Here is a 60,948-nt window from a genome sequence, read left to right as displayed (position 1 = left end):
TAAAAAAGCTTTAATTGTGAAACTTAATTTTAAAAATTATATTGTTCCATTTTCTCGGTAAAAGAGAAAAAGCCAATTTTCAATAGATAGAGTGTGTCAAGCAACTAGAAATAATCAAGAGTTACTGACAATAAAATATATTCATCAATGTATGAATATCAAAGCATGCATTAACAAGGGGGAAATTTAAATTAGAATTTGAAATAAAATGTGTATCCCTGGCTGGTATGACTCAGTTAGTTGGGCAATCCTCTGATGCACTGAAAGGTTGCAGTTTTATTCCCAGTCTGGGTACATGCTTGAGTTGCTGGCTTAATCCCCAGTGCTGGGCATGCAGGAGGCAGCCAATTAATGCAGCTGATAGATGTCTCCCTCTCACATCGAAGATTTTCTCTCTTCCTTTCTCTCTAAAAATCAATTAAAAATCTTAAAAAAAGAGAAAAAATGCCTAAAAATATGCTAATATTACAGAGAACATCCTATATAATAAAAGCCTAATATGCTAAGTGTCCAGTCGTCTGGTCATCCGTTCAACCAATCAAAGCGTAATATGCGAATGATATGCTAAGGCTGCTCAACTACTCCCTATGACATGCACTGACCACCAGGGGGCAGACACTCTGATTGATAGGTAAGCTTGCTGCTGGGGTCTAGCTGATCAGGATTGAGCAAGATGGGCCAGACAAACCCTGGAGCCCTTCTGCGGTCCCTCCCTGGTTGGCCAACCTCCTGTGTCTCTTCTGATCATGGATGGACCAGTGGGGTCCCTCAGCTTGGCCTGTGCCCTCTCTCAATCTGGGACCTCTTAGGGGATGTTGGAGAGCTGGTTTCAGCCCGATTCTGCAGGCCAGGCCAAGGGAGCCCACTGGTGCATGAATTCATGCACCAAGCCTCTAGTCCAGTGATAGTGAACCTATGACACGCGTGTCAGAGGTGACATGCGAACTCATTTTTTTGGTTGATTTTTCTTTGTTAAATGGCATTTAAATATATAAAATAAATATCAAACATATACATCTTTGTTTTACTATGGTTGCAAATATCAAAAAATTTCTATATGTGACACGGCACCAAAGTTAGGGTTTTTCAAAATGCTGACACGCCGAGCTCAAAAGGTTTGCCATCACTGCTCTAGTCTATTAATATTTGAAAATAATTTTGAAATACAATAAAGAAAAATAGGGAATGTAATGTGAATGTGAATTTTTACCAAATTAGAAACTTCTCATCTAAATAAAATAATAAAATATAGACATTTTTTATACTTTGGGAAGAATTTGTTAAATCTCAGAAATTTTTGTTCAGAAAATATAATAATTATATTAAACATTCAGTGAAGCTAATAGGAATTTATGTTTTGAAATTTACTTTCTGTTACAAGAAAAATTTAAGGTTAATAATTGTAATACAATTTTATACAATTACTTTTATATTAGAATAAAAATACAAGGTAAGGAAATATAAGACTAAAATATAATGGGCATAATGATATTCTATAATGCAATAAAATGTGATGAATACTTTTATTATCAAAATTTTATATATTCCTAATTGCTTTATAGCAAGTAAGAGATCACTATTATGAACAGCTATAAATCTTGTCACTTTTTATTTATTTTATTTATTTATTTTTTTTATATTTTATTTTTACAGAGAGGAAAGGAGAGGGATAGAGAGTTAGAAACATCAATGAGAGAGAAACATCAATCAGCTGCCTCTTGCACACTCCCCACTGGGAATGCGCCCACAACCAAGGTACATGCCCTTGACCAGAATGGAACCTGGGAGGTCGACGCTCTATCCACTGAGCCAAACCAGTTAGGGCAATCTTGTCACTTTTTAATACAACAGTTCATTTTTACAGAAACATCCATCAAATTTCTTATTCTTCATAAAACATTTTCTTTGTCTCATGAGTATTTCCTTTTTCATAAACATTTATATACCAATTATAAATGTAAATGCTTTAGAAAGAGGGTATTATGTAAAATGGCACTCTACTAAAAAGTCATATTTCTTTAGGAGACCTTAACATTCAATATCAATAGCATGGATTATTTATAACAATTAGTGTCACTAATATGTCACCTACCATTTAGAGACTATCATTTATTTGTATAAATTATTTACACATACACATGCTAAGACATATACTAGTATTGCCTCAGCAATTAATAGACATAAATTAATCTGTGTTCATTCCTAATTTTTAAGACACCTATTAGTTGCTCATGCCTGGAGTAGTGATTATTATGAGAAAGCACCTAGAGAACTTGTCAAAAACAGGGAGCGGGCCTAAGCCATCACTCAGACATCTCCAAAGGGCTCCCAGACTGCGAGAGGTTGCAAACTGGGCTGAGGGATCCCCCCGAGTGCATGAATCTCATGCACTGGGCCTCTAGTATTATATAGAGTATTCTTACAATATAGTAAGCTAAAGAAAAGAAAATGTTATTTAAAAAAATATAAGGAAGAAAAAAATACATTTACCATATTTATTAGAAAATAATCCACATGTTAGTGGAACTATACACACATTGTTAAACATTCAACTTTATAGGCAAAACAAAAAAACAGTCAAAGCAAATGTGCATCACAATGAACTGTGAGGATCATCAGACTGCCCAAGTGAAACAATTACAAAAACTAAATAAAGGAAAAACTAACACTTGTATCACTTTATTTATTTGTTTGTTTTCTTTTAAAACATTTTTTAAAAATTACAGTTGAAATACAATATTATATTAGTTTCAGGTATACAACCCAGTGATTAGATATTATCTATATACATAAAAAGCCAGCAACTGGAATGTCGTAACAACTGGAACTACTGGTTGCTATGATGCCCACTGCGGCCAGGGAACCAGCCCCATTGGGGTGTGGGGCCAGCTGGCCAACCTCCTGTGGCCCCTCTTCCCAGCTAGCCCACCCTTGATCGGCCTCTCCCACCCCAATCGAGGGAGGGGCGGCCTGCCAATCCCCCTGTGGCCCTTCCCCTGGTAGGCCCTCCCCCGATTAGCCTGCCCCACCCAGACCATCCCACAGCTCCTCCCCAGGCCAGCCCCAGCTCTGATTCCGCTCCCCTCCCGCCAGGCCAAAAGAGAGCAGGGCCAGCCCTGAAGCCCCTATCCCAGTCAGCTCCATCCTTGATCGGCCCCCCCACTCCAATCAGTGGCAGGGCTAGCTGACCAAACACCCACAGTCACTACCCTGGCCGCTGACCCCTAATTGCCCCCCCCCCTTCCATTTTGGGGTGGGGACAGCCTGTCCACCATCCACAGCCCCTCCCCACAGCCAGCCCCGCCCCCAATTGGCCCCCCACTCTAATCAGGGGCAGGGCCCTCTGGCCAATTGTCCTCGGCCCCCAGCCGGCTCGGCCCTGATTGGGCCCTGATCAAGGCAGGCCAGTCAGCCAACCTCCTGCTGTCTCTTTCTCCTGACCGGCCCAATCCTCCCTGACTGGGGCTGGACTGGCCAGACCCTACCCATGCACGGATTCATGCATTGGGCTCTAGTATAACATAAAATGTGATCAACCTGATAAATCTTATACCCATCTGACACCTTACATAGTATTAGAATATTATTGACTATATTACCTATGCTGTATTTTACATCCAAATAACTATTTTGTAACTACCAATTTTTACTTCTTAATCCCTTAACCTTTTTTACCCATCCCCCCAACTCTTGTTCTATATGTAAATGGCCAAAAGGTTTTCTAAATCTATTAGCCATTTTCTGTTTTGCTTGTTTGTTTATTTTGTTTTGTAGATTCAATTGTTGATAGATTATATATATACTAGAGGCCAGGTGCATGAATTCATGCACGGGTGGGATCTCTTAGCCTGGCCATAGTTGGGGCCAATTGTGGGGGCCAGCCAGCCAGGGAGAGGGACCACAGGGGGCTGGCCGGCTGGGGCGAGGAACCGTGGGAGGTTGGCTGGCTGGCCGTAGGCTGTTTGCTGGCCATGGGAGGTTGGCTATGGAAGCACACTGACCACTAGGGGGCAGCTCCTGAGTTGAGCATCTGCTCCCTGGTGGCCAGTGCATGTTATAGTGACTGGTCATTCGGTCATTCAGTCATTCGGTTGCTTAGGCTTTTATATATATACTAGAGGCCTGGTGCACAAAAATTTGTGCACTCGGGAGGGTCCCTTAGTCTGGTCTGTGCCCTCTCGCAGTCTGGGACCCCTTGGGGAATGACCACCTGCTGGCTTAGGCCCGCTCCCCGGGGGATTGGGCCTAAGCTGGCAGTCAGACATCCCTCTGGCAGCCCAGGAGCTCTCGGGGGATGTCCACTTGCAGCAGGGAGCAGGCATAGCTCCTGTCAGACATCCTTAGCGCTTCTGAGAAGGCGGGAGAGGCTCCCACCACCACCGCTGTACTGGCAGCCATCAGCCTAGCTTGTGGCTGAGCAGAGCTCCCCCTGTGGGAGCACACTGACCACCAGGGGATAGCTCCTGCATTGAGCGTCTACCCCCTGGTGGTCAGTGTGTGTCATAGTGTCCAGTGATTCCCAGTCTCTCTGCTGCTAGGGTCAATTTGCATATTACCCTTTTATTATATAGGATAGAGGCCTGGTGCATGGGTGGGGGCCAGCTGGTTTTCCCTGAAGGGTGTCCCGGATCAGGGTGGGGGTCCCCAGGGGGTGCCTGGCCAGCCTGGGTGAGGGGCTGAGGGCCATTTTCAGACTGGCCACACCCCCTTCAAGGTGGGGGTCCCCCTGGGGTGTCTGGTCAGCCTGGGTGAGGGGCTTATGGCTGTTTGCAGGCTGGCCACAGCCCCTTCAGTGTGGGGGTCCTCCCTGCGGTGCCTGGCCATCCTGGGTGAAGGCCTGATGGCTGTTTGCAGGCTGGCCACAGCCCCTTCAGGGTAGGAGTCCCCGCTGGGGTGCCTGACCAACCTGGGTGAGGGGCTGAGGGCCGTTTTCAGGCTGGCCACACCCCTCTCAGGGTGGAGGGTCCTGCTGGGGTCCCTGGCCAATCTGGGTGAGGGGCTAATGGCTGTTTGCAGGCTGGCAAAAGCCCCTTCAGGGTAGGGGTCCCCGCTGGGGTGCCTGGCCAGCCTGGGTGAGGGGCTAATGGCTGTTTGCAGGCTGGCCAAGCCCCCCAGCAGGGACCCTCATCCCATGAGGGTGTGGCCATCTTGGGTGAGGGGCTGATGGCCGTTTTCAGGCTGGCCACACCCCTCTCAGGGTGGAGGGTCCTGCTGGGGTCCCTGGCCAATCTGGGTGAGGGGCTAATGGCTGTTTGCAGGCTGGCAAAAGCCCCTTCAGGGTAGGGGTCCCCGCTGGGGTGCCTGGCCAGCCTGGGTGAGGGGCTAATGGCTGTTTGCAGGCTGGCCAAGCCCCCCAGCAGGGACCCTCATCCCATGAGGGTGTGGCCATCTTGGGTGAGGGGCTGATGGCCGTTTTCAGGCTGGCCACACCCCTCTCAGGGTGAAGGGTCCTGCTGGGGTCCCTGGCCAATCTGGGTGAGGGGCTAATGGCTGTTTGCAGGCTGGCAAAAGCCCCTTCAGGGTAGGGGTCCCCGCTGGGGTGCCTGGCCAGCCTGGGTGAGGGGCTAATGGCTGTTTGCAGACTGGCCAAGCCCCCAAGCAGAGACCCTCATCCCATGAGGGTGTGGCCATCTTGGGTGAGGGGCTGATGGCTGTTTGCAGGCTAGCCACAGCCCCTAGCCACTCATGCTCCCAGTGGAGGCTGGCTGGAAGCAGGTATCTGGGATTTATTTAGCTTCTATAATTGAAACTTTGTTGCCTTTTGTGGAGGCCACAGGCGGGAAGCTTGGCTTCCTCCATCACTGGGACAACCAAGCCTCCTGCTTGCTCCAGCTCCGTGGCTGCTGGCCGCCATCTTGGTTTGGTTAATTTGCATACAGTCGCTCTGATAGACTGGTGGGTGTGGCTTGGGCATAATGAAGGTACAGTCAATTAGCATCTTTGTCTTTTATTAGTGTAGATACAGTATAAATTGCCATTTTATTGTTCATACTTTTAATTGTTTTTCTTCTTTTTAATGAAGACCCTTTAACATTTCATGTAATACTGATTTTGGGTGATGAATTTCTTTAGCTTTTTCTTGTCTGAGAAGCTCTTAATCTGTCCTTTGATTCTAAATGAAAGCTTGGTTGTAGGTCTTTCTTTTCATCACTTTGAATATTTCTGCCCTGCAAAGTTTCTGTTGAGAAATTAGCTTACAGTCTTATGGGAGCTCCCTTGTAGTTAACTAACTACTTTTTATTGCTGCTTTTAAGATTCTCTTTTTGTCTTTCACCATTGGCATTTTAAGTGTGATGTGTCTTGGTATGAATTTCTTTGGGTTTATCTTGTTTGGGACTCTCTGTGTTTGGACTTGCATGTCTATTTTCTTCACCAGGTTAGGGAAGTTTCCCTTTATTATTTTTTCAAAGAGGGTTTTCAATTTCTTGCCCTATCTCTTCTCCTTCCAACATCCCATTGATGCCAGTGTTGTTGGCACAGAGGATCCTTATGCTATCCTCAATTTTTTGGATTTTTTTCCTTTCTACTGTTCTGTTTTCTTATTTTCCAAATTTCTAGTTTGATCTTCTGCTGCATCTACTTCACTGTTTATTCCCTGTAATGTATCCTTCATTTCAGTCAATGTGTTCTTCCTTTCTGACTGGTTCTTTTGTATGTTTCCTATCTCTTTGTGGAAGTTCTCACTAAGCTCATCTACTCTTCCCTTAAGTTCACTGAGCATCCTTATAACCAGTGTTTCGAACTCTGTCTGGTAGACTGTTTGTCTCAATTTTGTTTAGTTCTTTTTCTGAAGTTTTTTTCTGTTCTTTCACTTAGGATATACTTCTTTGTTTCCTCATTTTGGCTTGTGTTCATTTCTGTTTATTATGTAGAGCTGCTAAATCTCCTGGGTTTGGTGTAATGGCCTTATTATATACTAGGTGTCCTGTAGGGTCCAGTGGCACAGCCTCCCCATTCCCCAGAGATGGGCACTCCAGATGTTTCCCTCTTGTGGGCTGTGTATACCCTCCTGTTGTAGTTGAGCCTTGATTGCTGTTGCCACCTTAATGGAAAAGATTTATCCATAGTTCAATCAGCTACGAGGATTGGCTATAACCATTGTAGATGATAAGCTATACAGGTGATAACCCCATGGAACAGGACTTACTGCAGTGGGTCTTGAGTGCTCCTTCAGTGCATTGCTTTTGAAAGTGGTTGGGTGGTGCTTCCATGTGGTCTGAAGATATACACCAGGTACACTGGCTATCAAGCCTCCAAGGTGGTGCAAGCCAAGGTCAACTGCCACTTATGCCCTGTCCCAGGCCACCTGGCATGAGCTACAAAGTGATCTGCAGATGGCTGTTACTTTGCTGGATTTAGAGGAGCCAGGAGAGGTCAGGCTACAAACTGAGGCTGGCTGCCACTAATGCCAACCCTGGGGCAACTTAGGAAGAGGAATAAGGCCTTTAGAGGCCATTTTCTGCTTGTTTGAGAGATTTTAGGAAAGTCTGCAGCATGAGCCAAGACAGGCCATTCTTATGGAAAAGCCATTGGAAACAGCGTGGGTGGGCCTTCCAGTTAAGTGGAGCAAGGTCTCAGGGAATCACCAGAGCAGGTGAACAGTAATAACCAGTGTAATGGAGACTCATATATAGCACCCCTTCCAGCTCTGTGATGGGAGGGCCCATAAGGGAACAATGGGCTCTGCTAGCACTTCTGTCTGGGAGAAAGCTGCCCCTCCAGCTGTCACCCTGATGCCAGACAAGTAATTTCCTCCGTGTATGTCCCTAGTATCCTTCAGGCTGCTACTGCAAGCACAGGAGCTCAGAATGGAGTGAATCAGAGTAAGTCTGTGTGCACTACCTTTAAGAGGAACTGCCTGGGACTCACTGAGCCACAATCCCTGCTGGATTTTTCAGCCAGAAATTATGGGGACTTCTGTTCCCAGTTCTGGACCCCTGGGCTGGGTGCCTAGTGTATGATTAGGACACCTTGTTTTTCAGGAAAATCTCTGCAGCTGAGATATCCCTTCTAATTCTTATTTGCTGCATGTGGGTCTAGGACAGCCGTGGGCAAACTACGGCCTGCGGGCCGGATCCAGCCCGTTTGAAATGAATAAAACTAAAAAAAAAAAAAAAAAGACCGTACCCTTTTATGTAATGATGTTTACTTTGAATTTATATTAGTTCACACAAACATTCCATCCATGCTTTTGTTCCGGCCCTCCGGTCCAGTTTAAGAACCCATTGTGGCCCTCGAGTCAAAAAGTTTGCCCACTCCTGATCTAGGACCTGCTGTTCTGCATCTCCACCCCTCCTGTTAGCCTTATTGTGGCTTCTTCTTCATATCCTCAGTTGTAGTACTGCTGTTTAGTTAGATTTAAGACAGTTATTAATGATGGTTGTTCTTTAGTTTAGTTATAATTTTGTTGTGGTTGTGGGAGGAGGCAAATACCACATTTACCTCCCCACCATCTTGACCAGAAGCTCAACATCTGAACTTTCTGAACTGACTCAGATAAACGTCTACAATTATAAGAATTCCTACTGTATGCCCAGGAATATTTAAATGGGTTAGGGTTTTAAATTAGGGTTGGGTAGATATGAGTGAGGCATATTCAGTAGATAGTGGGAGACACTGTGGTATGTTGTGCAGGTCACCCTTCATGCATGGATTTGCTGTCTCAGCTGTTGGAAGTGCTGTTAGCCTCCCCAGAGACTGCCTCAGAGACAAGAGCTATTTTGTCCAAGACCATGCCCCTGCCAGGGGCAGTCACAACCAAAGCCTGATTAATGCAGGTTTTATTTATTTAAATATATTTTTAAAACCTAGTCATCTGATCCCAAAGGGAAACAACCATGAAAGGTCATTCTTGCTTCAGAGTTCCAGTGATTATATGAGTTTGTCATTGGGCCTTCAATGCAATTTAATTTCTACTTTTGCCCAATTTTGTTAGCTTCCTCTCTTTTACAGGTGTTAATCCTAGGGAAACTCCAATAAACATCTTGCATCCTAAACTCCACCTCCAAATCAGCTTCCTAGGGAATGTAACCTGAAGCAGTTTGTACAAGGAGTGATCTGGGAAATCAGGCACTCATGGATTCTCTTGTAGTCTGGCCAGCAATATGTCAGTTCCTGACATAAATGATATACCAATAGTTAAACTGTTAAATTTTACCTGTGGTAAATTGGGAAGAAAGAATTAATATCTGGCACAATGTAGGAGGTAATTGAAAAACATGTGGTTAAGCTATACTAATAAAAGGATAATATGCTAATTAGACTGGACTTCTTCCGGATGACCTTTTGGACAAAGCCATGATGGTGGAGCCAAGGCAGAGGCAGTTAGGGACAATCAGGCCAGCAGGGTAGAGCAGTTAGGGTGATCAGGCCAGGAGGGGAGAGCAGTTAGGGGGATCAGGCCAGCCGGCAGACAGGTAAGCAGTTAGGAGCCAGCGGTCCCAGATTGCGAGAGGGATGTCCAACTGTTGTCAGTCGGACATCCCCCGAGGGGTCCCAGATTGAATAGGGTGCAGGCTGGGTTAAGGGATGCACCCCCCCATGCACAAACTTTGTGCACTGGACCTCTAGTAGAAATTATAAGTACAAAGGAATTAGGTGGCTTTATTAATGTTATTGAATTCACTTGGCACTCTGAAAAAAATAACAAAATATCAAGAAAAATTGATCACTGATTGAAAGCGAGGGTGAAAGCAGGATGGACTCTGTAGTCACACATCCTTCTATGAAACAGAAGACTAGGCTGATCAGTATAGCCAAGCTCCAAATGAGACAAAACTCTCAACTAACACAGGTTTTCTGGACCCTGGTTAGACAAAAAAAAAGTGACATTGGCATGGATCAAAGACATTTGTGTCGATACCCCAGGATATGGTGTTAGCTGGCTTCTAGGATGTTTCCTAGAACCCTGGAAAAGTGATGGTCCATGCTAAATTGAACGGTAAGAATTGTAATAATAAAAAGAAGTTAAATGCCATACAACTCACCCACAGCAGGCATACTGTTTGATGCTTGAATTTCCACAGCAGCTCAACCACCGACACAAATCATTTTCAAGCTTCCATCATGCTGTTTGCCAATCTGCAGACAATCCCACCCTAGCCGCAGGCAACCACAGGTCTGTTTTCTGTCTCTGTAATTTTGTCTTTTCTAGAAATCTCCACCTTCTTAAAAAAAAAAAAAAAGTTAAATAACAAAAAAACAAACAAACAAATAAAAAAAAACAAGAATGCTGCTGTCCTCAGGCCTGGAATGGGGAAAATGACTGAGGGCAAAAAAGAAGTCTCCATGAAGGGCCAAGAGTGCAGGGCCTGGCCCCTCCTGCTTCAACTCCCAGACGAACAAACTCAGGGTCAGAGAGGCCTGGGGTGTGGTTCAGTCTTTTCAACCCATGCCTGCATCCCAGACGCTAATGACAGTGGCAGCAGTGGTGGTACTACTCAGGGCCCGGCCTGGCCATTCCGCACCCCCAGCCCCAGCGGGGACACACACACACACACACACACACACACACACACACACAAGGGGCGCCTGCACTGAGCCTCTGCTGCCAGACTGCAGCTTAGGCCCACTCCCCAAGGAGAATGGGCCTAAGCCAGCCGTGGGCAAACTACGGCCCGCGGGCCGGATCCGGCCCGTTTGAAATGAATAAAACTAAAAAAAAAGAGACCATACCCTTTTATGTAATTATGTTTACTTTGAATTTATATTAGTTCACACAAACACTCCATCCATGTGTTTGTTCCGGCCCTTCAGTCCAGTTTAAGAACCCATTGTGACCCTCGAGTCAAAAAGTTTGCCCACCCCTAAGCCATCAGTAGGACATCCCCTGAGAGCTCCCAGACTGTGAGAGGGGGCAGACTGGGCTGAGGAACCCCCACACCCCCAGTGCACGAATTTCGTGCACCAGGCCTCTAGTATATATATATAAAAACCTAAGTGACCATTATGACTGGTCGACCAAATGACCAATTGCTATGACATGCACTGACTACCAGGGGCAGACACTCAATGCAGGAGCTGCCCACTGGTGGTCAGTGTGCTCCCACAGCCAACCTCTGGTGGCAGGCCAACCTCCCTCGGTCCCTTCCCCTGGCTAGCCAGCCCCAATGGGCCCTGATCGGGACTGGGCAAGACAGCCCCAATGGGCCCCACTGATCAGGCCAAGGGTCCCCACCTGTGCATGAATTTGTGCACCAGGCCTCTAGCATAAAAATAAAAAAAAAATAGTGCAAAGTTACTTTGGTGGATATTGCTGGGAGTAAAGTGGAAATTTGGCTGCATCGGACAAGAATATTTATTTTGTACTTTTTCTTCTTTATATTATCAACATTCTAAAAGAGATATTAATGTATACTTATGGGTAGTTCAACTTTTACATTAATGTTCTAAGGAATTTTATTCTTAATAGCAAAGAGAGAGGGGAGAGAGACAGAAATAACTCCTTCACATTTTTCTCTTGTGCCACTGCTCAGTTGGCCATCAGCCTCTGCTCATAAGTTTAAATATACAAAACCATGTTTCTCTTGCAGAAATAAAAAATTATTTTGAACCCTAATTTTTTTCATTCTTATCCCAGGGAAATTAAGTAAAAGAGAAATGAAAAACATATTCACTACATCATGTTTATGCTGTTTCTTTACCTATAACTAGTATTCAAATCCCACTGGAGAATCCTGTGCTTTTAGTTCTCAAAGGAGTATGAGCTACTCAACACAAAAATCTAACATAATCGATCAAATTCATAATATCTTTCCCTGTGCATATGTGTCATCACATTTTATCTGATATGTTATATAGGACTATAAATCAATGAGTGAGAATTTCAACTCTGAAATATTAGTAGCAATGATATTGTTCTCATATTCTTTATTAAGAAAATACACTTAAAATCTTTGCCTCTCTAAAATTTATCATACAAGTAGAATGAAATGGCACATTATTCATTCTCACAAGTGACCATTTTTAATGTTTCATCTCAGCAGCTGGGATTTAAGAGGGCAGTTCAGTGGCTAATCCTGGAAGCTTTGAGAAATAGAATATTTGAATTTTTTTAACGTGTTTATGCAAACAACATCTTAATTGAACTTGTGCCTGATCCCTATCTTTTACTTATTTTAGATGGATCTAGCTTTACAAAATTTATGTCCTGGCTGAAATGTTATGCTTTGGCTGATCCAACCCATAAAAATCTTGAAAATATGGCAAATGTCTAGGATTACAAATCATTCAAGTAGACTGAATGCATATGGAGTATTGTGTTAAGTTCTTCAGTCAGAAGGCAAAGAAAAATATGATGCTCAGCAAAAATGTCCATGGTAGCAGTGCATTTGTGCATGGTGTGTGTGTGTGTGTGTGTGTGCGTGTATGTGTGTGTGTGTGTGTGTGTGTGTGTTATTTTGAAGGGATAAACAAATGATGAAGAAGAATTGTCACTAGGAGAACACTAGGGATTTACTAGAATCAGAATAAATTTAATATCATAAAATGCTGACCAGCTACAAAAATACTCTCAGTTGTGACATTCATATTTGGAAACTTCACAACTTTGTAACTGCAAATTCTTTAAATACAGAGTACCAATTTAATCATTTAGCTCATGGATAAGATGAAGAAAAGGACAATGGAGAGTATACTTATAAAATGTAAAATATATGTTTAATAAATAAAAATTATGAAATGCTGTGTTCTTGCTGATAGATAATAAGCCTAATCTGCTTCACATTTCTCAAATTTTTATCATTCCATGTTCTCTTCCAAGCATTTAAAGGTTCAGTATCTATGGAAAATTTAACCTACATAACCACACAAATACACATTCATGGTACTGATGGGATGAGATTTAAGTTTCAATAGGTATTTGGGCCAGATGTCCTGCAATTAGTCTTAAGCCTTAAAGTATATATGATAGTAAGTCCTCAGGAATAGCAGGCTGGAAAAAATATTATGAATTTGACCTTATAAATATTTAATTTAAAATGCTTTTGGAATTATAACAGAAGGTCAGAAGTGAGTTTGAGACTAAAGATATATATTGGAGAATTTCACATTTAGATTAGACTGTTAATAACTCTATATACTCCTCCATGGAACAAATGAATGACCTAAGGTGGTTGTAAAACATGTAGAAGAGGATAAAGATTAAAATTTGGGAAGATATTTGCATTTAAAAGGAGAGCAAAGGGAAAAGAGTAAAAAATTAGTGACTGCAAAGGTAGGAAGGCAAACATAAATATGAACTAACAAAGGGATAAATGTATGAAGGATGAATTGGAGATTATAAAGAAAAATAGTGAAGACTGTGAAGGATAAAGGCTGAAAAATCCACTGGATTCAGCAGTATGACCTTAAAAGTATATTCAGTGCAATTATAAGAGAAATAGTAAAGTTCCAAGGTGTTCAGAAGTGTCTCACTGAAGGACAAGAAGTGGGGACAAACATCTTACACACGTTCTATTTTATTTTTCTTTATTGATTTTTGAAAGATAGAGGTGTGTGTGTATGTGTTGTGTGTGTGTGTGTGTGTGTGTGTGTGTGAAAGAGAGAGAGAGAGAGAGAGAGAGAGAGAGAGAGAGAGAGAGAGAGAAAGAGACCCACAACCTGGCATGTGTCCTGAATGGGAGTCAAACCCACCACCCTTCAGGGTATGGGACGGGAGGACACTCCAACTGAGCCACACCGACCAGGGCATCTTACACACATTTAAAAATGTTATTGATTAGAGAGTGGTACAATGATAGATCAAGGATGCAGCAAGAATTATGGTACTACTAGAGGCCCGGTGCACAAAATTCTTGCATGGAGAGGGTGCCCAGCCTGCACCTTCTCCAATTTGGGACCCCTCGGGGCACATCCCTCTCACAATCCGGGACTGCTGGCTCCACGCTCCTGCCTGCCAGCCTGATTGCCCTTAACCACTTCTGCCTGCCAGCCCGATCACCCCCTAACCATTCCCTTGCTGGCCTGACTGACAGCTAACTGCTCCCCTGCCATCCCGATCACCCCCAGCTGCCCTCCCGTGCTGGGCCGATCGCTCCCAACTGTACTCCCCTGCCAGCCTGATTGCCCCCACTGCCCTACCCTATAGGCCTGGTCCCCCTCAATTGCCCTCCCCTGCCAGCCTGGTCACCCCCAACTGCCCTCCCCTGACAACCATCTTGTGACAACGTGGGTGCAGCCATCTTGTGATGATGTAGGGTGGCTGTCTTGTGACGACAAGGGGTGGCCATCTTGTGATGACATGGGGATGGCCATGTTGTGATGACATGAGGGTGTGAGGGTCAATTTGCATATTACCTCTTTATTATATAGGATAGGACAGATCTGAGTTTGCTTACTGTCAAAAAAGAAGTAGACACTAGAGAGTGAGAATTAAAAAGGAAATGGCAAAAAAAAATAAAAGCTTATATGTCATTTACATTGAATAAAATGTGATTTGGCCAAAATTTACATTAAATGAAATATGATTTAGCCAAAATACCCAATAATAACATTCAGATAATGATAAACAATGCAATCATTGTTATTAAGTTTTATTTAATAGTAATACATGCTTTAAATGTTAGTGGTTGATTAGGCTACTTAGCTAAACCATCTGTTTAGAAAATCCACATTGCAATAGTAATTTTTTCAGTTATATACACTTGATGGTAAGAACCATAGCACGATGGTGATCTCCATATGTTAGGCTTCTTCATTTATGAGGTTTTTCACATATAGAATGGTCATGTTCTGGGGTACTTTAGTGCTATTGCTTATTTTCTTCAAAGGCCATTTGCTATTCTTTTTGTCCAGCCAATATCTGAATCTCCATATTATATTTGAGGAATCTTTCAACTAAGGGGGCATACCCAATCTCCTTTGGAAGCCAAATGCACTGTATCCTTACTTTCCTAGTGACTAAAGTTGTGCCACACTCACACTGACTCTAAACAAAAGTGACCTAAAGGAAAGATATTACAAAATGTTTTCTGGTGACAGGGAACTGGAGTGACTGCAGCCAACTCCAGAGGCCAGTCTCATCAGAGGCTGCACTTTGAGAGGCAGTTTCTCTGACTCTGTCTCAACAGTTTCCACGAGGGAAACAGGCATCCTCTGGTTCCCGAGGCAATGAAGTTGTGTCTTTGATTGACCAGAACTGCAGAATGATTTGGGCATTATTTTTAGTTGTGGAGCCTCCACATCTGGTTCTCAGATCTCCAGAGCTACTCAGTATCTTTCTACTGAATTGCTTTTCCAGAATCAGTTCCTCTTTTTTGCTACTATGAACTCTTTGTAGTCAACTCTACTTGAGTCATTAGTAATATATATATTTTATATGATTTGTAAATTAAATTGGTTTATTCATATATAACATAAATGTGTGCTATCTGGATATCTATTGAAACTGAAATGCATTATTGATTTTGCTTATTTTGTGTGACTTCCTCTCCATTCACCATTGTTTATTCTGTTACACTCCTCAGTTTGGGGAAAAATAAAACAGCTATAATTACATGGTATCTTTTCCTTCTTTCTAACTGCATTCACTCCACAAGCATCATTTGCTACTCTCATCCCATCTGGGTTAGTCATCATTATTTACTGAGAGCTGAGAACAGTGTTGTGCTGTGTAATATGTTTCCACCACAGAAATCATTCTTCTTTGTTAAATCCTCTTCACTCACAGCTGCCTGTGAGCCTCACTCCCCATCCACTCTGCAGACGCTGCGTTTTTTTCTGATTGTATTTGTGGCACGTTCATGAATTCTTCTTGCGTAAAAAAATAATTTCAAACCTATAAATCAAATCAATAAATATGTCAATAAATCTCTTTTGCTTTACAAACATCATCAATCTTTACCAGAATAAATTACTAGTCCTTGCACCTATATTTTAGAACTTTGAAACTATTTCATCTACCTTTAGAGGCATTTTCGGTCCTGTATTAAAGCTCACATTAGATAAGGATCTTGATCTTTTACAACATCCAAAGGCATTTGACCCTAGAAGTCAATTTCAATGAACTCTGCTTTTTTTCAAAGAGATTTCCATTAAAAATATAATTTGTCCAAGAAAGTAGTTTTTAAAAACTCAATATAACCCTGGCCAGTGTGACTTAGTTGATTGAGCCTTACCCCATGAACCAAAAAGGTTGCTTACTTGATTCTCAGTCAGGGAAAATACCCAAGTTGTGGGTTTGAACCCAATCTGGGTGAGTGCAGGAGGAAGCCCATCAATGTTTCTCTCTCAAATGATATTTCTCTCTCTCCATCTCCCTTCTCTCTCTAAAATCAATAAAAACATATTTAAAAACTCTATATACATGTACATATACATATGTAAATACAATACATATAAGCAAATCCTATATAATAAAGAGCTAATATGCTAATTAGACCGAACAGCAGAACAACCATCCAGACGACCTTCTGGAAGGAGCCTAAAGCTGTGAGGGCCAAGCCCCTTGTATGAATTTTGTGCAACAGGACTCTAGTATATATATAATAAAATTTCATTACTGGAATATTATATTGTGTATGTATATATGTATGTATATATGTATATGTATAAGTATATGCATGTATATATTTTGTCTAAGAATTGAATTGTGATATTACATATATATTTAATTCTTGATATATTAATTGTTTAAATTACATTTTATATTTTACTAGAGGCCTGGTGCACAAAAATTTGTGCACTCGGGGGGGGGGGGGTCCCTCAGCCTGGCCTGTGCCCTCTCGCAGTCTGGGACCCTTCAGGGGATGTCCACCTCCCTGGGCGATCAGGCCTAAGCTGGCAGTCAGACATCCCTCTGGCAGCCCAGGAGCCCTCAGGGGATGTCCACTTGCCAGCGGGGAGCAGGCCTAAGCTGCAGTCGAACATCCTTATCACTGCTGAGGAGGCGGGAGAGGCTCCTGCCACCAATGCTGTGCTGGCAGGCATCAGCTGAGCAGAGCTCCTCCTGTGGGAGCACACTGACGACCAGGGGGCAGCTCCTGCATTGAGTGTCTGCCCCCTGGTGGTCAGTGTGTGTCATAGTGACCAGTCATTCCCAGTTGTTCTGCTGTTAGGGTCAATTTTCATATTACCCTTTTATTATATAGGATACCTAGGGCAAAGTATATGGTTAATTTCATTCTTTTTGAAATCTTACTAAATTAATAGAGTGGAGGCCAGTATGAAGCTCACTCTCTTATATATTAATCAAGAAGTTTAGTGACTCAACAACCTAATGGATCCCAAAAGATTATTCTAGTTGGACTGAATACCTTCATCCCCCACCTCTAACCCCATTCATTCATCCCCCACTCCTGCATGGTCCCAATCTTCCCAACTCCTATTCTCAACACCTCTGCCCTGTCTTTGCTTCTAAGAGACTGTCTCCTACAAATTGCATCACTTAGCCTCTCTTACTCTCTGGCTCCTGATTGGATTGGGCCAAAGGGAGGCTCAGGCAAAATATATGGGGGTTTGAGGACAGAGATTAAGATATTTCATCATCATTCTCTCCCTTCTTCAACCCTTCCAATTTCCTCCCTGTTTGTTCTAACAGGGATTGTAAGCTGGGCTATAATTCCTGTGAAGCTACTTCAATTCCATGCTCTAGCTCTCAACTAACTCTGGTGATACAGTTTTTTCTCCTAGTACCTTCAGGCCTATGGGTGGCTTTCTGCTGCTGCTAGTCCCTAGATGCCTAATATATACATCTTATATATAAACATTTTATATATATATACATATATATACACACATATATATGCACATATTATACATATGTTTGATATATATTTAAAATATATATAAATCTGTGTTTAAGACATCCTGTATAATAAAAGCTTAAAATGCAAATTGTCCCCTCAGGCAGTCATTCCACTGGGAGTTTAGGAGTTTGGCTGCTTGCTATGAAGTGTGCTGACCACCAGGGGACAGCACAGAACATGGTGGGCATCGGCGACATGGTGCTGGCAGCAGGCGGCAGTGGAGGCATTGCCAGCCCTGATGGGACCCGCTGAGAGTAGGACTATGGCAGTATGGTGGAGCAGGTGAGCAGGCAGTGTCAGGCCAAGGCCGGTGAGAGCAGGGGCCTGATTGTCCTGCAGACAGTGACCAGCGGCAGTGGCGGGGGGTGGGGCTGCTGCCTGGCTCTCAGGCACTGAGGGAGCCAGACAGGGGGCCTGACCCAGATTGATTACCCCACAAGTGGGATGGTGGAGCAGGTGAGGGGGCAGCGGCAGACCAAGATGGGGTGCCAGGTGGGGCTACAGGGCTGCAAGGCTGGGGATGCAAGCTGGGGCCCAATTCCCACAGGTCATCCCGAGAGACCCCACCCGTGCATGAATTCATGCACCAGGCCTCTAGTATACTATAAATATAGATGATATCATGTACATCTTAAATATATGCACATATACATATATTAAATATAAATACCTTAAAGATATCATATATAGACTAGAGGCCCAGTGCACAAAATTTGTGCATGGGAGGCAGGTCCCTCAGTCTGGCCTGCACCCTCTCCAATATGGGACCCCCTTCAGGGATGTCCAACTGCCTCTTGCAATCCGGGACTGCTGGCTCCTAACCACTTGCCTGCCTGCTGGCCTGATGCCCGTAGCTGTTTCCCTACAGGCCTGATCACCCCCTAACTGCCCTCCCCTGCTGGCCTGATTGCCCCTAACTGCCCTCCCCTGCCAGCCTGATCGCCCTAACTGCCCTCCCTTGCTGGCCTGATTGCCCCTAACTGCCCTCCCCTGCTGGCCTGATCACCCCTAACCGCCTCTGCCTCGGCCCTGGAAAATGTCCAGTCTAATTAGCATATTACCTTTTTATTAGTATAGATATGTATAATTATACTTTATTAAGTTCTCTTCAAAATCCCAACTAAATGTGTATTTTTTATCCTGCCAGGACTTTCACTGATGCAGACTATAATTATTTTAAGAACCTGAAATAAGTATTAAAAAGAATTGGTCAGTGGTTTAAAATTTGGTCATACTCTCAGGTTGTGAATGACATTAAATAGGCTTCCATGGATTCCTGACTGGCTAAGTCACTTTTTCCACTATGTGTGTGATCTATTAACTATTTCTGAGAATCCCCTCAATTCTCTTCTGCTCTTTATTTTAGTGTCTGTGTGTTCCTTTCCTGCTCTGTTACCTGCTTCTGATTTCCCATATGTCTATGAAAGGCAAGTGCACTCAAAATTTCTTCTCTCTGAGAGCTATTGATTGGCCCTGCCTTACAGAGTATAATTTCTCTAGTAGCAGCATTTCTCATCTCTGCCCATTAGGTCCAAAAGTACTATGTACCAAGCAATGAGTTTTCTTATTTTATAGCTTTTGGATTTCTCAGCCAGGTCATAAGAATTCTAGATTATTAACCTCATTATACCTTATCATAAAATTTATCTGCCTCAAACATTGCTATATTTTTCAAATAACCCTCAACAATACAAGATTTTTTTGTACCATCTGGCCAGACACTTCACGAGCTTCAACTTGAGAGGTGAGAAGTAACTACAGTAGTATTCCTGATACCAAAAATATTTTTCTTATTTAAGTAGGAGGCTTACAGTATTTTAATCAATCAAGAAATGAAGACCCATAGAGAAAATCAGTTTGCTACTTGGGTAAACAGAAAGTTGAGACTAGGTTTCATTTCTCACAAGCTCTTATTTAAAAAACTCCATTTAAAAAATACATATTTTCACTAAGAACAAATTAACTAATGTCTATAAGCATTTAAGACTTATGAATTTACTAGAGGCCCAGTGTGCAATATCACCCAAGACCCAGACCCGTGGCACCGGCGGAACCCATACTGACTCCCGCCACGCCGTGGGACCCAGAGTCAAGTCCCTGCCCACCCATGCATGCCTTGCCGTGCATGCAGCCTCCTGGTGACCAGTCTTTGGTCATTCCGCCGTGATGGCATCACAACCATGGGGTTTTTATAATAGAGATATCTCTCAATGAAGCTTTCTCAAAGTTTTTGTCTGAATATTTTTATAACTTAATGGGAGCAAAGTTCATGAAATTTCTCAGTATTATAGGTGTAAAATAATTCTCATATACATATTTTAAATGTAACATATCAACTATCATGCATTAAAAAACCAGCAGGCTTACTCACATTATATTTATTGAGTATTCTATATTGTAAGTTTTAATGTTGTAATGTAAAAAGTATATTTGCCCAATACCCAGAAAAGACATACTAAATATAGTTACCTGCATGGCTATTCTTTTAATATCCTTATAGTTTTATGCATTGCAGTATGAACAAATGATATTTAAAATAGCAATAAATGAACTGATATAAATTTTAAAAGTCTTTAAAATCTTTAATTTTTTATTTTTTGAGTGTGAAAGTGACTGAAAGTTTTAGTAATCAAAAGAAAAAGGAGACTCGTGTTCTGGTTTTAGGCCTGGAATAGTTAAATTCTTGGGCAGTTCTGCTTGTGCAAACATTAACAGCATTTTTATTCTGGTATTGTTGCTGTGGGTTTATCAAGTATTCATGAAGTTCACAGATTTGGTGGCTCAGGTTGTGTTCAGGGACTGAACATAAACCTCTGTGCATGCTGGCAGTAAAGGTGAGCAATTCCCATACATGTTTAATTTCGGTTCTCTCTCTTTTTATAATGTCTTAGTTAATTTTACAGCTGAGTCTTGAAAACACCATGTTTTAATTAGTTTCCTTTTTTTCCCCTTTTGGTAACATTCTGCACCTATTTGTAGAAAAACTTGTAAAGAAATTCAATAGTAAAAAGAAGAGAATGATTTATAAAAAGATCAAACACCATATCATGAAAAATATTTTCTTTGAATGACACTTGGATTCCGGGACTCCTGCCAGGAAGTAAAAGCATTTTGCTGTATGGTTTCAAGATCAAAAGATCAAATGTTTTTCATAATCTATCATGCAAAAGTTATTTGTTTGATTTATAGTCTGTTTCTTTCATTCACAGAGGGGGAAAATAAATGATATACATACAAAAAATAATAAAGGAAATGACTTATTTGCAGTATAGGGATGAAAGTGTAGGTATTTGGTATTCATTTGTATAACTTTTATCTCTGAAATTATAGAGTATATATTTTGCTTTTTCTTTAATCTACTCTTAATACATGCCCATATTTACAGTATCTAGGTAAGGTAAACAAAAGATCCTTCTATTCTAAATATATTTTAATGTATTTTACATCCCTTAAAATTAACATTGAGTTGGTATTACATATTTTTCTGTGAATTTTTATGTTGAAAATATAAATATAATTTTGGGGACATTACTTTTAAATTTTCAATAGTTTTTTTATTACTTTCAAGATTATGGAGAAAATTATCGGAATGGCAAACATAAATTAAAGATTAAAGTTTACTAAAGTCAACCATTTTCATTTTGCTGTTGTTATATCCAGCTTCCCCTATTTCCATACCTTGTTAATAAATAGAAATCCTAAGAAAAACCTGACTCTAAATTTGGTACACGAATAACAATGTCATAGTTGTCTAAGAAACAAATGTTTTACATATTTAATAGCATATTATAAACAGCAAAAATTATTTTCAACTTTTATGCTTTACTCATATGACACATTCTTACCTTATATGACTGAGTAACTGAAAAATTTTAGTGAGAAAGTAATAAAATCCATCACGCCTTTCATTCATGTAACTGCATAACTTGTCAGATATTAAAACTGAGTTTAGAATAACAATAATGTGCCCAGAGTATAACTGTGCACTGACATCATGTAGAAAAATATTTTCTCTTGTCCACTTAACCACAGTCTCATTTTATAGGACAGACTATGGCTTGACCATGTAGCTGTATCTTTTTAATAGTTATCTTTTGGTAAACACTAAATTGATGTTCAATGCAGTTAAATAGGTACAAAATAAGTTATTTAATTTTATTATAATTAGAAGTGAAATACTAGCCATTTTTTAGATAAATAAAACTGACCTGAGAATTTTACAATGGACTCAGTGTTTAGTAATAAACAATATAGGGGATTAGCCCCATGCCTTGAATCTAGAATTTATTAAATAATTTAATAACTACAAATCAAAACTTTAAAAGAATAGATATTATCAGTGTATTAATGCAGTTATACTATTTTTTTTTATTATAACTATTCCAAGTCCTAAGAAAACTGTTCCCATGTTTTGCTTAAGGAATTTTAGACTCAAGTTGAATGCTTACTATGCTTGGCATTGTTAAAAGCCCTTAACATGCCTTCACTCATTTAACTCTCATGATAGCTCTGCTAGGTGGGTCTGATTACCGTAACTATTGTACAGATGGGAAAATTGAGGCAATAAGATTTCTAAGGTTATCCAGGTAGTGAGCAACTATTCTCAAAATAATTCTGTTAGAACTCTAGGAAGTGTAGACTGTTCATTTCATAAATAAATCTCTGTTGGCAGTGCCATCCTTGAATCCACACCCCTTACTCCTTGGTTTTCAAAATTTCAGTGGTTGAACTCATACATTATTTACTTGGTTAGACACCTTTACTTAACCACAGATAGCATTAATCCCAGAAAAAAAGGATGATGTGTCTTAAGGATGTGTTGGTGCCTCATAAAACATGGTAGCAAAAATGCAGCTCAATCTCACAGACTAAAACCAGGTATTTGAAAGTCATAAGGACCCCAGAGAGATGTTTCTCTCTGACTGTTGTTTCTTTCTCTTTCTATGTGCCTGCCTTCTTTTGTATCTCTAAACAAGTCACTTTACTTGGCTCAGCCACACAATTAAAAACAGTGATATCCAGGACATGGATATCAACAGCTCAGGCCATGGTCCCAGGGAGCCAGGGTCACCCAGGGAATTGCCCACAGTCCCAGCTGCCTGATCTGCCTGCCTGATCTGTCTTCAGCTGCCTCTAGTGAGCAGGAACCCCTCCCCCGACCCTCCTGCCCTGGAGCAGGGGCCCAGTGGGCTCTGGGTGTGGGGGAGCAGTGCAATGGCCCAGCTGCTGTGGCCTGCAGGCCTGGGGGGCCCTAGGGGCAACCGGGCAGCCATCCTCCTCCAACAGTGGGTCAGTCACACCAACACGGAGCTAATACCAGCTGCCTGTGGGGCAACGCTGCCCACCTTGGGACTCAGCAGTTCTGTCCAGGACTCCTAGGCTGCACTGGGGGCTCTGGGAAGGGCTTCGAGCCCCTTGGAAGAGTGGCAACACACCTATCTGGCTGGGGAGTCTCCCACGCTGGCTGACCTGGTACGCAGCCTTGCTGCTGCCCTTCCGATATGTCCTGGAACTCTCTGCACAGGATCTGGGGTAATGACACTCGCTGGTTCATCACTTGTGTCCAGCAACCAGAATTCCAGGGGTGCTGGGAGAGGTGGTTCTGTATTCAGGATCTAGGCCTCAATTCCAACAGCCAGTCTCTGAGTCTTACTGCACCTTCAAAGAAACCTGCTCAACTCAAGAAAGAGGCAAAGAAAGAAAGAAGCTAGAGAAATTCCAACAGAAGCAGAAGGTGCCACAGCAGCAACCATTGTCCAGGGAGCAGAAGAAACCAAAACCAGAGGAAAGGGAGAAGAAGGATCCTGGAGTTATTAGCTATGATCTCCCAACCCCACTGGGGAATAGGAAGGTATCAGTGGCCCTACGCCCAACTCCTACAGCCCTGGGTACTGGAGGCAGCCTGGTGCCTTGGTGAGAACAGCAGGGCTTCTTCAAGCCAGAGTATGGATGTTCCAGCTGTCAGCACCTAATCCACGGGGCATCTTCATGATGTGCATTCCACCCCCAAATGTGACAGGCTCCCTGCACCTGGGCCATGCGCTCACCAACACCATCCAGGTTCCCTGACCTGAGGGAACTGCTTGCGTGGGGAGACCACCTGTGGAACCCTGGCTGTGACCATGCGGGCATTGACATCCAAGTGTTCCGGGAGAAGAAGCTCTGGCAGGAGCAGCAGCCGTCCCCCACCAGCTGTGCTGTGAGACCTTTCTGTGGGAGGTCTGGAAGTGGAAGGAGGAGAAGGGACCAGATTTACCACCAGCTGCAGAAGCTCGGCATCTCCTGGGATTGGGATCAAGCCTGTTTCATCATGAACCCCCAACTGTCCACAGCTGTGACAGAGGCCTTTGTCCAGCTCCACGAGGAAGAAGTCATCTACAGCAGTACCCACCTTGTCAACTGGTCCTGTACCCTCAACACTGCCATCTCCGACATCGAGGTGGACAAGAAGGAGCCGAGGAGCCGAACACTGTGCTCCGTGCCTGGCTACAAGGAAAAGGTGGAATTTGGGGTCCTCATCTCCTTTGCTTGCAAAGTCCAAGGCTCAGAGAGGGACAACTTTGATGGAGACAATTCTGGGAAATGTGACTGTAGCTGTGCACCCCAAAGATCCCAGATACTAGTACCTGAAGGGGAGGAGAGTGATCCTACTCCCACCCCACCTCCCCAATTCCTGTCTCACATCTTTGATGATTTTAGATCCTCCCTTCACATGACCAGAAAGACCACGAGGTTGGGCAGAGGCATGGTCTGGAGGACATTGGCATCATGGACTCCTGATGGGCCCTGGTCAATGTGCCCCGCTTTCCTGGGCCTGCCCAGGTTTGAGGCCTGGAAGGCGGTGCTGGTGGCGCTGAAGGAGTAGGTACTATTAGGTGGCATCAAGGACAACCCCATGGTGGTGCTGCTTTGCAACCAATCCTAGGATGTGGTGGAGCCCCTGCTGCGGCCGCAGTGGTACCTGCACTGTGGGGAGATGGCCCAGGCAGCCAGTGCAGCCAGGGCTCAGGGCCACCTCCGCATTCTGCCCAAGGCCAATCAGCTGACGTGGCCCGCCTGGGTGGACAACATCCAGGACTGGTGCATCTCTGGCAGCTGTGGTGGGGCCATTGCATTCCAGCCTACTTTGTCACTGTCTACGACCCAGCCGTCCCCCCCGCCCCCCCCCCCCCAACCACCACCACCACTCCCCTCTGAGGATCCTGACTGGCAGTACTGGGTGAGTGGGCACAGCAAGGCTGAGGCCTGTGAGAAGGCAGTCAAGGAGTTTGGAGTGTCCCCTGACAAGATCAGTCTCCAGCAAGAGGAGGATGTATTGGACACCTGGTTTTCTCTGGCCTCATCCTGGTGAAACAGAATTTTTGGACTGGAACCTGGATTCTTTGTCCACTGGAATCAAAGAATGAATCCACGGACAGAAGGTGGTATAGCAAAGGTGGAGATTTATTGAAGAACAAGTACAGACTCTACATGGGGAGAGGGAAAGAGTCCCATGGAATGGACTCCCATGTGGGGAGGGGAAAGGGTCCCAGAGTTCCTTTTTCCTATGGATTATAAAGGCTGCAGATCCCCATTTTAACTCCCCAAAATTCCTGTTTCACCACTGAAACAGGAATTTTAGGGGTAAAATAGGACAGGTTTAGGAAATTTTAGAAATTTTGGAAATTAAGGGGACCATAGAGGAAACACAAGGCTGCAGAGCAGCAGAAGGTATATTTCCATAGAATAGGGAAGCTGAAAAGCTGCAACAGGTACATTTCCATAGAATGAGGGAGCTGGGAACAGCAAAAGGTCTATATTTACAAAATAAAGAGAAAGAGCCCTTCATCCAGAAGAAGAAGAAGAAAGCCTAAAGGGAATAGGAAAACAATAAGAACCTCCCGGGTGAGGTTCTAACTTTGAGCTCAGGAGTTACTATAGTAACCAGTCTAAGGGAATAGTGACCAATCAGAGGGGATATCAGGCACAAGTATTTGCAGCCTTTAAAGCCATAGGGAAAAGGAACTCTGTGGGACCTTGTCCCCCTCCCCACGGGGGAGTCCATTGTGTGGAACTCTTTCCCCCTTCCCATGTGGGAGTCTGTACTTGTTCCCCAATAAATCTCCACCTTTGCTATACCATCTTCTGTCTGTGGATTCATTCTTCGACTCTGGCGGACAAAGAATCTGGGACATCCTGCCCAGTCCAAAAATTCTGCTTCACTAGGATGTCTCAGCCAGTCAGCAGATCTGAGTGTGTTCTACCCAGGGACCCTGCAGGAGACAGGCCATGGCATCCTTTTCTCCTGGGTGGCCAGGATGGTCATGTTGGGCCTGAAGCTCACCGGCAGGCTGTTCTTCAGAGAGGTCTACCTCCATGCCATTGTGCAGATGCCTATGGCCGGAAGATGAGCAAGTCTCTGGGCAATGTCATTGACCCCCTGGATGACATCCAGGGAGTCTCCCTACAGGGCCTCCATGACCAGTTACTGAACAGCAATCTGGATCCCAGTGAGATGGAGAGGGCTAAAGACGGGCAGAAGGCATACTTCCCGGCGGGGATTCCCAAGTGTGGCACTGATGCCCTCCAGTTTGGACTGTGCGCCTACACATCCCAGGGGCATGACATAAACTAGATACTGGGATACTGTCACTTATGAAACAAGCTCTGGAACACCAGCAAGTTTGCCCTTCATGGCCTTGGCAAGGGTTTCATGCCCTCAGCCACCTTGGAACCTGGAGGCCACAAGAGCCTGGTGGACCTCTGGATCTGCAGCCAGCTGACTTCAGGCTGTGAGTCTCAGCAAACAATATTTCCAGGCCTATAACTTCTAGCTGTCACCACCTCCCAGTACAGCTTCTGGCTCTATGAGCTCTGTGATGTCTGCCTGGAGTGCCTGAAGCCTGTGCTGAGTGGGGTGGGCCAGGTGACCACTGAGTGCGCCCTCCAGAGGCTCCACACCTGCCTGGACATTGGACTGATGCTGCTCTCACCATTCATGCCCTTCATGGCTGCCACAGCACGCCCTAGCCTCTGCGTTACCCCTTCCCAGAGCCCTCAGTGTGCTTCTAGAAGGACTCTGAGGCAGTACTGGCCTTGAAGCTGGCCCTGAGCATTGCCCGAGCCTTGGGCTCCTTGGGTGCTGATTAAAACCTCAGCCGGACTCAGTCTGACTGTTTCCCGGAAGTGGCCGATGAGGCCACAGGTGCCCTGGCATCGGCAGTGTCGGGCTATGTGCAGGTGCTGGCCAGTGTGGGTGTGGCAGCTGGCTTGGCGCTGGGAGCTCCTGTGCCCCAGGGCTATGCTAGGACCCTGGCTGCTCTGTACTGGCCTGGGAGCCAGGCAAGCTGCAGGCCAGGCATGGTGAGGCGCAGCGGCAGGCCCAGCATCTGCAGGAGTGCAGTGCTGCTGTGGGCTACCCAGTCAAGGTGCCCCTCAAAGTCCAGGAGGCAGACAAGGCCAAGCTCCAGCTGACAGAAGCAGAGCTCAGGGAGATGGCCTAGATCTCCCTATTTCAGAAGATGCTGTGACACACTCCAGCCCTCATAACCCCTGTGGTCTCCTGGGGGCTAGGAGGGCAGCAAACAATAAATATTTTGCCACCAAAAACAAAAACAAAAAAACAGTGGCCAGATGTCAATGTCTGGAATGGGTACAGGAGGAGTCCTTTGGACCCATTCCCTCTGAAACAACCATAACTGGTGAAAATTATAAAAATAACCACCATTTAAAGTCTCTGAAAGTTGTCATAAAGACCTCCAGCCTGCTTACCTGCTAATTGCTCATATGGCACTTGGGCTGTTTCCCCATGTAACTCCAGCCCTTGCATATCACTAAGCCTTTCAAAGACCCCTAGTTCTTTTGCATATCTGTAAACTGCCCTTTTGCCTACTTTTCCTTTGTACTTTTACTATATAAGCAACTGGCTTATGGTGGGGTGCAGAGCAGATTTCTGAGGCTGACCTGCTGTTCTCCCATACTGCCTGCAGTACTGGAATAAACACCCACATATGATTCAACCCTGTCTCTGCTTCATTGGCTCGAGTAGTGACAGGCAGCATGGACCCATTGTTTGTCTGGTTTCAAGCTCAAAGGTAGGACCTCACATGAGACATAGACCTGCTATTTCCAGCTCCCTAATCCTATGGAAATGTACCTGTTGCAGCTTTTCAGCTCCCCTATTCTATGGAAATATACCTTCTGCTGCTCTGTAGCCCTGTGCTTCTTCCATGGTCCCCTTAATTTCTAAAATTTCCTAAACCTGTCTTTTTCACCCCTAAAAATTCCTGTTTTAATACTAAAGGAGGCAGAAAACACAGGGGAGATATCAGGGAGACGGTCAAAGAGAGCCCTGGTAGAAACACTGTCATCTTAGGATGACTGTGTGCATGCTCATGACTGTACCATCTGAGGAGGGACAGCAGAGGTTGTGCACTGCAGGACAAAGACACTTCACTTTAACAGTCCAGTCAAGGCACTAAACAAAGAGGCTAAAAACAACAAATCAAGCTCCAGAGAATGGTGAAGCAAGTCATTACCCAGAATTGCTACAATATATTATTACCTAAAGTATTCAATTTTCAGAAAAAGGGGGTGAGGGGAGAGACATGGGAGAAAAACAGCAAAGTGTGACCCAATACAGAAAAATAAGTGGATAAAATAACTTAGTGGGAGAGATTAGATGTGTTGGGTTTAAAATCTTCAAAGCAGCTATTATAAAATGTCAATGAACTAAAGGATGCTATGTTTAAAGAAGTAAAGGAAGCATGATTACAATGTCTCATCAAAAAAAGAATACCAGTGAAGCCCTAGCTAGTTTGGCTCAGTAGATAGAGTCATCCTGTGGACTGAAAGGTCCCAGTTTCAATTCCAGTCAAGGGCACATGCGTGGGTTGCAGTCTCGATCCCCAGTAGGGAGCATGCAGGAGGAGCCAGTAAATAGTTCCCTCTCATCGCTGATGTTCCTCTCTCTTCCCCTCTCTCTCTTCCTCTCTGAAATCAGTAAAAAATGTACTTGAAAAAGAATACCAGTGAAGATATAAAATTTATAAAAAAGAACTAAATGTTTATTCTGGAGTGGAAAGTGGAAAAGAACAGTAATTGAAATAAACAAAAAAGAATGAACTTGAAGATAGATTGCTAGTGAGGAGGTGGATAATAATGAAAAATGAACAGACTCTGAGAGAAATGTGAGATTTCATTAAGCATATCACCATACATGTAATAAGAACATCAGAAAGAGGAGAGAAAGGAGTAAAAAATATTCTAAAAAATGACTGAAAACTTCAAATTTGATGAGAAATATTAATCTATACAACCAAAAATACAATCTTCAATATGATAAACACAAGAAATGCATACTCATATACATTATATACAAATATTAAAATCTAAAGATAAAAACTTTTGAAAACAGTAAGAGAAAAATGATTTGTCATAGAAAAGGAATCCCAATTAAGAAAAAAGAACCCAGCTATTTCTTAATAGAAACAACAGAGTAAAGGCAGCAAAGAAATTCGCAGCTAAATAAAAGCTGAGAGAATTTGTTAGTAGAAGATCCATTTTACAAAGACTAAAAAAAAATTATTAAGGTTGGACTCTCCACCCTCCTATACACACACAACAATAACAGTAAAGACAATTGTGTGATTATAAAAGGCAGTACAATGCATATTTCTTCTTTCTTTTTCTGAACTGATTTTACAAGCAATTCTACAAAGTAATATGTATATATTTGTAGTGTTAGGCCTAAAACATTTAGAAATGTAATCTATTTGATAAAAATAATACAGCACAGTTGAATGAAATAAAAAGTGTATTGAAATAAGGAAATTCCACCAGGTTGTAATTCACATCAAAGCATAATAAGATTAAGAGAACAAGATATGGGAAAGAAAAAAAAGGTTAATATAGCAAACTATAAAAAAATACTTGTCTCCCTGCTCCCCCAAAACATAGTAGTTAAAATCTTCTCAGTTTAAATGTTAGAGCTACAGGCCTCCAAAACAAACAAAATACCCACTGATTATATTTTTTTCTGTATCCCCATTCCCTATTCATGGAGAAGGGACTTAGTGACTTGGCTAATTTCAGATTCAACTTCACTTCTTCTACCGGCCAAACCAAGAATGACAATGGAGACTGTCTTGTGTTTTCTAGAAGGAATGTTAATTGAAGTACAGCCACTGAAATTAGGGAAGAAGCATCTTACCCATGAGGGGAAATTGTTCTTTCAGGGTTATTCTGAGGAACTGAGATGCCCAGAAATCTGAATACAGCCTTGAATGTTATGAATATTTTTTTAAAAATAAGATTGCTTCTGGTACACATTGCTTCTGGTACACTATTTTCACACCTCCAAGCCCACTGGGTGCTTCTGTGCACACAGAGTAAGGCAGCTCGGTCTGGAAGAGGGCTGAATCACTTCCTAGACAAGATGACAAATGTGTGGAGTGTTGAGGGATTCACAAGAGCCAAAGAGGATGGAGGTACTTTTTTTCAGGCAGGGAGAAAAATGGGCAAAACGTCAGAGATATGAACAAACATGTGCAAGAGGTAAGATATGAGAATGGAAAACTAGTTTGTTTTTGCATGCTTCTCAAATTTAGGATACCAACCCCAAAGTAATGATACTTCAAGCTAAAGATTGACATTATCAGATTTATTTATTTTTTCTTTTTTAAAATATATTTTTGATTTTAGAGAGGAAGGGAGAAGGAGAGAGAAAGAGAAATATCAATGATGAGAGAGAATTATTGGTTGGCTGCCTCATGCATGCTCCCTACTAGGGATGAAGTCCCCAACCTGTGCATGTGCCCTTGATCCTCCAGTCCGCAAGCCAATGCTCTATCCACAGAGCAAAAGCAGCTAGGGTGACATTATCAGATTTAAATTGTAGAAGATTATAGAAACAACATCATACAGCAAAAAATGAAAGATGGAGGAAGAATCATTCAGGGGTCTGTGACAATGACTCCAATGATGTGGTGCCATGCTCACAAATCTCCACACTGTGTGTAGCAAAGAGCCTGCAAGTGTTCATCAAGAGCTCACTGTCTCTAGGAAGCTGGGCCTGATAACTCGGGAAATGAAAATAAAACTTAATTTCCTAAAGTTTGTCTTTTTATATTATATGTTACATATTATGTATAATTCTTGTTGAATATTTGGTACCCCAGGACAAATTAATTATTATTTAATTAATTTAATATGATCTATATTTTAATTACTAAATGATTATTATTATAGTTTAGTCTTTTAAATTAAACCTATTAGAAGAAAATATGAGAGAGTAGGTAGAAAAATATAACTACCACAATTAATGGAAGGAGAACAAAATTTATTTATTTTTAAATGTGTTTTTATTGATTTCAGAGAGAGAAGGGAGAGGGAGATAGAGATAGAAACATCAATTTTGAGAGGATCATTGACTGGATGCCTCTTGCATGCCCCCTATTGGGAATCGATCCCATAACCCGGGCATGTGCCCTGACCAGGAATTGAACCAGGACCTCATGGTTCTTAGGTTGACTTTCAAACACTGGACCACACTAACTGAACCCAAAATTTATCTTAAGTAATAATTTTAGTAATCTATATGAGAAATAGCTTCAGACTTACCAGAAATTTTTCACACGTTTGAATCTTATATGTGAATCACCTTTCAGCTTCTCTACTGAGAATTATGAGAACATTTTTTGCTAATTGATAGAATGATTTTTGTCAGATCTAAATTCAGATCTAGAAATATGATGGACTTATAATTGTATCTTATTTCTTACATGCAAAACAAAAAAAGACAATTGTTAATAAAGAAACATTTAAGCTTTTGTTTAAAAATGTTTGTAGTTCTTAGCAGAAATTCATTTCAAATCATGCTGGAAATAACAATTCTTACATATCACAATCTGTAAGAGCAGTTGCTGCACTAAAAGATTATGTTTTTAACATTTAAAATATTTCAGCTTATTTTCATTTTGTCCTTTCTTTGTGTAATATTTTGAGAAAGAACATATTTCATAAATTGTTTGTATTAATTTTGAAACAATAATGTCACAACTAAAAAAAGCTGAAGACACTTTAACTTTTATGATTTCCAATGAAAATTTTTATAATTTATGTTATCATGAATTTACTATTGTGTTTCAATAAACTGCTATTCACCTGCAGACATTCAGATACCACTAAAATGTTATTATATGTCTAAATTTTAGAGTTCATATTAAATTCTTTGTTGAGTTTTATTATGCAAATACATTAATTTAGGACTTGACTGTTATACAGTTGGTCATAAAATGAGTAGGTTATAAAATTTGATTGTGAGAACAAAGTAGAGAACCTTGAAAATCACAACTAGAAAGCCAGGTTCAAATTTTCTATTCCATAAAATAATGGAACAAGAATTCAAACTATGTAGATGTCCACTCAATTTTTTTTCAAGTGGAAATAAAATGTGTAGGTTTTGAAACATTACTAATGATAGCTTAAATATTGCTGTATTTTGTTTGCATTTTCTTAAATTTCAAAAATAGAAAAGAACATCTGTTTTATCAAAAACTAGAGGCCCGGTGCAGGAAATTCATGCACTCAGGGGATCTGGGGTGCCTCAGCCTGGCCTGCACCCTCTCGCAGTCTGGGAGCCCTTGGGGAATGTCCAACTGAAGGCTTAGGCCCAGTCCCCACAGGAGTGCTGCTGCAGAGGGGGGAAACGCTCCCGCCACTGCCGCTGCACTCACCAGCCATGAGCCCAGCTTCTGGCTAAGTGGCGCTCCCCCTGTGGGAGCGCACTGACCACCAGGGGACAGCTCCTGTGTTGAGCATCTACCCCCTGGTGGTCAGTGGGTGTCATAGCGACTGGTCGTTCTGCCATCAGGCCGAAACCAGTTCTCCAGATTGTGAGAGGGCACAGGCCAGGCTGAGGGACGCCACTGGTGCACCATTGGGGCTGGGGAGGGACATGGAAGGTTGGCCAGCTGGGGAGGGGACCGCAGGTGGACTCCAGGGCGTGTCTGGCCTGTCTTGCTCAGTCCCGATTGGCTGGACCCCAGCAGCAAGCTAACCTACTTGATGGAGTATCTGCCCCTTGGTGGTCAGTGCATGTCAAAGTGACTGGTCAACCAGTCAACTGTCTGCCCCCTGGTGGTCAGTACACATCATAGCGAGCAGTTGAATGTCCTTAGCATATCACACTTTGATTGGTTGAACGGCCAACTGGATGACTGGACACTTAGCATATTAGGCTTTTATTATATAGGCTAGATAACTGTGTAGGGCCTATGGAACTTTCCTGACTAGATTGTGTGTGCATAATAGAGTTGATTTGCCCTTGACATTCATTCCTAAAATTATATTTTCAAAAAAATTTAAGATTTTTCTCACCCTTCAATATATATTCAGAAAAGATTATTGACTACATAAAAAAATGTTTTTCATAAAGAGTATCTTTAGTAAATTACATTGACCAAATGTTTGACTTAGGTTTATTCTGTGGCCTGAGCTAATTAAATCTAGTGTATTCAATGTGACCCACGAGCATCAAAGTTATTAAGATTGCTTTGGGAAATGACATTACTCATATCAAAAGTGGCCATACAGACAAAGCCTTATTCTCATGGTATGATCTATTATACAATTATAATATGATCTATTATACAATTATATTTGTTCAAAGATTTACAAGTAGCTAATCCCAAATTGTGATGTGCTCTTAAAAGGAAGAGGCCATGTTAATTGTCACACATTTAAACAGGAATGATCCCTCTTTTTTTGCTTCATTTAGTGAAATGTTCTATTTACTGATATATTAATTCTTAAAAAAAAAGAGAACACAGACTTTAAATGTTATCTTTAACTAGTAAATATACATCTCTAAATAATAACTTATATACTTTTAAATTATCTTTATTGTTTAAAGTATTACAGATATCTTCCTTTTTCCCCCATTGACCCTCTCCAATCTGGTCCCACCACCTCCAGCCTTCACTGCATTATTGCCTGTGTCCATAGGTTATGCATGTATGTTCTTTTAAATTGATACATTATGTTATAAATATATTTAAAAATAGTTTAGAAAATCTGAACCCATAATATGAGATGAATTTTAAATATCCCTACACAAGTATCATAACTGTTTGTATAGATAGACATTAGGAATTTCTAACTTATTCCAATGTGAAACTGATTTAAAAATCACTTATAATTACTATATTCTTAGATTATTTTTAGTACACTTTTTCATCCTATTGCAAAGGCAATGAAAGAATAAACTGTCATATCTATGAATAAAAAAATTAAAGTGAAGTACCTACTTTCTTTAAACTAACAAGTTGTGAATTGTAGAAAAAACATATATTTATATATGTAACTTTAATAATTCAAACTTTTGAAATAGAAACAAATGCTGCAACAGGTTATACAGACACTACCTCGTCTCTAGAACATTGAGATAAATAATCTACACATTTATAAATCCCTGTTTTGATACAGCTGACTATGAGTTTTCAGCTTAGAATAGTTGGACAGTGATTTTGTCCTAATTTTGATTAGAACCTCTTTTATTAATCCTTGTAGCTCTACCCTGTTTTGTTTCTATAACTTCTGCCTTCCACATCAGGACACACTAGATTTGTTATGTTCTTGGATTAGTGCCAATGTAGTGATTTCAGAGCATATCATGTATGCATGTGATAGATACAAAAGCCATTGGCCTACCAGACACTCATCCTTCACAGGTCTCAGCCCAAACCCACTTTGTTCAGGATGTTTCTCCTCCAGGAAGAAAAATGTGGGTGACCTTCATCTGAGTTGCTGCGATAACCTATACTGGTATTTACCCCATATAAACCAGGTTACAATGTCTAGTGACTGTAACTGTGCTGGAGGATTAAATGAGTGGGATTTCTCCATTGCTAGGAGAAGTAGGGTTCATGGGGTGCAGCTAGAATAAGCATTTCTGGAGGACCCCACAGGAGGAGAATGAGGTATGGTAAAAGGCTTTATTTTTGTTGGAGTTACATTCCTTGGGTCCAAAGTCCCATGTTCCTTAATCCAGTCCTGAAAAAAGATGTAACGGGGGCTCCCACAGGGTCAAAAGCAGGGCCAAAAGCAAGGTCAGTGTCCAGAGTTTCTGTTCCATGGTGGAGCTGAGTCTGATATAGCATCAGGCTAGATGTAGTCCATTAGTCCATTGTGTGGGTCCCACATGGCCGTGAGCCACACGTGTGAATGCAGGGGAGTGAGCCCCTTGCAATGGGAGAGCCAGGAGCCTGGGGTGCAAGAGAGAGAGAACTCCCTTTGTTCAGGAGTTTACATATGAAAAATTCCCATGTTTGCAGTGGCCGTGCCTATTCTGGCCACTGACTTGTTCCCAGGTGTGACTGACAGGTAATCATCTTCCCACTTCACCCAGACCTTACTGGATATGTGTCTATTGTCCTGTCCCTTCTCCCAGTGATTTGTGGGAAATAGACTTGGAGAATGTTAACTGCAGCTTCCTGGCAAAGCTGTATAAATATCATGCCTACATTATCTAGTCTCCCCTTTACTTCTTTCCTATTAAATAATAACCAGGTTATTATAATGATATCATAACCATGCTTTCTTGTTACATCCTCAATGTCAGGGCCTATGTATTTTATCATTACTTGGCTAGTGATTCACAAGTGAATGGATTGAAGCTGATCAAACAAATGCTTGTAGGTGAATTCACAAATAAAGTAAAATAACACAACCACTAATCTCAAATTGCTTACTATCTAGAGTTGACAGACAAGAAAACCAATAACAGCGATGAGTGCTAATGGAACTATGAACAGATGAGAGCATGGAGATCAGGCACCTAACAGTCTGAGGGGCATAGGGGAAGCTTCCCAGAGGAGAGAAAACATGAACTGAATCTTAAGAAATGAATAAAAGGTATTCAATCTGAGAAAATAGAAAATAGTTTCCAGGTAGAACAAGTAATACCTGCAAAAGCATAGAAGCTGAGAGACCATAGAGAGTAGGTGAATATGAAATATTCAAGTATGCCTTTTCGTCCCACATTTCAGAATTTGAATGTAGCCCTTTATTGAGGGAGAGAGTTCATGTTAATTTTAATTACGGAATGCTGTTAGCAGATGTTATGTTAATGAATTTTAATTAAATGTATTCAGTCAGCAAGGCAGAAGCCTAGGTTGAAAGAAAGATGAGATGAAGAGGGGAAAATCACAGGTGTCTTAGGCAAAGTAAGAAATAATCAGTGTCTTGTAGGAAATGGTGGCATCGGGAATTAATGCTATTGAAATAGAATCAAATGGTGGCATTGAATTTCAAGATATTAAAATGGAATGATTTATATTAATATTTAATTAGATGTGTAATAACTATAAATCTGAAGACTTACTCACCCCTGATATTCATGGAGTCTGGGTCAAGAGTGCAAACAGAAGGCTGGATGTCCCATGTCCAAATATTTAAAAGTTTCAAATCAAGGTACAAAACTAGTAAATACAATATATCAAGTATTCTACCTTGAAAATATACCTTAACAGTGACCTGGAAGGCTAGGTAAAAGATTGAACTTAACCTACATGGTTAAAAGTCTGTCATTCACATATGGACATATAAGCTCTATCCAATTCCCTTTGGGGTCATTCCTTTGACCTCAAAAGTCTGCTCTCTGAAAAAGTGGGTGGCACAAACCCTGAAAACAGATTAAAGGCCAAATGGGTGGGGGTTTGAGGATTTCAGGTACTAAACACAGGATCTAAAGGAGGGCTGTAGTCTCCTTGGGGTCATACCCCTTTATTCCACAGAGCTGTTGTCCTGACCCTGCACACCATTGGAACTGTGGAGTGGTCTTAGTACTGGTACGCATGTAGAGAGGTTTTTAATAGTATTATACAGATTTCAGAGAGCACATTGCTCTTTCTTTCTGTTCTGTGTCCTATTTTCTGTCCTATTACATAGTGGAGGTGAGGTGAATTGTTCTCTTTGAATGTGTTCTCTGCTAATGCTTTCTACAAAATTCCTTAAAAAAAGATTGCATCTCCTGAGAATCCCTGACACTGCTGCAATAAAAAAGGTGAAAAACTCACCTGTTTTAAGCAAGTAAATATGATTTTGCAGTCTGCTTTTGTCCTTTTAACTCATTCCTGAGATTCACTATTAAATGCCTCAGCTGCATAAACTGAAGTTAGAAGCCTTGTTCTTTCTCATTGTGTTTTTCCTGTTTAACTACCTTCTAGCCAATTACAAGTATGTTACATTATTCCAAAAAATAGTGTTTCCATTCAGTTCTCTATCATTAATTATCTGAATAATTTTGAATAATTTACTTAATTACTCTGTTTCTACCTTGTTTTCTTTTTATTTGCTTTAGCTATTTTAAAGAGGTACTATACTAGGAAAAAGTTAGGTATAAAACCTTAATTTTAGAAGTCTTATGAGGGGTGTACAAATGCTGTGGTAATTATCATACATAATGCAAAAACAAAAGTTTTAAAGGAAAGTTATTTCTCTCTATTGTGAAGAATGTTTATTTGCTAGTCTTTAAGAAGTCCTTTTGCCTTACTTATTGAAATGGGTGGAGATTCATACACACTATAAAATTAAAACCTGTGTACCTGAAATGGATTAGTAGATGACTCCAAACCAAATAATGATTATCATTACTAATAATTAAACATGACTTAATTTACTAAAATTAAAATAATCTAAAAGTACTTAGGTTTCACATTAATTTCTCTCTTATTTAAGCAGATACAAAGACTACATTTTACTGAAATAATTTTAAATGATTCAAAATTATGTTCAATTAATTAAAAATTCTAAAATAAAAGTATTTTAAAACTTTCAGAGATTATAAAACCAAAATTGGTGTTTAGTACTTTATATTAGTTTTAGTATAATGTTATAGCTAATTTTATACAGATCATAACAACTATTTCATCAATATTGATTTAAATTATCAAAGAGCTAAGTATGGACAATTATAGGTGTCCCAACTTTTCTAAAAATATAAAATCCATCTAAAAATATAAAATACTTTAGGTACATAAAATTTGTGATGTCATTTAAATTTAACTTATTCAGTCTCTCCCGTCTTTTCTAAAATATTTTCTTTGCAGAAAGTTTCTGAAATTCATGCTATTGGAGATTCCATATTTAGTTTGAAATTAAAGAGAAGAGTCATGTAATAGATTTAGGTCAATTAGTTTTATATAAGTGTTGTCCAATGTAATTCTAAAAAAGTTCCAGAATCAAGAGCATACTTTTTCAAGAAAATAAAACTTGCACTGCTAAGATTCAGGATAGATAGTACTTGTACTTTTACTATTGACTAAGCACAGAGCTAAACAAACAAACAAAAAAACAGAGAAGCAAAAATATACTGTCAGAGCCAGCAAGAGCATTGCTCAGCGCTGCTGCTCTGACTTGCTCTGAGTCCATATATGCTTCTAAATTCTTCCTGACTATGCCAGAGCAGGTTCTTTCTCAAACCCTGCCCACTGTACTAACTGTTAGGAACTTAGTCCAAGTTCCTCCTTTATCCTCTGCTCACTAGTAACAGGAGTTGGGTCTGAGCCCCTCTGCCTGGGGCTGGACCTCTTAAGATGCTGGGTCTCAGATGGAGAAGTCATGAGGGGTTGTGGGTATATAAGAATGAATCTTTATTGCAGAAGCCAGTGGTACAACAGTCCTATACAGGCAAAACAGTCCTTCACAGCAAAGTCCATACAGGTAGGCAGCCAGATACTGGCTGATAAATACATATATTTCCCACACAGTAGCAGCAATCTCTGTACTCACAGTTATTATATGAGCAGCCACATGCTGCCTCTAAACTCACCATCTTACATAGTAGCAGTACCTGAACTCTCTGGCTCAGTAGCTTCTCCTGTCTCCCCTGCTCAGCACACTGGCTGGTTAACATGGTAGCTATATCTGAGCTCTCCATGAGCTCTTAGCCTTGCATCATGGCAGTACCAGCTCTCAGCTCTGTCCGAGCTCTCTAGCCTCTCCTGCACACATAGGAGCTACATTCTCTGTGCCTACCAATTCTGCTTCTCAACTAGCTGATCAGTAACCTGTATATTACTCCAGAGACAAAGAAGGCTAGATGTCAACAGTGACATCAATAATATTGCCTACAGCAAGGCACAGCATACAGTGAGATCACTGTGGCCTTGCTGCTGTTTATGGTATCTCAGCCTGATTAAGATTCCCATGTTCAGGGTGGCCTTGGACGTCCGGTGTATTCACAATAAGGCTTCTGTGCTTCATTGGACTTGACTCTCAGGAATCCAGGCTTCTCTGGTGTGGTTCCCACATATATATTTATAGGGTTTGACTTTAACATAATGACTCAGATATAACATATAATGGGATGAAAGACTAAAATAATTACAGAAACTTTATATTTTTCACCTATAACTAATCTCGTCTTTCATTTTATTTACAATGCCTCTGCTGGGGTAAAAAAAATGTGGAAAAACTTGTTCTTACTATTTTTCTTTAGGTAAATGTTCAGATTTTCATGATTTCTTTCAAATAGGCTCCTTTTTAATTTTTTCCTTGTGTGGCATCTTGGTACAGTGAGAGGGTTATGCAAAATCATAGTGGTGATAGAAGGGTATCTAGTTACAAGTTGTCACCTGCTATCTCTCTGGATAGTCAGTGGTGACGAAACCACATCTCACCTTACTTCAGGCATTTGTCTCAGTCCTATAAGCATCCACTAGGAAGTGCCTATGACTAGTGTAGTTGATTGTTCTCCTGGAAGGAGAAACACATCATAATTATTCACAGGAGTTGGCCATTACCCACTGCTGACTCTGCTTATTTAACAAGCACACATATAGTGCTAACTGTGGACCAGATGCTATTCTAAATATGTTATAATTATAGTTGATTTAGTTTAATAACAGCCCTAAAATAGGCACTATGAATAATCTTATATAGATGATGGAATGGAGGTCCAGTGAGATTAAATAACTTGCACCAAATCACAGATCCATTAAGAGGCACGGCTGGGTTTTAATCAAGCAATCACTCTTGAGTCCCTGCAGTTAACACTTTGCTATGATACCTCTAGGCTCCTTTCACAACCCTCTAGTGCTGCTAAAACCAGAGACTCTGCTGCTTCCTCCTCGGTGGCCTAGATCTGCCCAGATAGGTGCCTCTGTTACAGGGACACTTCTCTTCAGCCTGAACTGTAGGCAGACCCACCCACTCATCCCTCACCACTTAGAGGTGACATAAGAATCTGACTGCTTATTCAATGCCATGTTCAGTCTACTTGTAAATAGGATCCTTGTCTCAGATTTTCTTTCTGCCTAAACATGTCTTATTATGTCTGTTTTAATACAGCTAATTTATGAGCACCAAAGAGCAATTAGGACAAGATCTCTATCTACTTTAGGTTTCCTGTTCAATTTATGGGGAAGGGCACTAGTGGGAAAGGGGGTAGTTGGCTGGTGCTGTTACTTTATGAACTAGCTAGCTAATATTAATAACAGGAAAGGAGCAAAGGGGAGGCCAGACATTGTAAGCATGGTCATCTGGGCAGCTTCACCAGGAATCTGCAACTTTACACTCCCCAGGGAATCACCAGTCCTTTCCTTGCAAACCACTAGGGGAAGGGGCCCAAAAAAGGGAAGATAGGCTCATATACAATGAAGCTGGGGTGACTTAGGGAAGATGCCTGCCTGTCTGGGGGACAAAATTAGTTAGATAGAAAGTTGGACCGAATGCAAGCTCATGAAAATTTGGGAATACATAATCCCCAGACAAAGGAATCTCTTTTTTTTTTTCCTCTTGTTTGGTCCCACTTCCTTGCACTTGACCGTGTGCTAGCCTGCCATGTGGCCCTAAAAGTCGCATGGCCCATGGCCATGCAGATCCCACAGCCATGCAGACCCCATACACAATGAAGTGCAATGGGAAACACAAGCTGACCTAGCCAGATGTGGGACTGGGCTGTGCAAATATGGAGTGGAAACTCTGTGCACTGGCTTTTTTCCTTGAAGATTTTATATCTCTACAAATAGCCTATTTTAGGGACTGATTATTTTTCAATAGACTCAAAAAATTGAATTAAAATTCAAAGTTGAGCAATTCTCTGCTTATAGTGCTGGGCAATTCTTGACAATAACATTCTCCCCATTCAGTTGGGGAAAGGTAGGATTATGAGAGTGAAAATGTGTTAGCTATATATCTCAAATATCTCTATAACTTCACTGTATATGAGGCATCTCTTTTAAATGTACTTCTAGATTATTTTTTACAAAAGCATCTTCTCATTGTTGACAGTGTATGATACTTAATGAAGCTTACTAATTCTTTTAGTCTATGATTCATATTTGATGGAAACAGATATTGGAAGACTCCTTATAATTATCGTTGGCCACCTCCTTTGTTCGGAGCATCTAGCTTACAGGTATGGGACACTGGTAATATGTGGGCCTGGGTGGTACGAAGCAATTTCACACTGTGGGGAATTTGGCCTCCTGTAAGAAACAAAGGATGAAATGAGGGCAAATAATTGCATCCTTGAAGAAAAGGTAGAAAGATAATGGACTAAAGTTTACTTTTTCCCCACTATTTGGAAACTATACTTTTGAATTGGGAGTTCTAAACCTGGCCAATATATACTTTAGAAAACTAATTTATTTGGGTAAGAAAGAATGCAGAAATCATAGTTTTATATTGTCAAAGTGGCCCTGGTAAGTGACAGCAGAGACAATAGTAGCAACAATTTGATGGCAGTTCTCCAAAAATCTTGTTCCTGTTCAGAGCTCTCAGAAGGTTCCAAATGGTAAGAATGCATTATTAACATTTAGGCCTCACAAGGTGGCTTCTTTCTGTGGATTTAAAACAAAAGCTCTCAGGGATTCCAGTTCCACTCATATCTGTAGCTTCTGCTTTTGTCTAAATTTGATATTTTTGACAATAGCCCTTCAGCAGAAAGCTTCAACAGCTTGTGTAATTATTAACATGAGTGCTGCAAACCTTTTGTACTGTACTTAAGAGTTGCCAACCTGCACTGTCAGGAAAATCATGGAAAATTAAATTAGGACAATAGATGGAATAATGGATGTGAGGGAGTGAAATCCCTAAGTGGTTTGGTCATGCTGCTAATGAAGAAAGACTTCTCCCCCCTTTTTTCTCAGTTGTGAATGTCAGATCTCAGCCATAAAACTGTTCCTTATATGCTATTTTCCTTTTTATATAAGCTGCTAATGATTTCTTGAGTGGCTCCTTTAAAATAGTCTCTTAATACAGTGTTTCAAAACCACTGTTGCATTAACACAATTGCTTTAAATAAGCTGACTTTCCAGTTACCAAAAATGAAGAGACCAAGAGAAGTAAAGAAAAAGAGAAAGATGAAAAGGAAGCTATCGGATCTAGCCTATCTTTATTTAGAGTATGTATCTAAAAGCATTTTTATATGGCCCTCTATTAAAAATGATGAAAAGTGACCAACATAACTATGGTCCTACAGAACCTATTGCATGGTGTAATATATTACTGAATCAGTCAGGAATAAAAACAACTTCCTACAGAAACACTGAAAGAATTCATGTAATAATAAACATGGTGATCAGAAATTACTGTATCCCTTCTAGAGCCAGCTTCATTTAATTTCTAACTTATGTGAGCCTTTATATCAATTTTATCAATTTCTAATTAATTGCGAATTGTCAACGAAAGACAAACACATTTAGTTGGTTATCAATATTCATAAAAATACCTAGAAACATAATTGAAAAGTTCAAAGAAAAGAATATAGAAAAATCATTGAGGAAAGGGACAATATTCATGCTTCAGAAGAACAGACATATCCTGCTCATCACCAGCGTGGCCTGAGTTAACACAGCATCCTACTGAGTCACAGCTTCTAGAGGGGGCTTAAAAGTGCAAGCCTGGTACTTAGCAACATGCTTTGTTTTGTGGGTGGCACAATGATAGGGGAGAGCATTAAGGATGGTAGCAAAGTTGATCACATTGCTCTGCCAGACACATGCATAGTCTAGGTAAATAGTTCTCAAGCATCTCAGAACAAAAGCCCTCTTTTTAATTAACAAATATATTGTGACACTTCACTTAATTGCACACATATTTTAAAATATAACAACTTTAATGTAAAGGAGAAAAAATAAAATAATGTAATTTATAACAAAATAGTTTTAATTATAAATGCTTAAGTGTGACTATACTAGAAGATCTAATGAATGATGTCTATACACATGCACACACACACACACACACACACACACACACACTCACACACAGACATTCATAGTCATCATGAACCCAGCCAGCTATAAATGCATAGGCACAGGAATGTTGTATTGTGTACTCCAGTACCATGATTATTGTTGACATCAAAGTTACAATTTCTTTAAATGAACACTAATTCTTAGTAGTACTAAAAAATAACAAGCAAAATATATAATTTTTAAACTTATATCATAGTATCCCACACTAAAAATTATATTGCATATTTGAAACTCTGAAAAATATACTTTAACTACAAAGCATGTGCTGTATCAAGTAAGAATTAAATTTCAGAATGTTCAACACACTTGGACTTGGCCATTGAAAGTCTTTAGTACCTGGCACTTCTCCCTTCAGTCATTGTAATAAGCAACAACAACAAAAAATAGTCCCTACAAATTTCCCAAACTCTTTAGGATATAGTATCTTTCTTGTTGACAATCAATACTTCAGGAAAAATTGAAACATACTATCATTTGAATTTCAGTTCAAATCATATAAAATATATAGTGAATAGACATTCTGATGCTGTTAGGCATCTACTCTTTGTAGAAGACAGCTGCAATGCGCCACATTTATTACTCCACAAAATGTTCTCTGACAACACTTAACAAATTGTTTAGCATTTTAATGAGTATTTAGTGCGTGCCTTCCTGGGATTCTCAAAATCAGAAGGAAGATTTATCTCTACCTGCTGTTCATAACACCGTACCTGGGGATTCTAGTCTTTGTTGTTATTGTGCCACATTCTTGGTGGTACAACCAATGAGGATCTTCGACCTTGTCTTTAGCTCTATAGTGTACTGCTGCTCTAAAGCCCCTCCAATAGGAGAAGTTGGGGCAGTTACTCCCACCCAGGAGCTTCCTTTTGCTTTTCCTTCCTCAACCTGATTGCTAGGAATCAATGAAGTGAATGCTGTCTAAACTCAGATACATGTCAGCTGCAACAAACCAGATCCACCTCTCTTGTCTTCCCAGATTCCATTTCATACAAAAACACATAAAAGAGAAGCAGGGTTAAACAATACTCCCCAGGCAATAGGTGAAGAAGCAAAATCAAAACTGAAAATAGTTCCAGTTGTTTCTCTGAGGCCGGCCACAAGGTCATCAAAAGTACACAAGTATAAGTATAACATATGTAACCATTATTTCTGACTACATCATAAATTTCACTGTATATTTCAGGGTCATCATAAGTATCCTATATAATATAAGCATAATATGCAAATCGACCAAACTGTGGAACGACCAGTTGGCGAGGGGCAAGGCTGGCGAGCAGGCAGCACCAGGCCAGCCAAGGCACATGCCAGCGGGCAGAGGGAGGGGATAGCAATGGGGGTGGGGAGGCAGCAGCAACCAGCAGTGGTGGAGGGGCAATGGGGGGGGGGCTGCACCAGCTGGCACAGTCCTCTGATCAGTCACCTCCCTCAGAGGGAGGCCAGACTGCGGCTTAAGCCCGCTCCCTATGGGGAGCGGGCCTAAGCCGTCAGTAGGACATCCCCTGAGGGTTCCCAGACTGTGAGAGGATGCAGGCTGGGCTGAGGGACCCCTCCTAAGTGCACAAATTTTCATGCACCAGGCCTCTAGTACAAGTATAAGTATAACACCACTTAGGTTATCTGAATCCAAAAATGTTTTCTATAAAATCACTGAATAAGAACAGTTGTGTGTGGTCTCAATATTCACCAGGGATGGGGGGGGGGGGGGAGGAGGGCAGAAAATACCATTTTCTATTCCTTATACTCTCATACATAGACTTTTATTCTTTTCCAACACTTAGAGAAAAATTTCCCCAATGATATAAAAATTTCCCTATGTACCTCAATGATAAGGCTTTAAATTTCAAATCCTTACTGGCTTTTTCAGACTGATCTGCTTTCTAAGGCTATTTCTTCTATCTTAAAAGGGATCTAGTTGGTTTCCTGTCCTAGTTTTTTTCTACATCTTTTGATGTTTAGGGAGATTTAGCTTACTTTTTAAATAAACTTACTTATATCGATAGAAGAACTAACAATTTATAAGTCAGTATGACACAAGGGCTAATGAGGTCTTGAATTCCAACCCATTACCACTTCAAAGTCAAGTTCATTCAAATTTTAGATCACCCTTGTGTTTCTCAGTGTCCAAAACATTCCTTTCTTGTTACATTTGACTTTGCTTAATAAAATTTCAAATCCATCTTCTCGGCACTGGTATGTACTCTCCACAATTATACCAGTTACCACTATCCAGAAAGGATTGTATCAATTGTCATATTACTTGAAATTTGGGTGAAGAGGTTGCTGTCAGATTTAAGACCGCTTAGGCCATCTTAGCAGCTTCCCTCTTTTGCTCAGTTGCCTGCCTTCAATTTCTACCGCTATTTAACTACCTATCAAACCCATCCGCCAACTTATCAGAATATTTTCAGTGGGAAGTCATCTGTAGAACTTGTGCTATAATGAAATATAATTTTGGTTAAAATCCATATTTCTAAATGTTAGACAATTTATATTCCATGGTAGAGGAACTCTGACTTATTTCCATTGCCCCATTCGTTTTAGACACAGTTAGTATGATTGGTAGCTTAATATGACCAGATCAGAATGCCCACTTTCCTCCTTAAACTAACACAGAAATATGCCCATTTTAGTAGAAGGTAAGAAAATGGTACAGGAAAGCTTCTAATTTCTCCACCAAGCATCAACACCAGGTTTTGAAGGATGTGCAGAGTCCTTTACATAACCTTGTATTAAACCCATTTAGAACTCTCACGTGATAAGGAATTGGAGGTAGTGCTTAAACTCAATTCTACCAGTTTTCCACTTCTCAGCATCTTGGAACCTTGGACAGCCTACGTAGCCCCACTAATTCAATGCAAGTAAAGTGTCTCCTCCTTAAGTCAATTCAATATTCTTGCCATCCTTCAACTTATTCAATCTATTTTCTAATTCTTGCCTTGTAAAGTGTCTGAGATGTTATTCTAACTCCCAGCTTACAAGTAATGTGCTACAGTTTGTGAATGCTGAAGAAGACGCCGAACTCCTGGATTGGAGGCAAAGGACCTTATTACCCATGATACAAAAAGCTTCATGCTGTGTTTATTCCCTTCAACCCCAAGTCTCAGGGCCCATTGTGGAGGGAGCCAAGTGAATGTTATACACACAGTAGGTTTAAATCACTGCTGAATAACCTCAAGCTTAGGAAACACAAATCTTTTATAATGGACTGTAAGCCTGCTTGGCCTATATCCTAGAGAAAGATATCTTTATTGCACTGGACAATAAACATATTAGTGTTTGCTCCAAATGTAGGCATTACAGATATCCTTGAAAAAATAGGCCAGAAGAAAGGCCATCAAGACCCTGCTAGCAAGACATGCAGAAGTCTGAGATACCGATGGAAATTGTCTTTATGTGGATGTTTCTTGCCATAGTCTTTCAATACTTCTAACTAGCCCTTCCCCTTCTTGAAGACAAAAGCACTTTGGATTCTATAATTGATATCATTCTGTCCAGATTCAATGCTTATGAGTATATTTTTATTTAATGTTACCCTACAAAAGTTCCTTTTTTTCACAACCTTAAGTAATAACAAATAATGTTGTATTTTGTAAATGTTTTACACATGCCAAATAAAATATTATATTTCAGTAAACACACTTAAATTTTCTATTATTTTGGAAGGTTATTCTGGTAAATTCTTCCAAATGGATCAAATAATCTCTGCTTTGACCTTAAATAATGTTTTCTACATGTATCATTTCTTCCTTGCATTATTGTTATATATTACATATTGTTCAGATAGTCACATATTATAATATATAATATAATATATACTATAATATATACTATAATATATAATATAATATACAATATACATAATTATAATATATAATTATAGAATAATGTATCCTATATAATAAAAAGCTAATATGCAAATTGACCGACCAGTGGAACAACTGGTCTCTATGACATGCACTAACCACAAGGGGACAGACACTCAATTCAGGAGCTGCCCCTTGGTGGTCAGTGCACTCCCACAGGGGAAGCACCACTCAGCAGAATCCAGGCTCATGGTTGGTGAGCACAGTGGTTGTGGCAGGAGACTCTCCTACCTCCATGGCAGCGCTAAGGATGTCTGACTGAAGGCTTAGGCCCATTTGGGGAGCGGGCCTAAGCAGTCAGTCAGACATCCCCCGAGGGCTCCTGGACTGCAAGATGGTGCAAGCAGGGCTGAGGGACACCCCCAAGTGCACAAATTTCTTGCATCAGGCCTCTAGTAATATTATAATGTACAATACTACATATATGTTAGTATATATATGTATATATATACTATATATTCTATGTCCTGTTTAATCAGATAAAAGTATCTAAAAAACAGGTTCTATAGAATATATACACTGAGTGGCCAGATTATTATGACCACCTGATGTTTGTAGGCAAATTGGCCATACACTGCATCATATGGGATATGGAAGCCAAAGGCCTGTTCGAACACATTTGCTGTCTGCAGTTACCATGATAAAACATCTCCAATTTGCACAGGAACACAAGGATTGGACAGTTGAGCATTGACAAAAAGTCATGTGGTCCTATGAATAACATTTCCAGTTGCATCATGCAGATGGCAGAGTGAGAATTTGGTGGAAACAGCATGAAAGCATGCACCCCACATGCATGAGTACAACCTTTCAAGCTGGTGGAGGTAGTGTTATGGTTTGGGGCATGTTTTCCTGGCATGATGTGGGCCCTTTAATTCGTGTGGAACAACATCTGAATAGCACAACATACATAAGTATCGTTGCTGATCAAGTTCATCCTACCATGTTGATGGCATATCCCAATGGAGATGGCTTCTTCCAGCAAGACAGTGCACCATGCCATGGTGCTTGTATTGTGCAGGAGTGGTTTCAAGAACGTGAGGGAGACTTTACCTGGCTTAGGTGGCCCCCATAATCACCAGATCTCAATCCAATTGAGCATTTGTGGGATGAAGTTAAAGAGCCATCAGGCAGCTGGTTCCACAAACATCAAATCTCACAGAACTGGACAGTGCTATTCATCAGGCATGGTGTCAGATTCCTCGCATTACCTTTCAGCATCTCATAGAGTCAATGCCAAGAAGAATTGCTGCAGTATTGAAGGCAAAAGGTGGCCCAATGAAGTACTGTTGGGATGATCATAATAATCTGGCCACTCAGTATATATACATACCACATTCAAAGGCTGTTAAATCATGTTGTTTACCCATAATTTCAGAAAAAAAAAAATCACTTCTACTGTCATGGTAAACAACCTGCTTCCCTATTTATAATGGTCTGACCCTCTAGCATCTTCAGTGTGAAATTATAGCTAATTTGCCTACAAACATCAGGTTGTCATAATAATCTGGTCATTCAGTGTGTATCTCTGCCTCAACTTTCATATTATAAAGACTCAACTTGATGGATAAATGTATGAGTAAATAATAAATAAAATAAATGTAATTGACTCTAATTTCTTAGAAAGTGAGCTCATATATCTTTTGAAGTTAGATATCTAACTTCTAAATAAAGTGCCTGAACATAGGATAAAGCTTATCCTACCCAAAAATAATTGGGTAGGATAAGCTTTAAGTATTATAAACTCCATCTAGCAACCCCTTTATCTGCATTTATCAAGTTATAAAATGTAATAGTTTCAGAAACTATAGAAGGATGTTCTGAAATCCTGCTTAACCCTGATAGTACAGAAAGAAGACAGAGAAATGTGCAATTAAGAGATAGAGAGGAAAGGGAGTGAAAGAGAAACAATGAATTAAAATCAAGTGAGCTTTGTTACCTTTCCATGATAAAAACTAAACAAACTAGAAAGAAAACTTCCTTAATCAAAAATTATTACAGACAGCTAGTTGGCCTGGAGGTCAAGTAGTAATTACTTACAACAATCAAGGCTTGACTACAACAAGACTGCTCACAGAGACACAAGGGGGTGCACCAAGAGTGTCTACCTCAGGTAACTGGGACACTTAACACAGAAAGCCACTCTATCGACACAGCGAAGCATAAAAAAATGCCGAGACAAAGAAACAGGCCACAAAGAACAGAACCGGAGGAAAGCAGGCTACTGGATATAGAATTCAAAACCACACTTTTGAGGTCTCTCAAGAGGCTTCTAGAGTCTGTCGATAAACTTGATGAGATGTACAGGAAATCTAATGAGACCCTCGATGGTGTGATAAAGGACCAACTAGAAAGTAAGCATACACTGACTGAAATAAAGAATATTATACAGACCCCCAACAGCAGACCAGAGGAGCGCAAGAATCAAGTCAAAGATCTGAAATGCGAAGAAGCAAAAAACACCCAACCGGAAAAGCAAAATGAAAAAAGAATCCGAAAATACGAAGATAGTGTAAGGAGCCTCTGGGACAGCTATAAGCGTACTAACATCAGAATTATAGGGGTGCCAGAAGATGAGAGACAGCAAGATATTGAAAACCTATTTGAAGAAATAATGACAGAAAACTTCCCCCACCTGGTGAAAGAAATAGACTTACAGGTCCAGGAAGCGCAGAGAGCCCCAAACAAAAGGAATCCAAAGAGTATCACACCAAGACACATCATACTTAAAATGCCAAGAGCAAAAGACAAAGAGAGAATCTTAAAAGCAGCAAGAGAAAGAAAGTCAGTTACCTACAAGGGAATACCCATACGACTGTCAGCTGATTTCTCAACAGAAACTTTGCAGGCCAGAAGGGAGTGGCAAGAAATATTCAAAGTGATGAATACCAAGAACCTACAACCAAGAGTACTTTATCCAGCAAAGCTATCATTCAGAATTGAAGGTCAGATAAAGAGCTTCACAGATAAGGAAAAGCTAAAGGAGTTCATCACCACCAAACCAGTATTATATGAAATGCTGAAAGGTATCCTTTAAGAAGAGGAAGAAGAAGAAAAAGGTAAAGATACAAATTATGAACAACAAATACGCATCTATCAACAAGTGAATCTAAGAATCAAGTGAATAAATAAATAAATAATCTGATGAACAGAATGAACTGGTGATTATAATAGAATCAGGGACATCGAATGGGAATGGACTGACTATGCTTGGGGGGAAAGGGGGTGTGGGAGATGCGGGAAGAGACTGGACAAAAATCGTGCACCTATGGATGAGGACAGTGGGTGGGGAGTGAGGGCGGAGGGTGGGGTGGGAGCTGGAAGGAGGGGAGTTATGGGGGGAAAAAAGAGGAACAAATGTAATAATCTAAACAATAAAGATTTAATTATTTAAAAAAAAAGAAAAGAAAAAAAAATTATTACAAAAAGCACATTCTACCACAGCTAATATCATGCTTAATAGTGCAATATTATAATAATTTAAGAATGTTTTCTCTCACTAATTCAATAAAAATGCCATTAAAGGTACTAATCAATGCAGTAATGAAAGAACTAAAATAGCCGAAACCGGTTTGGCTCAGTGGATAGAGAGTCGGCCTGTGGACTCAAAGGTCCCAGGTTCGATTCCGGTCAAGGGCATGTACCTGGGTTGCGGGCACATCCCCAGTAGGAGATGTGCAGGAGGCGGCTCATCTATGTTTCTCTCTCATCGATGTTTCTGACTCTCTATCTCTCTCCCTTCCTTTCTGTAAAAAATCAATAAAATATATTTAAAAAAAAAAAAAGAAAGAACTAAAATAAATTACATAAAGATTTGTAAGAAAAAATTAAAAATCTATTCACAGATGGAATGTTTGTCTACTTAGAAAAGTCTAAGGAATCTACCAAGAAATCTACCATAATAAGCTTATTTAGTAAGGTTACAAAGACAATATACAATCTTTTCTGTACTTCTAAATATGAACATAAAAGATTTACTCAAGACCTCTTGCATATACTACCTTTGATCAAGACAAGTTAAAACATAGGTTCATAATGGTCAACATTTTAAAACAATCCAAATGTCAACAAACAGGAAATGAAAAAAAATGTGTTTTATTCATAATAGTGGAACAACAAATAAATTAGAGACACATACAGCAACATGGATGAATCTTAAGGATATTACGTTAAACCAAAGAAGACAAGCATAAATTTTCACTCTAAGTGAATCCAATTATGTGAAGTCAAAGTCAAGCAAAATAAATCTATCATAATAGAAATCATAGAATGGTTGGCCCAGATAGGGGGATGCTGGTAGGAATTGGCAAGAAAGAGGAATGAGGAAGCAGCCATGGGTGATGGGAAAGTTTGAGTGATGATTTCAGAAGTGTATAAAATTTCCAAAAGTATTGAACTGAACACAATATTCATGCATTTTATTAAAGGTAATTTATAGCTTACTTTAAAAAGAGGATAAATCTTCAGTGAGAGAGACTAAGTTACTCATTCAGTAGCAGAATTTTAAACTACAAATTTGTTATGCTCATTACTGTGGGATTTAAAATATGAAATATCAACGCATGTTAAATGGCAATATCATACTTCAAAAGATGTAAAGTGGCTGCACTTGATTACCTGTCAGATAAGGGGTTAAGTATTGTGATTTTGAAACTGGCAGGAGTCACTATAGGATGAAAAACAAGTAAAGTATACATACCACTAGCAACAATTAAAAGTCTGGAATAGCTTCATGCTGGAAAGGAACATTAAGTTGAGCTTTGAAATTTGAGTATGCATTTGAGTTGTTATCCAACCTTTTAATTGTTGCTACTGCTATCTATACTTTACTTGTTATAAGAATATGTTTGCCATTTAAATTGGTAAAAAATAAACAGATTTGGCTCACCTTAAATTAAAGGAGTTTATGTCCTAAAATTCAATAAACAACAGTTGATATTGCTGGGAAAGTATGAAATAAATTCTTAGTTCTCAATACTTGATATTATCTGTATGTGATGCCAATATAGTGCCTACTAATACCAGTGAAAGTAATCATGATTAAAAATATAGAGCAAACCTGCAGGTGCCCTGAAATAACTTGACTCACTCAATAGCTAAATAAAATAAGTACAATATATAAGGCAAATGGCACAGATTTGAATACCTTCAGTTTGTTCAGATACAAAAAACTGTATGAGATTTCAGTATTTCTCTTTTCCTGATACCTGAATGTTATTATAGTATTAGATTTAACAACTAACTAAACATAACAGTCACAAGTTAATGGATGATAGGTAGTAACGTTTGAAGCCAAGCTTTAGAACAACATGCTTTACAAGGTAAGGTGTCCAATTTCCTGAAGTGACACTTGTAAGTATCTTAATAGCTGAAGGATAGTAAATTGCTCACCTCATGAGCATTTTTGGCACAAACTTTTAGAAGCAATTTTCAAGAGAGTCATCTAGGATGAATGATATGGTACTTAGTGTATCACTGGAGCACAACATTAAGCAATTGCTGTGTGTAGTATATGACATGATATGACCTTAATTTCAAATTGTGTGTAATGAGAGCAAGAGGGGCTCATGTTACATCACATGTTTTATCCCTGTGTCAAGAGAAAAGAACTTTCAACCAATGAATCCTTCTAAAGGATAAAGCACATTGACTTAAAAGTTTAACTTCCTATAATGGGGATTTTGAACTTACTTTATATCATTATCCAAACAAAGTTCTATAATTTGAAAAAGGGTGGGTGCAATATGTTGCTATTGAGATGAGTATACATCTGCCCACATGCCTTCAACTCACTCAGTAGTGGGGCTGCGGTGCTGAAGCAGTCATTTCTCGTGTTCTCTCTGGGAAGCTCTTCCCTCTAACAGCTTCAGCCTCCAAGGAAAATTTGTTTAAAAGAGTGCAAATTGTGGAGCATAAATTATTCTCATCTACTAAGATATTTAATTCAGTGAGAAGGGGCTCTATTTTTCTTTGAACTAAAAAAGAAAGTATATTAATACTTTCTCATGCACTTTATCTTTTACTTAACTTCCAGTTCATCTGTTACACAGAAAATAACTCCACTGCAATATTATTTTCTAAGCAACCTGAAATACTTTGAGAAATATAGGCACTTGGAAATCTTTAGAAGGAAGTAATATGGATGGTTAAGAATTGGGGATCTGGAGTCATACATCTAATGTTGAATTCTAGGTCTCCCATATGTTATGTCTGTAAATTTGAGTAAAGTTGTTTAACTTCTCTGTGCCTCCATTTTCTTCTTTAAATTAAAATAATATTCACATATCTGTCATGTGCAAAGAGCCTGAGCTACCTTAATGTAGTTTTAGTTAGGTGAGAATATCTCCTTCCCCCTCTCCAGGTACTCCAACCATGGAGGCATCAGTCATTGCACCAAGTGCATGATAAGTATGGGGTAAAGGAAGCCAAACATCTTGATAAAAGTCAGGTAGCCACCAGTGACCAAAATCTAGATGAGGGAGGATTGCAAGATGGCAGTTGGCAGGATGGCAGTGAGGTAGAGAGTGTGAGTGAGTGAGAGAGTGAAAGGGGAGTGTGTGGACCAGTAGAATGTGTGTGTGTGTAAGTGAGGGACAGCTAGATCTCACAGGACCTTCAGGGGTGGGCAGACCAGGCTCACACAGCAAGGCAGTCTTGCTACTGCTGTAATCTCTCCTGGAGTACCAGCTCTGCTGCAGAGGCTGTGCTATCTTGAAGGGGAGAGCAGCTATGACTGGGAGCCCAGCCTCACATCCACCTAGGGTGCTCTCAGACACCACCTGGGATTCTACAGCCACTCTAGCTAGGGTCCTGCTGCCTCAGCTGCTGACCCATGGACACCAGGACTCCACCCCCCCCCCAACCAGCTGAGGGTTCCTGTGAATTCCAGACAGGACTTCCTTCCACCCAGCCAGACACCTTAGCCCCCAGCACCAGGACCATGCTCATCTGTGCAAACAGCTGAGCCTTATGAAGCAGCACAGATCTCAGCTAACTAGCACGCGAACAGCTGAGCTTTACACAACAGCCCTAGGCTCTGCAACTGCACATGTGAACAGCTGAGCCTTACACAGCAGCCCCGGGCTTGGCTACCATGCATATAAATAGCCAAGCCTTACGTGACAGCCCTGGCTTGGCAACCTTGCAAGAACACTTGAACCTTACATACCAGCCCCAGGCACCATGACCACTCTAGAAGCCCTGTGAGCAGCCGCCATCCACAACCACTGGAGGAGCAACCACCGCCCGCAACCACAAAAGGAGCAGCTGACCCATGACCTCCCAAGGAGCAGCTGCCACCCACAATGGTGTGAGGAGCAGCCACCCTGTGACCATGAAAGGAGCAGCTTCCTTATGAGAAGCCACTGCCAGCTACCACCCAAGGAGCAGACACCGTCTACAACAATGCAACACTCCACTAAACCCCCTGTGACTTGACACATAGATCTTTTGGTGAGAGCAAAAATGGAGAGACAGAAGAACAACCCTCAAATGAAAGAAAAGGAGAATCATCAGAAAAGGAACTAAATGAAACAGAGACACACAATATGCCAGAAAAAGAATTCAGAATAGGGGTTATACAGTTAGTAAACTGGATGGATGAGAAGATCAACAACCTCTGTAAGAATCAGGAGGAAATAGAGAGTGAGATACATACAATAAAAAAATGGAAACTTTCAACAGTAGACTAGGAGAATCAGAGGACTGATTTAGCATATTAGAAGACAGGGAAGCAAAACACACACACTCTGAAATGCAATTGGAGAAAAAAATCAAAAGACAGGAGGAGAGCCTGAGGGAGCATTGAAAAAATATGAAATGATGCAACATACATATAATAGCCCCAGGCACCAGGACCATGCTCAACTGTGCAAACAGCCGAGCCTTATGAAGCAGCACAGATCTCAGCTAACTAACACGCGAACAGCTGAGCTTTACACAACAGCATAATGCTCTCCAACTCTATCCATGCTGTTGCAAATGGTAGGAGTTCCTTCCTTTTTACAGCAGCATATTATTCCATTGTGTAGATGTGCCAACGTTTTTTAATCCATTCATCCGCTGATGGGCACTTAGGCTGTTTCCAAATCTTAGCTATGGTAAATTGTGCTGCTATGAACATAGGGATACATATATCCTTTCTGATTGGTGTTTCTGGTTTCTTGGGATATATTCTTAGAAGTGGGATCAGTGGGTCAAATGAGAGTTCCATTTTTAGTTTTTTGAGGAAACTCCATACTGTCTTCCACAGTGGCTGCACCAGTTTGCATTCCCACCAGCAGTGAACGAGGGTTCATTTTCCTCCCCATCCTTGCCAGCATTTGTCATTTGTTCATTTGTTGATGATAGCCATTCTGACAGGTGCAAGATGGTACCTCATTGTCATTTTGATTTGCATCTCTCAGCTTACAACACTGAGGAGCAGTGGAACGCAGGGAACTTCAATACTGTCCTGACTAAGAAACAGATGTGCCAAACAGAAGAGTAGAGGAAGTGAATGACCTTCACTACTGCACATTTTTATTTTATTTTTTTCATCTTTTACTTAAGAAACTAATTTTTTTGTTACTAACTTGATTTTACCTTTTTAATTATTACATTTTTTATTTTTAATCAGTATTTTTACTACTACTATTTTACCTTTTTTTTTGAAAAGTGTCATTTTATTTTATCTTTATTTTATTTTGGGATTAGTGTTCTACATTCTATTTTCATCTTTCCTTTAGCATCATTTTACTCTATCTCAAAGTTACCTTTATGACAACACTCTCTTCCTCACTTTTCCCCTTTTGTTGTCCTGTTTCTCTTACCCTATTCCTGCTTTAGATTTTCCCTATTCCTTCTTTTTACCCCCTGTTAAAATTTCACCCTACTTATATATCTAATTTCCAATCCCCTGCTCTAACTCCACACACACCTCTCTCTTCTCTTTCTTCACTGTCCAATTTTTTTTCTCTCTGTCTTTTTGTTGTCATTTGCTTGATTGTTGATTATATTGTTTTTTTTTATGCTTGTTTGTGAGATTGTTTTGCTTTTTCTTTCTGTTTTTTTTTGTTTTGTTTTTGGTTATTTTTTGCTTCTGTTTTCCCTCACCTTGCTTAATATTAGTTGTTATTTATAGTTTGAATTCATCTCTAGGTATTTGTTGCTGGCATTTGTTGGGATTAGTGGCTGTTCTATTGGAGTTTTCTCCCCATATAAGTAGTTTTCCCCCCCTCTTCTATTTCATTCTCTTTCTTTTCTCTCTTACTTTTTTTTCCTTTTCTCAATTTCACTTTTGCACTCCTTTTTTCTCTCTTTTTTTTCTTTTTCTGTTCTTCTTTCTTTACTATCCCCTAGTTCTCTTTTCTCTGGTGATCACCTTTATTTGGGGTTAGTAATATCGTAAATACAATAGTGTTCAGTGCCTGGTACGTTGTGCCTTGTTGTGTTGTATTTTGTGCCTTTAAAAATAGACCACATATTGGGACACAGGCAATGTCTCTCCAAATTCAAGAAGATAGAAATCATGTCGACAGAGAAAAAAAATGGCGGAGGCTTAGACGGACGTGTTGGTGCTTTGTCCCGGAGCAGATAAGGGCGAGCAGCTGAAACGGGTAACAATCAGCCCGATCAAGCTAAGGAGGCTCAGCTGAGAGACAGTCTGCAGCCAGGAAAGACAGAGAACTCCAAAAAAAATGGGGATGGTTAGAGATTGAGGCTGAAACCTCGCCCTGGGTGCCAGCGCAGCGGCGAGACTGCGCCGTCTTGAGTAGCTGTTATCCGCATCCAGAGATCGGCTACTAACCCGGAGGCAACGACTCTAAAGCAGCGCGACTGCAAGAGCCCAGAGGAGACCTGCACCCCTCCACGGAAAGGTTAGACTTACCCGAAAGGTGCGGTTTGCAATTCAGGTTGGAGTGAGGAACGTGCGCGCGGGCACAGGGGGAAATCTGCGCCCCCCAAAATCCGCGCCCATAGAGACCAGCGTGACCTGCAAGTGGGGAGGGCTCCCGCAGGGCTGCTGGCAGAAGGTAACACTATAAATAAGCCCATAGTTGGACTGGATGCAAAAGGGCTGCCTCAGAGTTTCCCTGATAGCCGGCTACTTGGCGCCAGGGGCTTGAGCACGCGCAGAGACTCAGCGCAGTTCTGGAGGGTGGAACCCTGCGAGTTCGCACAGCTTCCCAGGCTCTTGTTTACACACTTCCTCTTACTTCTGTGAGTTTGATTGTTGACCCTAGTGCATGTGATTGCCCAGTTGGGGTCACTAGCAGAGCTTGTAGGGGAAAATTGTTTTTGGGGAGCCTGGGAAACAGAGCTGGGAGTGGCGCTTGGGGAACCAGCTCTGGGCGGAGCTGGTTCAGGTACAAAAGAGAGCTCCTGGTCAGAGAGAACTTATAGCCTCGGAGGTCAATCCAGACACACTGCCACCCAGAGGCAGAGCCACGAACTGACTCTTCTGTAAATACAGATAAGGCAATAAGGGGATTTTACGGCCGGCATTAAAATCAGGACTGTGGCTTACAACACGGAGGAACAGTGTATCAGAGGGAAATTCAACATTCTCCTGAATTCCGGGCGTGCCAATAAGAAGAGTAGAAGATCTGAAGCACCTGCATTACTGCACATTTTTATTTTTATTTTTTTTAAATTACTTTTTCACCTTTTAACTAAGAAAACATTTTTTTTCTTTCTTTTTCTTTTTTCTTTTTCTCCATCACCTGATTTTGCCCTTTCAGCTACTACATCTTTATTTTTAACTAGTATTATTACCGCTACCATTTTACCATTTTTTAAATTGTCATTTTATTTTGTCTTTATTTTATTTTGGGACTAATGTTCTCCATTCTATTTTCATCGTTCCTTTAGCAACAATTTTCTCTACCTCAATTTGCCTCTGTGCTAAACAATCTTCCCCACTTTTTCCTTTTTGCTGTCCTGTTTCTCTTACCCTACTCCAGCTTTAGATTTTCTTTATTCTTTTTACCCCCTGTCAAAATTTCACCCTACTTATATATCCTACATCCAATCCCCTGCTCTAAATGCTTATACACCTTTCCCTTATCTTCCTTCACTATCCAATTTTTTATTTTTTATTTTATTTTATTTTTTTATTATTATTATTTTTATTTTTTATTTTTTTTCTTCTTCTTCTTTTCTCTGTCTATTGTTTTATTGTTGTTTGCTTAATTGACGAGTATATTGGGTTTTTTTTTTTTTGGATTGTTTGTGAGGTTAGACTGCTTATTCTTTTTATTTTTCTGCCCCTCCCTCCCCCCCCCCCCCCGGTTATTTCTGTGCTTCTGTTTTCCCTTGCGTCGCTTGATATTATTGGTTGTTTGTAGTTTGTATTCATCTCCAGGAATCTGTTGCTGTAATTTGTTGGTATTAGTGGTGGATCTATAGGAGTTTTCTCCTCATATAAATAGTCTCTTCCCCTTTTATACTTCATTCTCTTTTCTCTCTTACTTTTTTTTTCTTTTTTTTCCTCCTCTTTTTTCCCCTCATTTTTCCAATTTCATTTTTGCACTCCTTTTTTTCTTTCTTTCTTTTTTCTCTTCTACCTTTTTCTCTTCTTTCCCCCTTATCTCCTAACTCTCATAGCTCGGGTGGCCACCTTTATTTGAGGTTAGTAATATCGTAAATACAATAGTGTTCAGTGCCTGGTACGTTGTGCCTTGTTGTGTTGTATTTTGTGCCTTTAAATCAACGCAGCAGATTCAAGCAACAACGGCCTCCTGATCACCACACGCTCTGCCTGGGGAACAGTTGCTGTGTGTGAAGCCTCCCTCCACCAGCCAGAAGAACCACCACAGCTGTGAACAGCACCCACCAGAGGCTCTGCTATCAACAGAGGAGCCACTGCTACCACAACCGCCCAAGGAGCAACCACAGCCCGAGGAGCCACTGCCACCCAGGGAGCAGCCACTGCCACCCAGGGTCCAGCCACTGAACGACTCAACAACTAGTCATGTCAGTGAGATCAAACATGGGTAGACAAAGAAACCCCCAAAGGAAAGAAAAGGAGGACTCGCCAGAAAAGCAGCTAAGTGAGACAGAGATATGCAACATGACGGAAAAAGAATTCAGAATAAGGTTCCTAGAGTACATGCACCGGATGTTCAAGAAGCAAGAAGAAACAGATGAAAAACTCAACTACTTATGCAAGAAGCTAGAAGAAACAGATGAAAAAATCAACAACTTAAGTAAGTCCCAAGAAGAAATGAAGAGCGACATAGCTGCAATAAAAAACACCATTGAAAGTATCAACAGTAGACTGGGAGAAGCGGAGGACCGAATTAGTGAATTTGAAGACAAGGAAGGAAAACACACTCAAACTGTACTGCAATTGGAGAAAAAAATTAAAAGACAGGAGGAGAGCCTAAGGGAGCTTTGGGACAACATGAAACGAAACAACATACGAATAATAGGGGTGCCAGAACAACAGAAAGATGAACATGGATTAGAAAACCTATTCGAAGAAATAATATCAGAAAACTTCCCTGAGGTGGGGAAGAAAAAAGTCACACAAGCCCAGAGAGTCCCAAACAAGGTGAACCCGAAAAGACCCACACCAAGACACATCATAATTACCATGGCAAATGTTCAGGATAAAGAGAGAATCTTCCAGGCTGCAAGAGAGAGATGGAAAGTTACATACAAGGGATCTCCCATTAGATTATCAAATGATTTCTCAACAGAAACACATCAGGCCAGAAAAGAATGGATGGAAATCTACAAAGTGATGCAAAGCAAAGGACTGAATCCAAGAATACTCTATCCAGCAAGGCTATCATTCAAAATTGAAGGGGAAATAAGAAGCTTCACAGACAAAAAAGGGCTAAGGGAGTTTATCACCACCAAGCCAGCCATGCAAGAAATGCTAAAGGGACTGGTGTAAAAAGAAGAAATATCAAGCTCAGAAAGAAAACAGCCACACACACACAAAAAAGAAATGGCTACAAACAAGTACCTTTCAATAATAAATTTAAATGTAAATGGACTAAATGCTCCAACCAAAAGACATCGAGTGGCTGAATGGATAAAAAAACATGACCCATACATCTGCTGTCTACAAGAGACCCACCTCATTAGAAGGGACTCACACAGACTGAAAGTGAAGGGATGGAAAAATATCTTTCATGCAAATGGAAAGGAAAAGAAAGCTGGGGTAGCAATACTTATATTGGACAAAATACATCTCAAAGTGAAGGCCATAACCAGAGATAAGGAAGGCCACTTCATAATACTAAAGGGATCAATACAACAAGAAGATATAACCCTGGTAAACATATATGTACCCAATGCAGGAGCACCCACATACATAAGAAAACTTCTGGAAGATATCAGGGGAGAGATCGACAACAATACAATCATAGTAGGGGACTTTAATACACCACTGACATCACTGGATAAATCCGCTAGACAAAAACTCAGCAAAGAAACAGCAATCCTAAATGACTCAGTAGATCAGATGGACTTAATTGACATCTTCAGAACACTTCACCCCAAAGCTGCGGAATATACATTCCTCTCAGGTGCTCATGGGACATATTCAAAAATAGACCACATATTGGGTCACAAGCAAAGTCTCCACAAATTCAAGAAGATTGAAATCATAAAAATCATCTTCTCAGACCACGATGGCATAATGTTAGAAATAAACTACAATAAAAACAACCCAAAATACTCAAACACTTGGAAGCTGAATAGCATGTTATTAAATATTGATTGGGTTACCAATGACATCAAAGAAGAAATTAAAAACATCCTGGACACTAATGACAATGAAAACACAACAATCCAAAACCTCTGGGACACAATGAAAGCAGTCCTGAGAGGGAAGTTTATAGCTCTACAGGCCTATCTCAAAAAACAAGAAAAAATGGTAGTTAATCATCTAACTCTACAACTCAAAGAATTAGAAAGAGAGCAACAAAAAAACCCCAGAGTGAGCAGAAGGAAGGAGATAATAAAGATTAGAGCAGAAATCAATGAAATAGAGACAAAAAAAAACAATACAGAAAATCAATGAAACCAAGAGCTGGTTCTTTGAAAGGATAAACAAGATTGACAAACCCCTAGCCAGGCTCACCAAGAAGCAAAGAGAGAGGTCCC

At 40.7% G+C, this 60,948-nt stretch overlaps 1 pseudogene; it reads left to right on the top strand.

Annotated features, from left to right (window-relative positions):
- Nucleotides 1-22,865: 22,865 nt before the first annotated feature.
- On the top strand, nucleotides 22,866-27,253 carry LOC139002573 (valine--tRNA ligase pseudogene; annotated as a pseudogene).
- The last annotated feature ends 33,695 nt before the right edge of the window (nucleotides 27,254-60,948 follow it).

The sequence above is a fragment of the Myotis yumanensis genome, unplaced genomic scaffold, assembly GCF_028538775.1.
Source record: "Myotis yumanensis isolate MYYU_CA2020_CCGP unplaced genomic scaffold, mMyoYum1.0.hap1 SCAF_2, whole genome shotgun sequence".
In the NCBI taxonomy this organism is placed as follows: domain Eukaryota; kingdom Metazoa; phylum Chordata; class Mammalia; order Chiroptera; family Vespertilionidae; genus Myotis; species Myotis yumanensis.
Note: the sequence above shows the minus strand (reverse complement) of the source record. Positions and strands in the feature narration are given on the sequence as shown.